Source organism: Nuphar pumila, chromosome 9 (assembly GCF_984573655.1).
Source record: "Nuphar pumila chromosome 9, dmNupPumi1.hap1.1, whole genome shotgun sequence".
Taxonomy (NCBI): domain Eukaryota; kingdom Viridiplantae; phylum Streptophyta; class Magnoliopsida; order Nymphaeales; family Nymphaeaceae; genus Nuphar; species Nuphar pumila.
In genome coordinates, this window is record NC_143257.1 from 4,171,915 (window position 1) to 4,244,003 (window position 72,089).

Consider the following 72,089-nt stretch of genomic DNA (forward strand, 5'->3'; position numbering starts at 1 on the left):
TCATGCAAGTACTCATCTCTGACATAGTGACAATTTATCTCAATGTGTTTAGTGTGTTCATAGAACGTTCAGTTGCTTACAATGTAAATTGCACTCTTGTTGTCACAACACATTCGTGAACCTTGTGTTGTTTCAGCTCCCATATCAGCAAGCAGTCGCTTAAGCCATACGACTTCCATTGTAATGATTATCATGACTCTATATTCAGCTTCAGTGGAGGAAAGAGAAACTTTTTGTTGCTTCTTGCATCTCCACGATATTAGAGATTTACCTAAAAATACAGAAACCAGTGGTTGAGTGCCTATTATTAGGATCATCTCCCCAATCAACATCAGTATAAGCAATTATATCTAATGAGGATGATGCAAACAAGAAGAGTCATCGTGAGAGAGCTCCTTAAATATCTAATAATATGTAAAACCGCTGTCATGTGAACAGAAGTGGGAGCATGCTGACACTGGCTAGTTGTGTGTACAACATGTGTAATGTCTGACCGAGTGATGGAGAAATAAGAAAGTGATCCAACAAGCTATCTAAATGGAGTAGGATCATCAAGACGCTCTACATCATCAATTTTCATTTTAACATTGACCACTTTTAGGGTGTCCACCTTCTTATCGTCCGTAATGCCCGACCTGAAAACAATATCAAGATCAAATTTAGATTGAGACATTAAGTATCCACGAGGGGAATAAGCAACTTCAATTCTTAAAAAATATCTCAATAATCCTAAGTCAGATATTTCAAAATAAGTTTTAAAAAGAGTTTTGATATTGACAACTCCTTGTTTGTCGTCACCGATGATGATCATATCATCCACATAAAAAAAGAAGAATGTTGATATCTTCATCAGATTTCTTAATAAACAAGACAATGTCAGTCAAGCAAGAGTGAAATCCAATATTAGTCATAACATGACTAAATCTGTCATACCAGGCTTTTGGGGCATGTTTGAGGCCATAAAGGGCCTTCTCAAGACGAAGAGTTTTGCCCTTAGGGATACAAATATCAGGCGAAGCGTCCATGTAGACTTCTTCAACGAGACTCATTTAAGAAAGCATTTTTTATATCCATTTGAAATATAAGCCATTTTTTAATAAAAGCCAAGGCGATTAAAGTTCTAACAGTGATCATGCGGGCCATAGGAGCAAAGGTTTCAGCGTAGTCAATGTCATGCTCTTAAGCATGACCTTTGGCAACGAGTCGTGCCTTATATCTTTCTAGGGTCCCATCACTTTTGGTTTTAACTTTATAGACTCATCTACAACCTATAGGTTTCTTTCTGAAGGAAAAATCTTGAATGGACCAAGTGTTGGCCTTTTCTAATGCATTCAATTCTGTTTTCATGGCTTCAACCCATTCTTTACAATTTTTGGTTTCAGAATAGGAGGAAGGTTCAACATATGATTGGATTAATGCAAGGGCTGCCCTATATGAAGGTGAAAAAGATTCGTAAGAGACAATTTTTTTGGGAGGTCTAGAAATTCTAGAAGTCCTTCAAGGGAGAACTTCATAAAACCTTTCTAATACACATGGAGGATGTTGCTCTCCAACTCTTCGTCTTGAATATTGCATACCAACATTCCTACTATTTTGGTCTTCACTATCATTTTCAAAGATAGTAAGACTTTGATCATTGTCAAAGTTACATTCAAAACCTTCTTCATTGAATTTTGAAGTTAAATCGATTAAAAAAGAATATTCAGTAATATCCTTAGATTTTTTTACTTTAAAAAAAACTTTCTTTTTCTAGAAAAAACACATTTCTTGATACATATAATTTACAATTTTGAAGATCATAGCACCTGTGCCTTTTTTATTTTCAGCATATCCTAAAAAGGCACATGAGATTGCACGATGAGAGAATTTATCATTTTTGTTTGTAAATATAAAACATTTACATCCAAAAACTCTTAATCTAGAGTAATCTGGAGCTAAATCATAAAGTTTTTCAATTGGAGATATATTTTTTAATGAAAAAGATGCATTCTATTGATGAGATAAGTGGCAGTGAGAGTTGCTTCAGCCCAAAAACCTTTCAAAACTTGACTTGCAATTAGCAAATTTCGAGTGGTTTTCATAATGTGGTGATGCTTGCGTTCTGCAAGACCATTTTATTGAAGTGTGTGTGGGCATGATCGTTGATGAGTAATGCTATATAGATTAAGATAGTTTTTAAATTCTCCAAACATAAATTCTCCCCCTGAATCGGTGCAAAAAATAGAAATACTTTGAAATTTGTTTGTGACCATCTTATAAAATATTTGAAAGTGAGCAAAAACTTTGAATTTATGTTTAAGAAAATAAATCTAAGTGTGTCTAGAAAAGTCATCAACAAATATGACATAATACGCATAACCGCCTTTAGAGATAACTGATGTGGGTCCCCAAACGTCTGAATGTATTAACTCAAGAGGTTTTGTAGAGACAAAGGTTTTATTAGAAAATGTAATCTTTTCATTTTACCAAGAATGCAGTCTTTACAAGCAAAATTTTCAGGATTACAAAATTTTTTCACACTTAGAAATTATTGGATTTTAAACATATGGGGATGGCCAAGTCTTTTGTGCCACAACTCTGTTTCTAATTTCTGAACATTTAAACAAAATAAATTCTTTGGTAGTTCCAAAAAGTCCATGTAATATAATCATCCTTCTCTATGGCCTTTCTCAATCAGCTTTCCTGACTGGCAATCCCGTATCCAACAACCATCAGAAGAGAATGATATATTACATCCATAATCAGAAATTTGTGATAGATAAAAGATTCAAATTTAATTTTGAGATATATCTAACTTCTGGAATACAATTTTTTTTGGATTTTTGAAAACTTTCAAAACATCCTACTCTTTTTATTTCAAGAAATATTTCATCTGTTGTAAAGACTTTTGATATACTTGAGTTATTTTTAAGACATTCGGACAAACATTTATCATTTGGGGAAATATGAAATGAGGCACCAGAATTTAAAAGCCAAGGAAAGTTACCTGGACCGAATACAAATGCAACTACCGCTCCAGTTGAGGCTTCAGTTGAAAAGGATACTCCTTTAATAAGAGGTTGAAGAATCTCTATCAGTTGAGCCATAGAAACAGGTGCATCTTGATCTTTTGGCTCAGTTTTAATAGATGCAACCTTTTTTTCGTCTCTCCTTTTTAGCTTCGGACATTGAAGCCTATAGTGCCCCAGTTCATGACAGTGATGACAAATAACCTTTCTTTTGTCAAACTCACCACTTTGTCTCTCAAAATGAGACGGCCTATAAGTGCGAGTATGATTCCCTGGTCTAGATACAGCTAGAACGAAATCATCATCAACCTTTGGAGTAATCTTTCTAAAACGGTTTTCCTCCATAGTTAGTTCTTGAATAGTATCCGCAATAGTAGGGATTTTACCACGAAGAAGAAGAGCCGATTTGGTGGATTCAAATTCCAGCCTTAATCTATTTATAAATGGGTAAAATTGTTCTATATCGAGTTGTTTTTGGCGAAGCTCGATGTCATTGCCACAATGTCATTTTGGCTCTAAGAGAGCTAGTTATTCCCAAAGTTCGGATAACTCATTATAATATTCACGGATAGATTTGTCACTTTGAGTCATCGTCCAAACTTTCTCTTGAAGATTGCAATATCTTTAAGAAAATACATATTTCTAAGGTATTCTCATGCCTTATCGACATGTTTAAACTTAGCAAGGCTAGAACATTTTTTAATATCTACGATATTAATAAGCCATAACATTATTTTAGCATGTCCTATCATCCACTCTTTCCATTTCTTTTCATATAAGGCTAGAGCCTTGATTTTCTCCTCTTCTGTTAGAGGAACATCCTTATCACCCTCTTTCTTGGTGAGATGCTTGGGTTCCGAATCGAAACCGTCAACGATTCTCCATAAACTTTTTTCCCATATGTGGTGTTTCACAATTGAAGCTCACATCACATAATTAGTATCATTCAATTTCATGGGATTAATGGTTACTTTATCATGGTCATCCATCTTTTACAAGGGTGTAAAGTAGAAAGATAGACGAGAGAAAAAGAAAGGAATAGAGAAACAAGAAGGAAAAAATACAATACAATGTTGTTCAAGTCCTTATCTCAAAATGAATCCTCTTGTAGCTGATAGATAAGTGGTAAAATATCTTTTCAGCAAGTGATAAAACACTTCTTTCCAAGTGACGAACCACTTTTTGTAAGGACAAGGTGGTAAAACACCTTTGCACAAGCACAAAAATCGAGGCAAAGCTTTTCAAGATCTAACAATTCCGTAGCTATGATACTTTATACACGAATGCACTGTCTTCCACGAATGCACTTGAATCTCTCAAAAGAAAGTATCTAAAAGATACTTTATACAAGACCCAAAAAAGAGTATAAATGCAAAAACAATAAATAAATGACAAGCTTTATTTATGAGAACAAATGCTTAAAAAGCATTTTTAGTGAATGATTTTACAAAGGGGGATGCACCCCTATTTATAAGAGAAAAGGAGAAGAGCTCATAAGGAGCTCTCCTCTTAGCCATCGGAACTAGTTCCAACGGCTAGAATTCTAGCCGTTGGACTAGTTCCAACAGCTAGATGCTTGGTCAAGTTCCAACCGGAACTTGACCAAAAGCAAACTATCTAGTTCAAAATGAACTAGATAGTTAAAAGACAAAAAAGAAAAAAATATAAATATAAAAAAATATATACAAATTTATATAATAATAATATAATAATATTATTATTATTATATAAATATGTATTTACATTTTAACACTGGATGCGTCTAATTGACTTCACAACACATTGCTCCTAGCATTTCTAATTGACTTGAACATGCCCAAAGAATCAGAATTTTGAAGCTATGCGTTTTGTGTGAAGGATCAGCATCTTGACACAAACAACAATACATAGCAAAGCAGAATGGATCTGGATGTTTCTACGTGACTAAGTAGATTGCTTCTAACATGAGTTAGAGCCAGGATTGGCATAGGCTTCTCCTCGCACCTTATACTCGAGTTGGCATGCATGCACATGAGAGACAGAGAGAGAGAGATTCCTACCCAGAAGGAAGCTTCACAGAATTGGATGTTCCAGCTAGTTGTTCTTGTCACATCTCCTTTTCCAAGCAACAAGCACATTTGCTTCCAAAAAGTATGAATTTCAAGCCAGGTGCTTGCATGAAATTGTCAGTGTCTTTAGAGAATATCAAACAATGAAAAGGAAAAAAGAAGCAAACCAGATGGTTAAATGGCATATTCTTACGTGGAAAAGGAAATAGATGTCTCCTGGAGATTTCATGTTTCCAACAGCTTGAGACAACAAAATATGAACACAACAATATGCAGATGCTTCACTGACAGTTGCCATGTGGAAAAAACGGCACCTTCATTGAGTTCTACGGTTCAAGTTACTTAACGGTTACTCCCAATAATATCAATTTAAAGCTAGGCAGTTTTTTTACAAAGTTGCAGTCTCTTGAAATGAAAGAAGCAAGATATAGCAGTGTTTTGCTTCCATAGACGCACCAAACTTGTGACATGCCATGGAAGAACAAAAATTGCACATAATGGCAGATTATTGGCTATGAATAAACAAAAATATTGTATTTGTTGGGCTTAGTCATATCAACCAAAGAAGCGAGATATAGCAAAGAGTTTTTCTCCCATAAACACACTGAAACTTGCCCCATGCCATAGAAGAACAAAAATTGCAGGTAAAGGCAGTTTATTGGCTATGAATAAACAAAAGTATTGTATTTGTTGGGCTTACAGTCATACCAGCCATTCAATAAACCAGAGGAGCCAAAACTTTCTGAGCTAAAACTTAATAAAACAAGAAATCAAATTCAATACAACTTTGCAGAACCTCAGAGAAATACAATTAATAGGAAACAGAAACCAAAATTTCTGATATACAAGATGGTCAACAATTTCAGTGCAAAAACTACTAACCTGAAATCCAAGACTAAAATTTCTTGGCCTTTGCATCAACCAACTTATCAATACTGTTTAGTTTTTTAGTTTTTACCTTCCCCATACCTTGGCAAACCAAATAAATCTCCTTAGAGGAAGATCTCGTAGCTTTGGGCCTTAACCATGATGCCTTTTGGAAGTGTTGTCTGCACACCTCCCTAAATCCTGGATATATATTGAGAACCAAAAAGGATTAGCGGTGGATGTCATAGTGCCAGTAAGGCTGAAATGCTCAACATGAAAACAAACATGTTACCTCGGTTCTCTTCACTCTCAAGAAGCTTAATGACAAGATTACCCTTTGGTTGAAGAACACCCTCATCTGAATCAATATTAGAATCATCTTCTGATTCAAACAAGAAACTATACTCATCCAACCCAGATAATCTTCTCCTGCCGATTGCCAATTTAAGTGCCCGCATTGCCAACTCGCCAGATAAAACAGTGTCTTTTGTTGTGATCCCGGAAACAGAGGGACACATATCAGAAAGAATAACTGAAAATCCCTTCCCCTGCAGCACACCAATGAAAGATATGTAGCATCAATATAGGCCATTATTGTCACACTACAATAGTCTAAATGCTTAAAGGAATATTCATATTGATCATAATACATTAGACTGCATTCATGACTTGCTCCAAATTATGACTCAGACGAGTTGTTGGTCAATTTCAAGCATTGTGTGTCGGAATGTGCCTATATTCTTTTAGATATGGTTTTGCCTACCCTAGCTTCCATAGAAAAACCAAAAGTAAATGATAATTGATAACATCCTTCTGTGTGAGTAGACTCCTTATTTTATAACCATCAATTTCCATGAATCCAATGATCAAAAAGTGGTCAAGCCCATGAAACCAATCAACTAGCAGTGCATCTCACTCTTCAACAAGATGACCAGTCCAGAAGATTCTAGCCTGGCTATAATTGGATTTGGCTGCCATTCAGAATCTTATGCAGCATAGACCAATAAAGCTTCGATATGCATTTCTCACGAACACAATTTTAGCATGAATTATCATACTGAAGGTCCTTGTTCATTTATAACCTTCATGTTGCCACGCATAGATACAGCTTCGGCAATAGGATATGGAAATCCTTGTCAAGTTCTCCATTAAGAAAAGTTTATTTGGAGATATGATGGAGTATCCATGTCATATAGCCTTCAAGAGCGTGGCCGAATGTCACTGTAAATAATACCTTGGTAGGAGGGCTGAAACATAGGTAGGCTCACTCAGCAAAGGCATCAAAAGCATCACTGCAGCCTTGCTTACCAGTAGCACAGTTATAACCATTTTCAGGAAAATTTGGCCAAGGGTCATAAGCATACTTTCCATTCATGTAATCGGTGATCCTTTACAGTGACCTGTATTTTCATGAAAACAGAATCCATGCCCGTGTGCCCAAATCATGAAAACACTTTGCAGAACTCGTTTCTCCAAGTCCATGAACTATTAACTGTTATCTCTAACATTGTGTTGGCATCTAATATTGCATCACTAAACAGAAAGCTTAATTTCATCATGAAGTGTTGTTCCATGTGAGAACAAAAAGAAGACAACTAGCTATTCTACAAAAAATACATGATGTCAATGCAACATGACATTCTTCTGAAACGAGCCAAAGTTCCCTTCTACTCAGCCCATGTGAGAACAAGGCAGAATGCATCAAATACATCCTAATATTTTCAGTATAAACACATAAATATGAATCCACATTCCACTTGCACGCACTTTCCAATATCCTCACATGCTTGTAGAAAGTAGGCAGTAAAGCCCATGAGTATAACTAGTTAGAAAAGCAGGCCTAAACAATCATGAGCAGCTATGATATTTAAATCTTTTCCCTCTAAACCGAATTTGCCATGGTGGGCCTAAATAACCATCACTCAGCCCACTAGAGCCCACACCTAGCTGGAGTGCTGCATAAGTCTCTACACACTCGTCAATGTCATAGGAAAGAGTTACCTAAGCCTGAGGTGAGATTCAGTTTTCATGTACTTTTTCTTGCATTTATTTCCTTTATTTATTATAAAAGTGTGGATTTTTATAATGGATATCATACTTGTTTTTGTTTTCATGCTTTTTTAAAACCTTTATCACTCATACCATCAAGCTCATTTTCTTTTAGGATTTGCATTAAAGATGTAAGTCACTTGCAAGCTTAAGCTTGGATATTGAAGATTTTACAGTTCCTGTTGATCCCTACTTAGGGAATGAGGAAATGCACGCTACTTGAAGAGTGTTAAGATTGTGCTTCTAATATATATATTCATATGTATATATATTACTTTGTAATAGAGGTCAACCCATTAAGTGCTGATTGAACATTTTATTTATTTATTTATTTTTACTTTTTGGTTTTTGATGTCATTAATTGGGACAGCTCCAACTAGTTGTTGGTGCTGCTCCCTATCTCTACATCTTGTTATAAATAAGGTTCACCCCTTGTATCTCTTTCATGCTTTCTCAAGCATTGTGTAATACAAGCTATTATTTTTAATCTCTTGGCCCTTATGTGGGTGTGTGAATTGATTCATAAGTGGTTCTTTTGTAGATTGGTTGTCTTCTTGTAAGCTCATAAGAGGCTCTTGTTTGCTTTTGTTTTTATTTCATTACATAGTATCAAAGTCTTGGTGCTCTTGGGTTGTGATTCATTCGAAAAAGCCAATAAGAGGATCGTGAGATTGGTGGAGCATCGGTTCGCAGGATCATTGTATTGAGAAGTGTACCATCAAAGTTATTTTCAACAAATTCTTGCTACCTTCTCGCTCTCTCTCATTATTGTAAAAATGGAGGATGAAAGAGAAGTGGTTGTCTTCATTCCCATAAGATTTAACGATACTAACTATGTGACGTGGGCATTCATAGTAAAATATAAAATATAAAAAAAATGGTCTATGGGGTTTGGTTGATGGCACCGAAAGAGAGCCTAAATTTATACTTACCAAGATAAAAAATGGAAAAGAAGTGTCTCTTTAAGGAGAAGAGATGTCTAAGGCCATCACCGAATACGAAAAAAATGGAAAGAATTGAGGATGGGTCACTCCAAGATAATTGGATGGCTCATCAATAGTGTCGACATCAAACAATGTTCTTAGTAAATTTTGATTTTGCTAGTGATGCATGGAAGTATCTTAAAGATATGTATAGTCTCAAGGATATAACTCACATATACAATGTGCAAAATAAGGTGAGAAGTATGGCCCAAGAAGAAATGAGCATTAGAGAATATTACAATGTTCTCTCTCTTCTTTAAGATGAATTGACTCTTCTAGAGTTAAGTGGCATTGCCCTCAAGATGTAGAACTCCATGAAAAAACAAATTAGAACGGAGCATTTCTACCAATTTGTTAATGGTCTTAAACTCGAATTTAAAGGGACCAAATCGGCCCTTAGAGAAAGTGTACCTGCCATAGTTGAAAACTCTTAAATAATTAACTATGGAGGAAAATAGGCTGAAAAAAGCATCCTCTTTAAAAGAAGAAGAATCCATTTTTGCTATGTCAAGGCTCAAAAATCACATAAGGGCTTATAAGCCCCCTCAATACAAGAAGAGTGGCAAACTAATATATTATCATTGCTACGAGTCGAGCTATATCAAGCCTTTTTACCTTAATAAGGAAGGAAGATCAAAGAGATAATAAGAAGGTGGTTTCGGTGAGGCTATCTCTTGAAAGAAATGGTGTAGATGATTTCAAATGCATTGGCTCATTATTCTTGGCACAACTCATGGAGACAGTACAACCAATGTTCAAGAATCAAGTTTCTTCCTTTTCGAGCGCGGTCGTATCCACATGCATTGATCTCAATAAGACTTCTTGGATTCTTGATTCTGGTGCTTCTTTTCATATGACCCAAAATGAGTCAACAGTATCTGAATGTCATATTAACCCAAATGATTCTTATGTTTCAACCACCGATAGAAGTTCTTTAAAAGTCAGAGGTTTTGGGTCTTTATAAAAACATCAAACTTTTTTTGTACCAAATATTAGAGTAGTATTAAAATTAAATTTAAACTCTTATCCATTTCCCAAATTGTGGATCATGGATATAAAATCTTGTTTTCATCTAATGATTGTTTGATACAGAATCTCAAATCCGAGAGAAGCCAATTGGGCGAGGCCGTAGAAGAGGTGATCTCTATGTTATTGACAATCTTAAATAATCAAAAGATATTTTTTGTAATTTTATGAAAAAAGAAATATACAGAAAATTGGCACAAAAGACTAAGACATCCTAGTGTCAAAATTACAATTGTTTTCATTTCTTACAAGTTATAAAAAAAGAGATTTTGTTTGTGAATATTGCATCCTTAATAAAATAAAATATTTACCTTTTGGTCCTGGCCATTTTATATCAAAGAAACCATTTGAGTTGGTACAATCAGATGTATAGGGATCGGCTCCGGTTATACCCAAAGGAGGAGTATCTTATTATATTGTTTTTGTGGATGATTATAGTAGACACTCTTGAATATATTTTCTTAAACACAAATTCGAAGTATTTGATTGTTTCCAAAAATTTCATTGTTATATAAATACTCAATTTAAAACCAATATTAAAATATTTAAAACTGATTCTGGAGGATAATTCGTATCAAAGGATTTCAAAAACTTTATTAACTTACATGATATTATTCATCAAAAATCATGTCCCTATACTCAACAACAAAATGAACTAGCCGAAAAGAAGCATAGACACATTGTTGAGACTACTAGAACACTTATTATATTAAGAAATGTTTCAAAAATGTTTTGGAGAAACCGCTTTTACAGTAGTTTATTTAATAAATAGGATGCATTAAAAAACTATTGAAAACATTTCTTCCATTGAAAAATTATTTAAAACATATCCTGATTACAAGAGGTTGAGAGTCTGGTTGTAAATGCTTTGTCCTTACTGACAAAAATGATAAACTTTCCGCAAAAGCTATTCCTTGTGTTTTCTTAAGCTATGCCAAAAATAAAAAAGGGTATAGATGTTATGAAATTAAAATAAACAAGTTATGTCTCAAAAAATGCCACTTTTCTTGAAAACGAAAATGAACTTGGTAAAGATAAAATCCAAGAGCATTATACCTATTCGTTTCTTTTTTACCTTGCTAATGAGCATGGGAGTTGTGATGACATTCATGATGTGCATGAGAGTGACAATGAAGACACTCATGACACACATGGGAATGTGAATGAAGGTCTTGATAATGTAGACCAACCTCATAGTGAAATTTGAATCTATACTCGATGTACCGAAGACCATCCTCCATGTGCTTTAGAAGGATATTCTCAAAATCAAGTGTTGCTCTTTATAGATTTGTACCATATGGTTCCTTCAAACCCAAATATAAAGCATGTCTAATGGCTATACACTCATATATAGAACCATCATCTTATCATGATGTTAAAAATCATCAAAAATGGATTAAGGCAATGAATGATGAATTGGAAGCTTGAGAAAAGGCAAAAACTTGAGAAATTCAAACATTACCTAAGCAAAAAAACTATAGGTTGTACATGGGTTTATAAGATTAAAACTAAAAATAATGTGACATTAGAAATATATAAAGTCAGACTATCAGCCAAAAGATATAATCAAGAATAAGGAATAAACTATGATAAGACGTTTGCTCCAGTTGCTCGAATGACCACTGTCAGAACTCTTATTTCTATAGCATTAATTAAAAAATGACTCGTTTTTCAAATGGATGTGAAAATTGCCTTTTTTGAATGAAAATATCAATGAAGAAGTTTACATGGATCCCCCACCAAAGTTTAGCACACGAAAAAATTATTCAGTTACGAAAAGCATTGTATAGCCTAAAGCAAGCCCCCAAGGCTTGGTACGATCGATTCAGTAATGTGATGACACAACTTTGTTTTAAATCTTGTTATAATGACATTGCATTGTTTGTTAAGTCTTCTAATGTAGGAATGGTGATATTACTTCTATACGTTGATGATATGATTATCACAAGAGGTAATAAGCAGGAAGTTAATCATATCAAAGATGTTCTAAAAATCAATTTTAATATGACAAATCTTGGTTTTTTATAATACTTTCTTAGAATAGAAGTGGCTTACTCACCTCGTGGTTACTTGTTATCGCAGACTAAGTATGCAGCAGAGATCATTGAACGGTCAAGACTCTTAGATAAAAAACGAGTTGATACTTCAGAGGTCATCAATGCAAAGATGAAAAAAGATGATGGAAAACCTTTAAAGGATCCAACTCCATATAGACAAATGATTGGAGCTTTATCTTATCTCCCTTATATTCATCATGATATTTATCATGTTATTCATTTTGTTAGTCAAATTCAACATGCTCCCACTATAGTACATATGTGTGTTGTAATGAGAATTATTAGATATATTAGAAATTCTATTAATTATGAGTTATTTATTTCATCCTCCTCCCCGTTAGAAGTTATTTCATATTTTGATTCTGATTGGGGAGGGGATGTGAATGATGGATGTTCAACATCTAGTTCATGTGTTTTTTAGGTGATTCTCTAATTTCATGGAGATGCAAGAAGCAACAGAAAGTGTCTCCCTCTCCCACTGAAGCAGAGTACCGTGTCATGGCGACAACTACTTTTGAATTAGGATGGTTGGGACAATTGTTAGAGGACTTGGGAGCTCATATTGCAGAACCCTCGAGATTATGTTATGACAACAAGAGTGTAGTATACATTGCAAGCAATCATACATTCTATGAAATGACCAAACACGACTAAACGCATTGAAATAGATTTATGTTAGTAAGAAATTTCTGAAGAAGACCATCACATTGCCATATGTACCATCAGAGTATCAACTGACAGACTTCTTCACTAAAGCAGTCCCGTCACCCAGATTTCACTTCCTACTTGGCAAACTTTTTGTTGTTACACCGTGAGTTTGAGGGGGGGTGTTAAGATTTTGCTTCTAATATATATATATATATATACCAAAATACCCATCAGGAGTATTTTTGTTATTTTACTTTGTAATAGAGGTCAACCCATTAGGGGCTGACTGTATATTTTATTTATTTTTTACTTTTTGATTTTTGATGTCATTGATTGGGACAGCCCAACAGCTAGTTGGGTTGCTCCCTATCTCTTCCTCTTGTTATAAACAAGGGTTCACCCCTTGTATCTTTTTTATGCTTTCTCAAGCATTGTGTAAAACAAAAGTTATTATTTTTTACTCTCTTGGCCTTTGTGTGGGTGCGTGGATCGATTCATAAGTGGTTCTTTTGTGGATTAGTTGTGTTCTTGTAAGCCCATAAGAGGCTCTTGTTTGCTTTTGTTTTTATTTCTTTACAAAGAAAAACATATCTCTTGTGCCTTAATTTTGAATCCAAATCTTTTCAGACCTACCCATCTTTTGCTTTCAAAATTTGACCGATTAAGAAGTTATTTAGAAAGCATGGGTTTTGAAAATTCTAAATCAGACACCTCTTTGTTTGTTCAAAATTCAAAAGGAGTGACTATGTATGTGCTTGGTTATGTTGATGACATTATAGTCAGGCAATTCTCGAGATTTGGTTCAAAAACTTATAAATGATTTTTGTCGAGAATTTTCCTTTAAAGATTTGGGTCGGCCACATTACTTCATAGGTATCGAGGTTGGTGTGTCATAGAAAGAGGTTGTTTTATCACAAAGAAAGTATACATTTAATTGACTTGTTAGAACAAAGATGGTTGACTCAAAACCTGTCTCAACAACATCTGCCACAAATGCTATTCAATCATAGTTTGATGGGAGTCCCTTTAAGGATGTTACGCACTACTGAAACATTGTAGGGGCGCTTTACTATGCCACTTTTACTCGACCCAACATTGTCTTTGTTGTGAATAAGGCATGTCAGTTTATGTGTGTGAACACCCCAAATTTTTCAAAATTTTGAAATTCCCCTTTTTACCCCTAACACTCACCTTTTGAGCAATTGGGTAAATCTCTAATCATATCTCGGATTCACTTCCTTTTGAAAGATCCGAAATCCAAATTCATTTTTTGTACTTGATTCAACCTCGGATTCAGATCAGATATCCAAATCAAATTTTGAGCCCGGATCTTCTAAAAATCCAAAATTAATTTTCTCTACGTGGTTCAAGCACTTCATTCAGATCCAATCTCTATTTGAACCCATTCATCTCACTTTTCTCCAAGTTCGAGATCCAGACTCGATCTTCATTCAAAATCTCAGATCTAGATACATCGTAAAATTCAATTAATCCTTTCGTTTTCAAAACTCCTCTTTTTGCAAAATCCTCAAATTTTCAAATTCAATATTTTTCTTATAACTTCATCTAGATCCCGTTTCCTGAATCGCTTTTATAATACTTTAAATTTTCTCTTCCTATTATTTTTATTGAATAATTTCAAAAAATATGATAAAAATACAATTCTAGAAAGTAGCTTTTCAGTTAAATAATAAAGGCTTTTTGAAAACTTTTCGCAACTGAGCCCTTTTTCTTAAAAATTTTAAATCCATAAGGGGCTTTGTGAAATTTTTTTATAACTAACCTCCCCTTTATAAACACAAGCAAAGGAGGAAAGGGGGGGCGATCTTTTGGGGTTTAGGAGGGAAAGAAGTCGATCTGGAGAGGAAGAGGAGGAACCTGAGCTCCTCCCTTCTCCTTTTCCCTCTTTCTCTTCCTCATCGGTGAATAACGTCCATCCGGCAGTGGCGCGAGGAGTCCACCTCTCATCTCAACTAAAACGTAAGTGTCTCTCCTTCTTCCTTATTTCTCTTCTCTCATTCTTTCCTCTCCTCTCTCCTTCTTCCTTATTTCTCTTCTCTCCTCATTCTTTCCTCTCCTCCTTTCTCTTTCTATTTTCACGTTTTAGGATTTTTTTTTAGCATTCATTCTGATTTTAATGAATCGATTCACTCCTTAGCATCGGATTACATATTTGCATTTGTTTCTGTTTACAAATCATCATTAGATCCCTTAGATCCATTCTTATTTCACACATGCATCGTCATCATGTTAATTTTCTCTGCATCCATCGGATCGTCCTGCGATCTGGAATTCTCGATCTGCATCGTTTTCTTCTTTGTTTTATGTTTTTGCATCATCGATTGGTATTGATTTTCTGTTACGCATTTTCCCTGTTTGCCTGCACGTTGCATTCCACTCTGGTTCATCTGCATTTTAGTTGTAACTCATTCCCAGCATTTGAAGCATCCTTCATTCGTCTATCATGCATTCATTTTCATCAAATTTGATTCAATTCAGCGTCTGCAATCGGGTGTTCAAACTTGATTCAATTCAACATCTGTATCATTTTATTATCAGCGCATACCATTCTAATTTCAATCGCATTGCACTTCTCAATTCTGCTTCAGTTCGTAATTTCTGATTTGTAGTGTAACGGTTTACATTTCTGCGATTTCTGGTGGCTGTGTGTTAACGCTTTAACGTGTAGCATTGTGTTTTCATCTACTGCATTTGCATCTGCCGTGATTGCATCATCATTTTCTTTAGCATTATTTTCTCTCATCCACATTAGATCTTCATTTCCTCTGCATTGTAGATCCACCCTGCATCAGTATAGCGTCTGCATCAAAGTCTTCCACTGTATTCCATTTGTGCATTTCTCTGTCTCGGCATTCAGCTCAGCATCACCTTCACATCTGCTATTGTTGTGCCGTATTGTTTCTCTTTGCATTTGTATTTTTTGTTATTCCTACAGTTACAGTATAGATTCATATTCAGTTAGATGTGCATCATCCAGTGTAGGATTAGATCAATATCCACAAGCATTGCATCATCTCACATGCATTTGATTACAACATCTGAAATCAGCATCAACCCTCTCTTTTCATTTACGCATCATTTTGTGCTTTGCATTTGTATCCCCCTCTTTTCATTTATGCATCATTTTGTGCTTTGCATTTGTTCATGGCATAACTGCATCGTCTGTATCATATTCATTCATTTTCTGCATCTTCCGCAGCATCTGCATCATGTTTTGATCCTGCATTTGTTCACCCTGCAGTTCATAGCATTTGTGCATCTGCATAGCAGATTTTGATTTGCAGTTTACTGCATGATTCTGCTCATCAGGAGATCAATCCCTATTATCTGCATCTGCTTCCTCAGATCTAGTTCACTAGGAAACATCATTTGATTTGTTGTGTGTTGATGTTTCATTGTCTGAATGCAGTAGAAATTATTTGGTAGTTGTTTTGCATTTGTTGTGGCTACATTCTAAACTTCTATCAAATTCCAGTAGGCAATTCCCCTGTCTTTTAGTGTAGAACAGTCAGTTGCTCTTGTGCATTTCATAGCAATATTTGTTTAGCCAACTGATGTGAAATATCATTTTAAATTCATTGCATCTCATTCATGCATAGGCATTCCATCTTCACATATGCACACGCATTTCCATTATAATATAAGCATAACCATACATATGTTAGCTTTAACATAGCATTCTCAATTTCTTTCTATATTTTGTATTTCTATTGCCTTGTGTTATCTTGTGTTTGCAGGGAAGCATGGGAGGTCCTTATTTCTTTTCCTATATTAGAAATTTCAATATTCAATTTCAATTTAAGATTGTAATAATTTCATATTAATGAAAATTTTTACTCTTCTGATTAGATTAGAATGTATGAGCATATAGTTACATTTTAAATTCTCGTAATTGCTTGTGGCATTTTATTTTATTTTATTCTTCAAAGAGCATTATGGGATAACACGAATGACACGTGCACCATTCTAATAAGAGGTAAATAACCCAAGGTTTTAAAACCCATGACTCGGAACTCGACTCGCTCTTTATTGACTCGTGACTCGACGGGTCAACTCGGTGACTCGGACCGGGTTTTGTTAACTTTTGATTTTAAAAGAAAAACAATATATAATTTGTCTCAAACCATGTTTTTCAGTAAACATATAGTCTAAAGAGTTGACAGAATAAAAAATTACAAGTTCAGAGTAGAAAAAGTAAAAACTTCTTCATAACAAGGTCACATGGAAAGATCAAGTTACATGAAGAAGTTGATGAACCATAATACAACTACAGCAAAAAGATAAATAGAAAAAAAAAGGACATTAATGAATACCTTAAATTCAAAGGTGATTAGCTTATTGAGCTAAAGCATGCTGCTCATATTTGACTCAGGTTTAGCTAGATGAATATTGATTGTCCCCAGCTAGAAGCCTAGAACCTCTAGGTTGGAAGAAATGGTTAGAAGAGGCAGGACAAAGGACTGAAAGGAGGGACCGAGCAAGGGAAATGTTGTCACATGGATACATGCACAAGCATACCATACAAGATCAGCACAACTGGTATGATATGGGTGTTTCTGTAAAAAAAAAAAGGATGTCAGGGTACAGATTGTTATGCACAGGTGTGGGTGCAGGTATATTTAAGATTGCAAAAAAAGAAATTCACAAGAATATGAAGATACAAAATTTCAACCTTTGTACAAGAATATATTTGTATATACAATGAAGGATATGATATGAGTGCATAAAGTGCGAGGTGTATTTAAGATTGCAAATAGAGAAATTCACAAGAATATGAAGATAAGCAAATACAGACTTTGTACAAAAATGTATTTTTATATACAATGAAGGATATGATATGTGTTCATAAAACAACACTCAAAGGCACCCAACACCAAAACATGAAGTACAAGCATCGATACGTGTATGCTTCACTTTTTTGCCAATATGTTTAATCAACACATAAAGATTGATAGATTATTGTATCTTTGAACTGGTTTGTCTTGTAATTTATTATTTATTATTGAACTGTTATTTTGAAATACCCAAAAAATCAAAATTCAAATATCCCAGAACTCGGCCGAGTCAGGCCGAGTCAAGGTCAGATCAAGGCCGAGTCAAGGCCGGGTCAAGGCCGAGTCAAGGCAAGCCGAGTTTAACATGCCGGGTTGACTCGCTGGAGGGCCGAGCCGAGCCGAGTCACCGAGTTGACTCGGCGAGTTTTAAAACCTTGAAATAACCCTAAGTAAATGGTTCACATTTATGGCCATAGTCAAAATGCAAACAATACTTAGGATTTTTATCTTTTATGAAATAAAATTTAACCTACATCTTAGGTCCTTTTTGAAAATCATCATATTTTCAAAAATGTTTTTTCTTCTTTTATCAGAATTCAAAGTAAAGATTAAATCAAGATATATTTGTGGCCATAGTCATGAATATATGAAAATTTAATCTTGCTCTAATTCTATAAAAGCACAAAAAAAATATTTTATTCTTTCTTGGAATTTAAATGAAGATTAAATTAAAATATATTTGTGACCATAGCCATGAGTATATTAAAATTTAATCTTATTTCAATTATATTAAAGAATGAAATTCGCTTTTAAAATTCCAATTTTAAACAAGTTCTTTCAATGCATTCATCATCTAAGATAGAGATGCATCATTATTAGCCATCTTTTCAAATTATTTCAAAACATTTTCAAAATTCCAAGTGATTTTCGAAATTTCTTTTCCATTTTCAAGAATTGAATTCAAAAACTATTTTTTTTTAAATTGAATTTCAAATTCAAATTTCAAAATCATTTGCAAATTCAAAGTATTTCCAAAATTATTTTCAAGATCCAAAGTAAATTCAATTTTAATTTCCATTTCAATTTCAACTTTCAAATTCCAATTTCAAATCCAAACTTCAATTTCAATTTCAAGTTCAAGTTCAAGTTTCAATTCTGATCTCAAATCTCAAAATCGATTTCTAAGTTTGATTCTCAATTCAAAATCGATTGTCAATCAATTTCAGATTTCAAAGTTCTCAACTTTGAGTCCAATTTCAAAATCTTCAAATTTTTAGCTCTCAATTTAAGTCCATTTCAAAATTTTAGACCTTTCAAATTCAGAATCAATTTCTGAACTTCAAAGTTTACTTCTTAAAAGGATGTTTTCAAATCCATTTCAGAATCACTTGGAAAAATCTAAATTCCTGGAATATTTCTAAAGGAGCATACACATTCTTCAAAATCATAGCACAAGCCGGATTCAATGTGCATTTAGATTTTAGAATAATCCCTCAGACAAATTTAGGCAAAGCAAAAGGCATTGATTCGATCATTGGTTTAATTACCCCTAGTAAAGGCGCCAGGAACGGTTGAACCTCGTAACAACGAGTGAATCCCGTCTTTCCATTTTTTCGCAAAAATTCGAAACGGAGGCGAATTATTTCAAAATTTATCTTTCTTTCAAAAGGTCAAGTGAGACCTTGCAAAGAGTTTCTCTTTCTCTTCTTTCCCCTCGAAAGGAGGAAAAGGAAGAAAGAAAATTTTTTCAACGATCACAATGTGTCATCCCACTAAAGAACATTGGACTCATGTTAAAAGAATTTTAAGGTATTTGAAGAGTACTATAAATAACAATAAATCTCAGTGTACTCTAACGTGGATTGAGTTGGTTGCCCAGGAAGTCTACTGGAGACTGTCTTACATTCTTGGGATCAAATTTGTTGTCCTAGAGTTCGACCAAGCGACAAATTGTTGTTAGGTCAAGCACTAAAGCCGAGTATAAGGCATTGGCTGGCCTACAACAGAACTCATTTGGCTAAAGTAGTTGATGAAAGACTTGGGTGTGATAATTTGGGATCCACCTACTTGGCTGCCAATCTAGTGTTTCATGCAAAACCAAGCATATAGGAATATATTATCATTTTATAAGAGACAGGTGTAATTAGTGAATTCAAAGTTCGGTTTGTGTTCTTAGAGTAGAAGATAGCATATAAACTTACCAAAGCTTTGTTAAAATATAATATATATATATATATATATATATATGTATATATGTAATAAGTAATATCCACTAGGGGTATTTTTGTCTTTTCACTCATTGTAATAGTTGTCCACTAGAGATATTTTGTATTTTCATTATTTTTCACTTTTTTGTATTTATGTCTTTGTGTGGAGGATCTATGGTCATTGAGACCATAGAGTCGTTGGGAGCTCCCAATGACTCCTTGGGTGCTCTCACTTCATGTATTTTGCCTATAAATATGGGACTTCAAGTCCACATTTGTTAATGCTTCCCTTAAGCATTTATGATCAATAAAAGATATATTGTTTATGTTGTTGTGTTGATCTCTTTGACTCTTTGAAGTCTTGTATGTTAAAATGTATCTCCTAAATTCGTTGATGTAAATATAAATATATATACTTATATACATAGAGATACATATACATATAAATATTTATATGTATATGTATCTCTATTTATATAAATATATATATTTATATATTTTTCTTTTTTGATTACCCGATAAGGGTATAATTGTAATTTCACCTCTTGCGCATTCTTGCGCATATTCCATTTGGAATATGTTGTATCTTTTTTATTTTTTATTTTTTGTATCTTTTTTATTTTTTTATTCTTTTTTCTTTTTTCTTTTTTCAAAAAGGTGCATTGGGGGTCCCCCAATAGAGTCGTTGGGGGCTCCCCAACGACTCCTTTGGGAGCCCCCTTGCACCTCCTCCTTGTATAAATAGGGGTGTTCCCTTCTTGTTTTCCCTAAGCTTGAGAGTCTCAAGCATTTGGTTCTTTCTATAAAATACATGCCATTGTGCATGTTTATTATTTTTACGCTTTTGCGTACTTTGTTCAAGTGTTGTGAGAGTGCCTTCGTGCACATCTTTTCTATATTATTTGTGCTCGTATGTGTATTGTCTTTTCATAGACAATTTTACATTGTATGCACTTTGTGTTTGTGTAGTGCCTTGGTGCTTTGTGTATTTTCCCATATTGGGTTTGTAATAGTGCATATGCACTTTGCTTTTGCATTTCAGCATACTTCATTCCATAGTATCATAGTATCAAAGCCATAGTGATCTTGGACTTATGGAGAGTGGCCAACAAGTATTTGTGTGCTCATGGTGATTGAGGTGATTCAAAATGAGGTATTCTTCCATATTTACTTCTTTATCTCATTCTTCCTTCTCACAATCAAAATAGAGCATGATTCCAAGATGGATCTCTCCTTCAAATTAAATGGCATAAACTATATGATACGGGCTTCTGCCATGAAAAATAATCTTAAAGGAAAGAAGCTTTAGGACATGATGGGCACTATTCTCAAACCTCAACTTTTGCTCACCGAGAAAGAAAGGGAACAAGTTAAAATTCTTGAAGGAGATGATCGTGCCAAAGCCATTAGTGATTATCGATTGGATTGGGAGAGCAACCATGCAAAAAAATTTGCATGGTTTATAAACAACGTTGACATAAAAATATGTACTACCGTTGCTAAGTTTAGAAAGGCTAATGAAGCATGGTCATTTATGAAGGGTATGTATACCCAAAAAAATCTTCCAAGGCAATATTTTTTCAAGAAAAGATAACTACCACGCAAATAAACATGAATGACCATGATTTTTTGTGTCATATCTCCTCTAGGGGATGAATTGGCACTTTTGGAGCCAAATGGGTTATCACTGAAGATGTGGAACTTAGGCACCAGTAAATGAAAAGAGAACAATTTTTCCAATTCTTGTATGGCCTTCGCCCCGAATATGAACAAGTGAGGTCTTCACTTCTTCGTAAATCTACTCCTCTTTCCCTAGAGGATGTCGTTGTCGAAATATGCCAAGAGAAAACTCGTCTTGACATGTCTAAAAGACGAGAAAATGAAGTGTTGGCGGTATTTAAGCTCGACAACCATGTGAAGTCTTACAAGCCTCCACACTTGGGAGGCAAAATAACTATAGTAATAATAATAACTATAGTGGTGGTAACTATGGTGGGAGAAAAGTTATTTGCCACTGCTGTAAACAAGGTGGCTTCCATTGAAGAATCTACACCCAAAAGGGAGGAGACAAGCAAAAGGGGAGAAAACATTTTTTCTCTTTCTCAACTATCGGAGACACTTCAACAAATACTCAAATCATCATCTACATCCAATGTCGTTATTGCTTCTTCTTCTCCTCAAGGCATGTGTTCTTGGATTATTGATTCGAGAACCTCTTTTCATATGACCTCCTATAAGGATTCTCTTTTAGATATATGCACCAACCCAAATTTATCATTTGTTTCAACCACCGATGGGGCCTCTTTAAAAATTGATAGCATTGAGACTTTAAATTCAAATGCCTCTCAAAAATTCCTTGTTCCAAATATAAGAGTTGCTCATAAACTTAACTTAAATATTTTTTTTCGTTTTTCAAATATCCAATTATGGATGTGAAATATCTTTCTCATCAAAAGGTTGCATTGTGCAAGATCTTCGGTCTAGGAAACAGATTGGGCAAAGAACTAGAAGAGGAGATCTTTATTAGATAGATTTTTTGTCTATTCCCTCTAAGTCATTTTTTAATTATGTCCAAGAAAAGGATATTGAAATATGGCACAAAAGACTTTGACATCCTAGTTTTTCCAATATGTATCTATTCCGATTTGCAGAGACTAGTTGGAATGAAAAATATATTACTTGTAAAGATTGTATCTTTGGAAAAATGAAATATATTTCCTTTCATCGAGAACTTTTATTTCAAAAAGACCTTTTGAGTTGGTGCATTCATCTATAGGGACCTTCTCGGGTCATATCAAAGGGTGGTTACTCTTATTATGTTGTATTCATTGATGACTTCACAAGATATGCATGAGTCTACTTTCTTAATTTAAAATCAAATGTTTTTTCCTTTGAAGAATTTTATATGATGATCAAAACTCAATTTTAAAGTAATATTTTCATTCTTAGATCAGACTCGGGTGGAGAATACATGTCAAATGAGTTTCGAAATTATTTAAAGGAAAATGAAATTTGTCATCAAAGATAATGCCCTAGAACCCCTCAACAAAATGAGTTGGCAGAAAGAAAGCGTAGGCATATCATAGAAATTACTAGAACCTTGTTTGTAAAAATGTTCCTAAAAAGTTTTGGACCAAAGTTGTTTAACTTCAACATATTTAATAAATAGAATACCTTCTTCGGTTTTGCAAAATACCTCTCCATTTGAAAAACTATTCAAAATGTCACCCGATTCCAAAAGATTACGTATTTGTTTTTGTAAATGCTTTGGACTTTCCCACAAGAATGATAAATTGTCTTCAAAAGCAATTGAATGTGCCTTTATGGAATATGGAGAAACGCAAAAAGGATATAAATGTTTTGATTCTAAGAATAACAAACTTTATTTGTCTAAGGATGTGAATCTCTTAGAAAAATAAAATGGTTTTGATAAAGAAAGTAACAAAGAAGAAGTAGACTATGCTTTCTTGTTTGATTTCTTGCCAAAACATAAAGGTGATTCTCATGAATCAAATGATGGTGAATTAAGCTATGATATCTCTTTGAATGATAATGATACTTCTTTGTATGATCAAAATCCCGACTGTGGTAATTTGGAATTATTTTACAATGATGATAATTTAGTTGAGAACCCCTCTCAAAATATTCAAGTTTATACCCATCATAGTCAAGAAAACCAAATAAATGCTTGTGAAAGATACTCTCAAGACCTTTTGTTAAATGAAACCCCTAGTAAAGATGTGTCAAATAGAGGCACCATTATTAGAAAATCCGATATAACTTTCATTCCACCTAATAGGTTATGTATCCTACGAATCCTTGTCACCAAACTACAAGACATGTCTTCTAAACATTTATTTCTATCATGAACCCTCTCATTATAGTGAAGCCAAAGATTTGTAATGAAATAGCGAAAAATGCAAAAACAATGCCACTAAGGGCTTACAAAATCACAAAAGTGCACAAGCACAAACCAATGTCACTAAGGGCTTATATACACAAGCACAAGTTCACTATGAGACAATACAATAACCAACAAAGGGCAACAACAAAATCACTAAGTGCATATAAAACATTAATAAACTAAATATAAAAATACAAAACATAAAAATAATCATCTTTATTGAGCATAAATGCTTAAGAGAAACATTGGAAAATGAAAAAGGATAAAAAGCCCTATTTATACACATACAAGAGAGAGGGAGACCTCAATAGAGTTGTTGGACTGTTCCAAGTTCCAAAAGCTATAAATATAGTTGTCAGACTCTTCCAAAGTCAACTCTATGTTGACTAGTTAAAAAATAACCTAACAGCTATATTTGGTATTTGACCAAATAGTCCCTATAAAAATAAAAAAAGACAAAGAAAAGAATAAAATAAAGTACTAGTTTGCCCCTAATGGGCACAGTTTATTACAAAAACTAAAACAACCAAAATACCCCTAATAGGTATTTACCTATTACATCATTTATAAATAATATATATATATGAAAATATATATATATATACATGTACAACTTAACAAGATTGTCTTCATTAGATTGAAGCTATGAATCTAGAACTTGAAGCACTTTGTAGGGCCCATACTTGGGAGATAATAAATTTACCTTTAGGAAAGAAATCTATAAGATGCAGACGGGTTTTTAAAGTTAAAAATAAAAGTGATGGAACCTTAGAGCGATACAAAGCTAGGTTAGTTGCCAAAGGATATTTATAACAATATGGAATTGATTACGAAGAAACATTTTCCCCTTAGCCAAAATGACTACGATTAAAACTCTTATAGTTGTTGCATCCACACAAAATTGGCTTATTTACCAACTAGATGTGAAAAATGCATTTCTTAATGACTTAGTGAATAAGTCTACATAGACCCTCCGCTGGGTTTTAAGATTGAACAAAGAAAATTTGTAAAATTAAGAAAGGCCTTACATGGTATTAAACAAGCTTCTAAGGCTTGGTTCGACCAATTTAGTATTGTTATGATAAAATTTGGTTTTTGATCATGTTATATTGACATTGCTCTCTTTGTTAAGAATACAAGTAAAAATATTGTGATATTGTTGTTATATGTTGACGACATGATAATTACAGTGCACGTCACCTTGTGTTGGGACATTCAAAACCCAATGGTATAGTTGTATAATTGGTAGGGTTCCGCCTAACACCAGCTTGCCTTTAAAAAAAAAGAAGTGATAAAAAGGGAGTTAGTGAAATTAAATGTGTTAAAAAAATTTGATATGTTTGATCTGGGTTTCTTGAGATATTTCTTAGGTATTGAGGATGTCTATTCCTCAAGAGGATATATCTTATCTCAGATGAAGTTGGCACCTGACATTTGTGCTAATTCAAGTATTTTTTATGGCAAGAAGGTGAAAATTCTTGAGGTTGTTAATGTAAAATTAAGACTTAAAGATGAGACTTCATGAAAATCCTACACTATATAGACAATTGATCGGATTCCTCACCTACTTGTTCATTACCAAACCCGACATAGACCATGTGGTCCATGCAGTCAGCCAATTCCAGCATGCTCCAATGACTGTGCACATTAGTGCAGTATTAAGGATTATTCGATACATTAAGAACTCAATAAGCAAAGGGCTTTTTTTATTCTCATCCTCTTTAAATTTGCTTGCTTATAATGATGTTGATTGAGGAAGAAACCCTAATGATAGGATCTCAACTACCGGTTTTTGTATTTTCTTAAGAGATTCTATAATTTCATAGAGGTGCAAGCAGCAAAAAAATATCTTTGTCCTCAACTGAAGTTGAATATTGTGCAATGGCTACGACAACAATGGAGTTTGTGTGGCTAAGAGGTTTTCTCAAAGACATGGGAGTGATCATCTCAAATCCTTTAAAGATGTGTTGCGATAATAAAAGTGCAATCTACATTGCGAACCACACCTTCTATAAGTAAACCAAACACATTGAGATGGATTGTCATTATGTATGCGATGAATATCTGCGAGAAACTATTGAGCTACCATATGTTACATCGGAGTACCAACTTGCAGATTTCTTCATTAAAGCTATTATTGCACATCGATTTATCTTTCTCCTTAACAAACTTTTGGTAATTTCACTATAAGTTTGAAGGAGAGTGTTAAAATATATATATATATATATATATATGTAATAAGTAATATCCACTAGGGGTATTTTTGTCTTTTCACTCATTGTAATAGTTGTCCACTAGAGATATTTTGTATTTTCATTATTTTTCCCTTTTTTGTATTTATGTCTTTGTGTAGGGGCTCTATGGTCATTGAAACCATAGAGTTATTGGAAGCTCCCAACGATTATAAATATGATTGTTGGGAGCTCCCACTTCATGTATTTTGCCTATAAATATGGGACTTCAAGTCCCCATTTGTTAATGCTTCCCTTAAGCATTTATGAGCAATAAAGGATATATTGCTTATGGTGTTGTGTTGATCTTTTTGACTCTTTGAAGTCTTGTATGCACTTTGTGCTTGTGTAGTGCCTTGGTGCTTTGTGTATTTTCGAACATTGGGTTTGTAATAGTGCATATGCACTTTGCTTTTGTATTTTCACATATTTCATTACAAGCTTTAGCTGGGCCAAGGTTCTACAGTTTAAAAGACAAGCTCAATCTCTATGAGATAGAGATCGGCTTGAAGGGTGTGTTAAAATCTCTTGATCAGATCCGCATAACAAGTCCAAGCAGCGTTATCGAAAGTACGCCTTGCCACAAGGTGAGCAGCTTTTTGACTTAAGGTGCAAGCCTAAGGCGCAAACATAGTTGAAGTGTGTGTCTCATATGCCTTGAGGCACACGCCTCGTGACAAGGAGTGCCTCAGGGTGAGTCGCATGTGTCATATTTGTGTGGTCAAATGGAGCCCCCCATTTGACCCAAAATCAATTTAAAAAAATGACAAAACAAAAGGGGGAAGCCTGATGTTTAGGGCACCTCTCCCCTTTTCCTCCCCACCCACCTCTTCACCTTCCCAGACACCACCAACAGCGAATCTCTCTCTCTCTCTCTCTCTCTCTCTCTCTCTCTCTCTCTCTCTCTCTCTCTCTCTCTCTCTCTCTCTCTCTCTCTCTCACTCACTCACTCACTCACTCACACACACACACACACACACACACCTTTTTCTTATTTATCTCTTCTTCCGTTCTTCTTCTTCTCTTCTTCCCTTCTTTTTCATTCCTCCTCCTCCTTCCCTCCTATTTCTTCTTCCCTTCCTCTGCTGCTTCTTCTTCCCTCATTTTTTCTTCTTCTTCCCTCCTCCTCCTCCATCTCCTTCTTGATACTGCATATGTCATTTTGTTAATTTGTATGTGCAATTAATTAACTGTAAGTCAGATTGTCTATATGAAGATTTTGTATGTTGATTTATCGCTCTCAATTTGTGCAATTATTTGCAAGTATGAATGTGATTATGTATGCACAAGTAATTGACTGTATGTTTTGGTTTTATAAAGATTGTGTAATATCAAATTGTGACTGTTAGCTTGTGTCATTAATTATAATTTTTTGATAGGTAGTTGTACATGCAATTGATTGTTCATGTGTAGGTTTGTACATGTACATATAAAGGTTGGGTATGTACATGTAGGTTTGTAATTTTGTATATAAAGATTGTCTATGTGAATTTGTGACTGAGTTTGTGTTATTAGATCATGGAAATTAAAAATAAGTTTAAGTTTGTTTATTGGTGAGACTAAGTACAGATAATTAGATATGCATTATTAAATGTGTTCTAGTGCTTAAAAAAATAGCTTGATGTTTGTTTAGAAGTTAGAACTTTGGATTTTCTATGTCTTATTGGTTGTTGAATCATCAATAAAGCATTTCTTTTATTTATTTGTGTTTTTAGTTATTTTTTAAAGTTTTTTTTAAGTTTTAAAAATATGTTTTTGAGGCTTATGCTTTACACCTCGCTTCATATTTTGGTGAAGCGCTTCGCTATACCTCAATGCTTTTCATAACATTGTCTAATGTCAAGGAAGAGTCTTACATCAAGGAAGGCTCTAGAAGTCTCTAATGATAACAGCAAATGAAGATAAGGAAGGTCTTGTGCCCACTACTAAGAGACCTCCTAAGCGCTAAACAGGTAGCACCACCACCATTGAAGGAGGAGACGAGAGGAAAAGAGAAGAAAGGGAGAGAGAGGCTGCAGCAACCCAAAACGTCAATACCACTTGACATATGGGGATCTTCCTTTTAATATAATAAACGTAACTGATTTTGTTAAAGTACAAAATTTCCCCTAGCTCTGATGTACAACATAATATATAAGTAGGGGTAAAGAAAGAATGTAAAATACTTTAGTAAAGCCTCTCATGAAGAGACGTGAATCTGGATCAAGTCATTAATATAGATCTAGGATCAAGATCCATGATGCATCACGTCTCAATAGCCTCCCTCAAGTTGTACATGGTGAGGATCATGGACAACTTGCTTTTCAAGAACCAAAAGTGTTGCTTGCGCAATCTTTTTATAAACAAGTCTACCACTTGTTCTTCTGTTCCAATGAATCTTGCTTCAATTTCACTACTCTCTATCTTATTTCGAATGAAATGTTGATTTATATCAATATGCTTCGTTCTACCATGTTGAATGGGATTAAGAGAAATTTTAATCGCACTTTGATTGTCACGGAACAAAATTGAACACTTTATTTTCTTATCCAAGTCATTCAACAAATATTTGATCCAAGTCACTTATGAGAAAGTTGTAGGCTCAGTATTCAGCTTTTGTACTAGAATGTGCAACTGCCTTTTGTTTCTTACGACATGAAATTAAATTTCCTCCGACAAAGACACAATATCCCGAGATTGATCTTTGTTCATCCAGGTCTCCTGCCCAATCTGCATCTAAGAAGGCTATTACTGTGAGCATATATTCATTTTTATCTCTCTTCTTATAACAAAGACCATCTCCAAGTGTACCTTTAAGGTACCTAAGAATCCTTTTAATAGCCTCCATATGACTAGTTCGTTGGCAATGCATGTATTGTGAAACCTGATTCATCGCATAAACAACATATGGCCGACTAAATGTAAGGTATTAAGCATACCTACAATGCTCCTGTATTTAGTGGGATCATCATATATATCTCCTTCATCACAATTGAGCTTTTGATGTAGAGGACTAAGAGTCAATAAGGGCTTAGAGTCTCTCATATTGGCCTGATTCAACAAACCAATAGTGTATTTGTATTGTGTCAACAGTAACATATCCTTACCTCTATCAACCTCCACTTCTATGAAGTATTTCAACCTTCCTAGGTCTTTCATTTTGAACCGGCAACTCAGGACTTCCTTGATTTCAATAATGTGCCCCTCTGAATTTTCTGCAACTATTATGTCATCCACATAAATCAACCATACAATTATCAACCCTTCACCTTTGTAAATAAAGAGTGAGTGATCAAGAGATGATCTATTGAATCCATGTTTCTGAATTTCAAGAGAAAAGCTTTCAAACCATGATCTTGAGGCTTGTTTAAGCCCATATATTGTCATGTTTAACCTGCACACATATCTATTGGGATAGCTTTCATTGTATCCCTGAGGCTACTCCATATAGACTCTCTTTTAAGTCTTCATGCAAGAATGCATTCTTAACATCCAACTGACTCAACGTCTAGCCATGATCAATAGCAAGTGATAAAATAGCATGTTTTGTCCTCATCTTCACTACTGGACTAAACGTTTCTTAATAGTCTAACCCATGTTCTTGTGTAAATCTCTTTGCTATGAGTCGAGCTTTATACCTTTCTATGTTGCCATCTGGTTTATATTTGATCTTGTATACCCATTTTGACCCCACAACATTTTTGTCAAGAGGCCTTGTTAAACAAGTAGTGTCGTCACCATTGAAGGAGAAAGGGAGATAGAGAGGCTGCAACAACCCAAAACGTCAATATCACTTGACATGTAGGGATCTTCCTTTTAATATAATAAACTTAACTGATTTTGTTTAAGTACAAAATTACTCCTAGCTCTAATGTACAACATAATATATAAGTAGGAGTAAAGAAAGAATGTAAAATACTACAATAACGCCTTTTATGAAGAGACGTGAATCTAGATCCAATCGTTAATTTGGATCTAGGATCCAGATCCATGATGCATCACATCTCAATACTAAGGTTCAAAATGATGCCTCAGCAGGAGTCTATTGTAGCGTGAAATCAAGGGCACGTTTGGAGGCAAGAAAAATTCTCATAGGAAATGGAACTCTTGCCTATGAGAAGTTTTGATATGATCACTTTTCTAAATGAAAAGACTTCACTTGTTTGTGTAGCATGAGAAAAATGGAATGGAAAATGTAAGAAAAAGAGAGGGAGGGGGTTTGAAGGTCGCCTGAGTGTTTTACACTTACTTGGACAACGAGATGGCACCGACCATGAGGATGATCTCGAACCCCTGCATGGCGAAGACGACATCGATGAAGGCCCCCTGGTTCTCTTGTTGGTGTACTAAGACATGATGGTAGCGGAGAGCGGGTAGTCACCACCGATGTCGATGCCCAGCTAGAACCGAAAGAGCAATCCCATTGACCAGCGCCCCCACATTCGGAGGCATCGGTGAAGAAACCCATGTATGCGATCACGAAGGCGATTAAGTGGTACCACTACGCCTTCACCACGTCGAGGGCATTCAACACCTTGAGTTATTGCCCACTCTGGGATGATTTGGAGGTCGCCGGAAGGTTTTACAGTGGCAGCCAGCGAGGCGTTCAAGTGGTTGACAGTGAAATGCACCATCGCCCTTGTGTGTGTGAGAGAGAGAACTTTTGATAGGTAAGATTCTTCCAACCCCTCACATGGAGGAATCTTTCCTAACAAAAATTGCACTTTTTAGAAGAAAAAAAACTCTCTTTGAAAATTTCTCTCATTTGGAAAGGTCGGAAAAGCCATACTTTTTTCTTTCCTACCTTTTTCTCACTTCCAAACGTGCCCCAATAGTTGTAAATCATGATGAACTCTATCAAAAACAATGTGGAAATTTTATGCCAGCTAACTATAAAAGAGAAGGCATGCATCCATCGTTTTTCAAGAGTATGAAATGAGAGAAAATATAGCAGCAGCCTTACCGTGGACGTAGGTCACGTTTGGACCGAAACACGTAAAACTTTCGTGTGTTCTTCTGTTTATAGTTTTATTTTAGATGATGAAAAAATATCATTTAAAAGGCCGAAACATATCTCTTACTAAGTAAACTATAAAAATATGATCGATGAGAGAGAGAGAGAGAGAAACCTGGGGAGATAGTGCCATGACTTGGTCCCTGGGTAGCTTTGTGACATCGGCAGAAACAGTTTGGACACGGGAGTCGCAATGGATTGAGGGAGCCTTCACCTTCTGCTCTGCAATGCATGCCACTCGGTCAAGCAAAAACCAGCCATCAAACACAACAAGATCTGAACCTAATTCCATGATTTTCTCCTATCCCAAATCAAAAAAAAATCCCCTCACCTTCAAATCAATGCCAACAACTGCCCCACCATTTTTCAGAGGACCCAAGCTCTGGCACGCCACCTTCCTCACAAATTTGTTAAGAAACACAACACCCAATCAACAACAGAATTAAATTAGCAAATGTAAGAACACCTAAAAAGAATGAGCAACAAAAGAGTTCATAATCTATGAAAGATCACAAGGCAAACCACCATTGATGCAACAATTAAACCTCTAGAAACCCCTTCAAGAAGGCCAAAAACCAATAGCCATCAAAGTAACTTCCTCAAAATGATGACACCCATCAATCCAATTTCCTCATAACATTTGCAATATGATAATAGTTAGTTGGGATTTGCAAAAAGTTATAACAAAAAAAAATCCTATGGGGGCATTTATGATGAAATTGAAAGTGGGTATAGGAGATGAGAGATGGCAATAGGATAGAAGAGTACCTGAAGCCAAGCACCGGGGGCGCATCCGAGGTCAAGAACCGTATAACCCGGAGATATCAATCTGTACTGCTTCTGCATTTGTAGCAACTAACCAGAAGGGCCGAAACCAACAATTAGATATACTAGTAGAGAACCAACATTCAGAGAGAGAGAGAGAGAGACCTTGAATGCTGAGCGTGCAACATAGCCCAGACGCTGAGCTTCTCTGTAGAAGAAGTCGGGTGTCCCAAGCCCGCTCATGGTGAAACCTCTCTCCCTCTCCAGAGAATAGGTGTAGAGCTTTTGAGCATGTCAGACCTAGGGATGGCAGTGGACCGGGGGAAACGGGGCCCCGCCCGGCCTCACCTCACCTCATCTGGACCGGAGATGGACATAAAACGGGGATTAAGGTTAAAGTCAAAACCCCTGCGGGGATGGACTTAAGCTTTCTCTAGCCCCCACCCCCACCCCCACCCCCACCCCAAGCGGGCAGGTTATATGTTTTCCTCATGAACATGCACTGTAGCTACAGTGTGTATTCCTAGGTCCCCATTGAGCATAGTGTGGCACTCAGTGGGGTGTACGGGAGAATTGTACATTGTCATACATCCTGCAAGCTTCAATCCCCAATCCTTCTATGAGATGGCAATGGACCTAGGGGAAACGGGGCTCCTCCCCACTTCGCTCCCGGACCGGGGATGGAGTGTTGAGAAACTCTATTTTGATGTCACATAATATGATACACTGTCGTATTTAATTTTATATAATATGATAATATGTCTTCTTGAAAAATGTTATATTATGACTGGATATGTTTTGCCATATATCTAACGAGTATTTGATGCAAGAATATCTCACTCAAAAAGGATGGAGACCTCATGTTCAAGTACAACTATGGTGCAATCATACTCCTTGAAGAAAAAGCTTGATGAGCCATGCATTCCTAAAGACCATCTAAAGAGATCGGCTACCTCAAGTTGAAGATTTTTTTCTTCTTTAGAGTCATATGTAACAGAACCTTCAGAAGCATGCATATTGCATATTACATACTCATTCATAAAAGCTATTTCATAAAAGTATACGATAGTTTCAAAAAGCTTCTTTTTTGAAAACCAATAATTGTACCTTCTTACAAACCTTTATGGAAAAGGTATTTTGACATGATATAATTCGTGATTTCAAAAAGCAATAATTGTACCTTCTATCATATACAAGACAACTTGAAAAGTAATGATTTTAAAAGTAGGAAAAAGACAAAACATGGAAATCGGCTACACAAAGAAAAACAAATATAATACTTGTTGAAAAGACTTTAGTTACCTTTTTAAAGAAATGATTTCAAATGTGTAGGAAAAAGATAAAACATGGAAATCGGCTACACAAAGAAAAACAAATATTATACTTGGTGAAAAGACTTTAGTCACCTTTTTACAAACCCATAGAATGTCGACTTACTTGAAGTCATCATTCTCTTTGTATAGCATTAAATACCTCCTGTAAGAAATCTTTATAAATATCCTTCTCAAGAATGTCGACTTGTTTGAAGTCTTCATTCTCTCTGTAGACATTGAAAAACACATCATAAAGAAAACTCTTGATATGACTATGTACAAATAAATATCTCAAAGCATTTATTGTACTTACACTCATTTAAAGTAAAGAAGTACTTATGTACCACAAATCATAAATTAGGATAAAGACAAAACTACATGACAGCCTACAATCCAACGTTCAATGTACTATTATAAGAAATAGACTTTTTACATAAAATATATAATACCTAAAATATTTCAACGACTATTGTACCCCATATTTTACTTTTATGGAAAGAAAACTTTCTCGAATTTCTCTAAAGATGTTTTTTGAAATAACATGACATTTCACATCTCAAAAAGACTATGATTTCAAATAAGTAACGACTACTTTTTTTAAGCTATATAAACACACTCAAATAAACTATTCAGACAAAGAATGGACATGTGAGCTTACAACGAGAAAAAATATTATTTGGTTTTTGAAAGAAAGCCTAAAAAAAGAAAAGAAAGAGAAAAAAGTCAAGAATAGCTCTTTGACAAAGAGTATCTTCTGAGTGAAAAGAACAGAACATTCTGAGAATCCTTCATTCGTGCATTCATATCTTTCTGAATGTTCTATAGGAAGTATTGTAACTTTCTGTTATTCACTGTATTCCTTTTTTGTTGAAAGAAGAAGACCTCTGTGAAAGAGGGTGTTGTCCTTCTCTGTTGAGAGAAGAAGTCCTATGTGAAAGAGGGTGTTGTCCTTCTCTGTTGAGAGAAGAAGACCTATGTGGAAGAGGGTGTGCCCCTTCTTTGTTGAGAGAAGAAGACCTTTGAGGAAGAGGGTGTTGTACTATTTATCCGGTGACTCGGATGTTATAGTGGAAAGCTCAAGTGGTTTGCTTGGGGACTGGATGTAGGTCAGGGTTTTGACCAAACTAGTATAAATTATGTGTTTATGTGTTGTGCCTTTATTGCATTATTTTTTTTTTATCGATCTATATACAATTTCACTATTCATCCCCTCCCTCTAGTGGAATTTCATTTGGTATCAAAGCAGGTTTGCTGGTTTTGACATAACAAGTCTTCCAACACAAATGACATCTACCTCTTGTGCTCGTGATATTGAAGGTCAACACGCATCTTGTCCTCCTTTCTTCAATGGCTCCAACTATGGATATTGAAAGTGCAGAATGGCTATATTTCTCAAGTCCATAGATTTTGCTGTATGGAAAATTGTTGAGCATTCATACACATCTCCATCCACAGACTATAGTTTATGGTCTGATGAAGAAAAGAAAATGACAAATCTAAATGCAAAGGCTATGAATGCCTTATATTGTGCCATTGATCAGAATGAATTCAATAGAATATCTATATGTGAATCTGCATATGATATTTGGCATTCTTTGGAGGTTATTCATGAAGGAACCAACAAAGTAAAAGAAGTCAAAATCTCATCTCTTGTCAGAAAATATGAGTTGTTCAAAATGAACAAAGATGAACCCATCACAGAGATGTTCACCAGATTCACCAACATCACCAACGATCTGAAATCTCTGGGTGTAACCTACTCTCAGACAGAAAAGGTGAAGAAAATCTTGAGATCTCTCACAACTGATTGGGAGAAAAAGACTACTGCTATTGAAGAAGCTCAAGATTTGTCCAAGCTTACCATGGACGACTTAATAGGCAATCTTATGGCCTATAAAGTCCACATGAAGGAAAGAAGGGAAGAGGAACGACCTTTAAAGAAAACTCTAGCCTTCTCAGCCCTATCTGAGGATGAGGACTCAGAAAAAGAAACTGAGATTGCGCTACTTACCAGAAAATTTCAGCGCTTTATGAGAAGGAACCGGCTTCCAAATAAGCACAAAGAAAGAAAAGACCCAAAGGAAGATTCTATGTGCTACCAGTGTAATAAGCCAGGTCACTTGAGACGTGACTGACCTCTTCTTAAAAGAAAATCCAAGACTGAGGAACCAAAGAAAAGGTTCTTCAAGAAAAAGGCTCTGCACGCTCAATGGGATGATTCAGAACCATCCACAAGTGAAGAGTCAAATGATGATGAAGCAGAAACCGCCAACATGTGCTTCATGGCAGAAAGCTCTGTAAGTGAATCCCTTGATTTCTCCTTTGAAGAACTTCAAAATGTTTTTCAGGAACTTTTTGAAGAATCAAGGAAAACGATTCTCAAAAATAGACATTTGAAATATGAGAATCTAGAGCTCATTCTAAAAAATGAAAAACTCAGCATTGAAAATTCTGAGTTACAAAAGAAAAATCTTCTTATTACTTCTGAAATCTCTTCTACTAGCTCCAAGACTAAAAATCTGTAAGTAGAAATTTCAGAATTAAAGAGTAAAACCGAGAACCTTATGAAAACGGTGTTCAAGTTTACTAAAGGAAAAGAGAACTTGGATAAACTCCTATCCTCTCAAAAAGTCTCTTTCTACAAGAATGGTATTGGCTACTCTCAATTCAACAAGCCTTCTTGTATGAATCAAAAGACCACTTTTGTGAAAAGTTCTTCTGAATCTAAAAAGGAGTACTATAATTTTAATTCCTTAAACTCCTTTAAAGCTGTAGACAAACCTAAATCAAAATGGATTTGGGTTCCAAAATCTAACAAAAAGGGACCCGACTGGGTACCAAAAAGAAGTTTTACTTAATGTTTTGCAGGCTTTAAAGAAGAAGAACAGATGGATACTAGACAGTGGATGTTCAAAGCACATGACAAGACATCCAGACCTTTTTGTTGTTCTTCATCATAAAGAAGGAGGAACGGTCACCTTTGGAGATAACAACAAAGGTTTGATAATTGGTATTGGTAATATTGGTAATATTGATAAACCTCTTATCAAAGACGTTCTCCTGGTTAAAGGCTTAAAACATAACCTTCTAAGTATTAGTCAAATGTGTGACACAGGTTATAATGTTAGCTTTAATCATGATGTTTGTCTTATAGCAGACACCAATGAGAATATCATCTTAAAATGTATAAGAAGAAATAATATATATGAACTATACCTAGAAAACATCATTGAACATTGCCTTATAGCTAATAATGACACTCAACATTTATGGCACATGAGAATGGGTCATGTCAACTCCAAATACATGTCTAAATTAGCTAAAGATAAGTTAGTACGTGGGTTACCCAAAACATATTTTAAAAAAGATTATTTTTGTGATGCATGTCAACTAGAAAAACTATCAAAATCATCTTTCAAATCAAAAAATATCATTTCAAGCAAAAGACCTTTAGAGCTTCTCCACTTGGATCTTTTTTGTCCTTCTAGAGTAGCTAGTCTTAATCACAATAAATACGTTTTTGTCATTGTAGATGACTACTCAAGATTTACTTGGGTAATATTTTTGAAAAACAAAAGTGATACGTTTTGTCAATTTGAAATTTTATGTAAAAAATTACAAATGAAAAATCTTGTTCTATTGTTAAAATCCATAGTGACCATGGAGGAGAATTTGAAAAGAAACTTTTTGTAAATTTTTGTAACTTGCATGGTATTTCTCATAACTTTGTCTTTCCTAGAGCTGCACCTCAAAATGGTGTAGTAGAAAGAAAGAATAGAACCCTTGAGGAATCTGCTAGAACTATGCTCCAACATAATAATCTTGCTAAATCTTCTTGGGCAGAAGCTGTTAATACTGCATGCTATATAACAAATAGAGTTATTATTAGACCCATATTAAATAAAACTCTCTATGAATTATTCTATGACAGGACTCCAAGAATAGACTATTTTAAAGTCTTTGGATGTAAATGTTTTATCCTAAACACTAAAGATAGCCTAGATAAATTTGATGCTAAATCTATTGAAGGCATATTTTTAGGATATTCAAGTCATAGTAAAGCATACAGAGTTTTCAATAAGAGTTCTAATACTATTGAAGAATCTATGCATGTTAGTTTCTGTGAATCTATTGATCAATCTGTTCATAAGCAAACTAACGATGATGATGTTGAAAGTACAGATTTATTTTTAGATAACACAGCTAAGTCTAATGAAGATGATCATCAAAGAATATTTGTCGAAATCAAAGATCATCCTCAAAAGCAGATTTTGGGAGACCTGACAAAGGGGGTTCAGACTAGAACTCAGCTAGAACGGATTGCAAATATGGCATTCAATTCTTAACTTGAACCAAAGAAGATTGATGAAGCCATCATCGATGAGTTCTGGATGCTAGCCATGACTGAAGAACTGAATCAATTCCAAAGGAATGAAGTTTGGGATCTTGTACCAAGACCAAAGGACCATCAGATCATTGGGACAAGATGGATCTTCAGAAACAAGCTAGATGAAACAGGTAATGTTATAAGAAACAAGGCAAGACTAGTAGCTCAAGGATACAACCAGGAGGAAGGTATTGATTTTGATGAAACATTTGCTCCTATTGCTAGACTTGAATCTATTAGGATGTTTTTAGCATATACAAGCTATATGGATTTTAAACTTTATCAAATGAATGTTAAAAGTGCCTTTTTTAATGGTTTTATAAATGAAGAAGTTTATGTAAAACAACCTCCAGGCTTTGAAAATAAACAATATCCAGATCATGTTTTCAAACTAAAATGTGCCTTATATGGATTAAAACAAGCACCTCATGCTTGGTATGATAGACTCAAAACCTTTTTATTAAAAACTGGTTTTTCAGTAGGCAAAGCAGACTCTACTCTATTTGTAAAAGTTGTGGATGATCATACCTTAACTGTTCAAGTGTATGTGGACGATATCATCTTTGGATCTACTAACAGCACTCTCTGTGAAGAATTTTCTAAGTCCATGCAGAAGGAATTCGAAATGAGTATGATGGGAGAACTCAACTACTTTCTTGGACTACATATTAAGCAAACCAAGGATGGAGTTTTCATCAATCAATCCAAGTATGCTCATGAACTTCTAAAAAGGTTCAACATGAACTCAACAGCTTCAAAAACCACTCCTATGAACACAACCACTGTTTTGGACAAAGATGAAGATGGTAAGTCTGTTGATACAAAGGTATACCGAGGTATGATAGGATCACTTCTGTATTTAACTGCTAGCCGTCTAGATATTATGTTCAGTGTTTGCTTGTGTGTTAGATTTTAGTCAAATCCAAAAGAATCACATCTTAAAGCTGTAAAAAGAATAATGAGATATTTAAAAGACACAGTTGATTTTGGATTATTCTATTCAAAATCCTCTACATTTGATCTAATCTCATACAGCGATGTTGACTTTGCTGGAAGTAAATCTGACAGAAAAAGCACAAGTGGAACATGTCATATGCTAGGGCACTCACTAGTTTCATGGTTCAGTAAGAAACAAAACTATGTATCCTTATCAACTACTGAAGCTGAATACATTGTTGCTAGCCTAGCTTGTACACAAGTCATCTGGATGAAACAAACTTTGAAAGATTTTGGTTTAAATTTTGAAAATATAACTATTTTCTGTGATAATACTAGTGCTATAAACCTATCTAAAAATCCTATTTTACACTCACGAACTAAGCATATTCAAATAAGACACCACTTCTTAAGAGAACAAGTCTTAAACAACATAATTAAACTCGAATTCATACCCACTAATCAACAGTTAGCAGACATCTTTACTAAACCATTAAAACATGAAGACTTTACACGAATTAGAAGAGATTTAGGAATATGCAAACTAAGTGACTTATAATTAATCTCACCTACTAAGACTAAAACATCTTATGAGTTCTATTAAAATTTTATTTTATTCGGTTTCATTCTTATCGATTTCTTGTATATATTTTTACTTTTTAGAGTCAAACTATGTTCACGTATACTCTAAACACTTATAAAAACACATTCATCATGACACATTCTTTATGTCTTTCAACTTGTCATCTTTCAAGTACACATCTATAATGACTCCTGTCCTATTTCCTTTCACTAATATCCAGAAGAACTAATTATATTAAGTAAAAGCTATCATGACATTGCTCACATCACTCATCTCATAACACCTTTTATTATTTTTGTCCTTTTGTGAAAACTTCTCTTACGATAAGTTGGTTCACCTTCAACATGATAACATATTCCTCTCAACTTGCCTACTTAACTTAAACAAGAATAGTATTTTATGAGAAATCTTGCTTTTCAAATTTTAGTCAAAATCGAATGATTATCTTTTTTCTCTTTACCTCCTGCTAAAGATTGAGTTGTTGTATTTCACGTATAATTTTACTATATCATTTGTTATATCATATACATTATATTTCTATCATGTCATCATTCACACCTTTTTATGAATAATTATCATTTTCAAAAACTTGTCCACCATTCTTTTTCTTTTGTACTATTTAGTACCACACATTTCTTGTCGCTCTTCATTTAATACAAAGTGAATCTCCATCCGTGACCATTATACATTTAAAATTATCATTTTCAAAAACCATGAACTCCCTCCATTAAAACCATGTCCTCTTAGCCAAACATCAATCATGACTTCACTTTATATCATACATCAAGTGATTGATTGTCCTTTATGATCTCTCTCTCTTTCAAATTCGTATACTCACCTTTTTTTATGCTTTTTCACACTCCTTTCACGCATACCTATAACAACATTTCTTAAATAAGACATTATTGCATCTCACTCATATATTCTTGTTTGTCCTATTCCAAAATTCACTTCTCACGGATTTAGAATGCTTTCATATAAAGTAAAATCATGTATAAAAAGTTGTTTGTTTTACTAGGCCATTATACATCTTTTCTCACATCTCTTCATCACACAAAACTCTTTAAAATCCTAGTCTAATAAGATAGTCCATATGCATCACATGACACATATCAAACTTCGACAAACTCTCCCACAGTAAACCTTTCTCTATATAAAAAGTTATTCAAAACTATGTCCTTCTTAACATACAATACACTATCTTCCAACAATTGATTTGATTTGTCATTCACAAGCCTCTTAATTTACAACTCACACATTTCCTCTTTCAGCTAAAATCTAAAAATCCTTCACTTCCAATGTCATTCATTTCTTATCACCACTACTTTTCTCCTTCTATTTAATAGATTGGTTCATCTCTCACCAATTCCCCACGAATATCTCTATTCTCTTACAAACTACTACTCCTTCCAAGCTCTTCTCTCTTGCTCTTTTTTTTAAGCTCTTGCAATGGCATTCTCTTCCACATCCGACATACTTGAAGCTTCGGAGTTGAGATTTCCGGATCTCATTCACACTTATCACTCCATAAAATCTTTGACCATCCTACCAGGCAGCTTGGTTCACCTTGAAGCCTTTCCAGCTTTTGACTTACAAACTTCTCTTTCTGAACTTATTCATGTTCTAGCCTCTCCAAAACAAATGCCCATCTATCCTCATCTTATCAAAATTTTCTACACCAACCTTTCTATCGACCATGATCACTCTTCTATCACTTCCATGGTACATGAAAAAGTTTTCTCCCTCGACATATCTCAGTTAGGCACCATATTGAATATTTCTTCTTACGGTATTGAGATTCCCAACATTGTTCCTCTCGACCACTCTGTGTTTCAGAAAATCCTCCTCTCCACTCGCTCCACTCACTTCCCATGGCATGAGAGCAATCTCCAACCTCATGTTCTATTGTTGTCCAAAATTCTTTCCTCCAATATCATCCCCAAGTCGACATCTAGAGGATTTATTGTAAATAAAGTCTCCCTTCTTCTTTATGCCATCTTCTCTGCCTTTCCCATCAACTGGTCCAGTGTCATCTTCCACAATATGATCAACTTTCATTCCTTTAAGTCTCTTCCCTTCGGATATTCCATCACACTCATTCTTGAATTCTTCCAGATTCCTCTTGCCACAGATGTCATCTACTACTCAAACAATATATTTGATGACTCCTCTCTCCATGAAGAAGAGTCCTCTCACCTACACTCTGACGACGAAGGCCCTCAAGAAGCAGATCAAGCAGCAACTTCTGACCTTGACATCTTCTCAGCTCTTGTCAATGTCCAGAACACCCAGGATCTCCTTCTAAAGAATCAAGCTTCACTACAACTCGGCCAAGATGCATTACTCCGAAAGTTTCACCCTTCCTCCGGATCAAAATAAACTTTTTTTTTTGGACTGCAATAACTTTACATTTTTTTTTGTTCAACTTTATTTTTTTCTGGTCTGTAATAACTCTGCTTACTCTGATCCCTTCCTTTTTGTCCATGACAAAGGGGGAGAAAAACCTGTCTCCATTATTGGAGAAAAATACTCGTCTTTGACATTTTTCAATATTTTTATGATAGTATTATTTCTATGCATAATGTCTTTTTGACAGGGGAAGCATATTTTGTCATCATCAAAAAGAAGGAGAATGTTGAGAAACTCTATTTTGATGTCACATAATATGATACACTGTCGTATTTGATTTTATATAATATGATAATATGTCTTCTTGAAAAATGTTATATTATGACTAGATATGTTTTGCCATATATCTAACGAGTATTTGATGCAAGGATATCTCACTAAAAAAGGATGGAGACCTCCTGTTCAAGTACAACTATGGTGCAATCATACTCCTTGAAGAAAAACTTGATGAGCCATGCATTCCTAAAGACCATCTAAAGAGACCGGCTACCTCAAGTTGAAGATTTTTTTCTTCTTTAGAGTCATATGTAACAGAACCTTCAGAAGCATGCATATTGCATATTACATGCTCATTCATAAAAGCTATTTCATAAAAGTATACAATAGTTTCAAAAAGCTTCTTTTTTGAAAACCAATAATTGTACCTTCTTACAAACCTTTATGAAAAAGGTATTTTGACATGATATAATTCATGATTTCAAAAAGCAATAATTGTACCTTCTATCATATATAAGACAACTTGAAAAGTAATGATTTTAAAAGTAGAAAAAAGACAAAACATGGGAATTGGCTACACAAAGAAAAACAAATATAATACTTGTTGAAAAGACTTTAGTTACCTTTTTAAAGAAATGATTTCAAATGTGTAGGAAAAAGACAAAACATGGAAATCGGCTACACAAAGAAAAACAAATATTATACTTGGTGAAAAGACTTTAGTCACCTTTTTACAAACTCATAGAATGTCGACTTACTTGAAGTTATCATTCTCTTTGTATAGCATTAAATACCTCCTGTAAAAAATCCTTGTAAATATCCTTCTCAAGAATGTCGACTTGTTTAAAGTCTTCATTCTCTCTGTAGACATTGAAAAACACATCATAAAGAAAACTCTTGATATGACTATGTACAAATAAATATCTCAAAGTATTTATTGTACTTACACTCATTTAAAGTAAAGAAGTACTTATGTACCACAAATCATTAATTAGGATAAAGACAAAACTACATGACAGCCTACAATCCAACGTTCAAATGTACTATTGTAAGAAATAGACTTTTTACATAAAATATATAATACCTAAAATATTTCAACGACTATTGTACCCCATATTTTACTTTTATGGAAAGAAGACTTTCTCGAATTTCTCTAAAGATGTTTTTTGAAATGACATGACATTTCACATCTCAAAAAGACTACGATTTCAAATAAGTAACGACTACTTTTTTTAAGCTATATAAACACACTCAAATAAACTATTCAGACAAGGAATGGACATGTGAGCTTACAACGAGAAAAATTACTATTCGATTTTTGAAAGAGAGCCTAGAAAAAGAAAAAAGAAAGAAAGAGAAAAAGTCAAGAATAGCTTTTTGACAAAGAGTATCTTCTGAGTGAAAAGAACAGAACATTCTGAGAATCCTTCATTCGTGCATTCATATCTTTCTGAAGGTTCTATAGGAAGTATTATAACTTTCTGTTATTCACTATATTCCTTCTTTGTTGAAAGAAGAAGACCTCTGTGAAAGAGGGTGTTGTCTTTCTCTGTTGAGAGAAGAAGACCTCTGTGAAAGAGGGTGTTGTCCTTCTCTGTTGAGAGAAGAAGACCTCTGTGGAAGAGGGTGTGCCTCTTCTCTGTTGAGAGAAGAAGACCTCTGAGGAAGAGGGTGTTGTACTATTTATCTGGTGACTCGGATGTTATAGTGGAAAGCTCAAGTGGTTTGCTTGGGGACTGGATGTAGGTCAGGGTTTTGACCGAACCAATATAAATTTTGTGTTTATGTGTTGTGCCTTTATTGCATTATTTTTGATTTTATCGATCTATATACAATTTCACTATTCACCCTTCCTCTAGTGAAATTTCATGGAGGACATTAAACAGAGAGGGTGGAGGTTAAAATCCAAACCTGCAGGGATGGACGTCCAGATTTTGAGATGGGCCAGGGGTGGAGACCTTGTCCCCCACCCTAGTCCCAGTCGATTGCCATCCTTAGTCAGACTCTGCATTGGACTCGATCAGTTCAGATTCAGTTTGAACATTAAGGTGCTGTTGTGCTGAAAGTGAGTCTGAGACCGATCTGCCCCAGCCGTGGCTGGTAAAAACCCTACAAGTCATGTTCACCCTTGGCTCCTTTACTAGTGGAACTAGCTGGTGACTCGGTTGATGCATGTGTTTGGCTTGTTCCTGGATGAGACAAGATGAACATGAGTTGAACTACCATGTAACTCATACCTTTATAGAATATATGTATTTTTTAATACATTACACTTAAGAGACTAGAATATGAGAAACCAGAAATATGAGAACTAGGAATATAAGCATTTCCAATGCTTATTTTGCAAATCCAACTATGTGGATGTGCTTGGCATGATGAATTTGCTAGGAATAATCTGTTGGATCGTATATCAGATGAAAAATATAATTTTTAAACGTTTGAATATTTATGAAAATTATGAGCCATTGATTTTAAAGTCTTAAAAGTATGTATGGTTAGCTTCAAGATCAAGTTCTTATAAAACTGAATGATTCAGGAGTGGGATCTTATAATAAAACTAAGCATGTAGATCACATGTGTATGGTTAGATTCAAGAGAAAATAACAAAAAAACCATGAAAATCACAGTTCACACATAGGTTCTCATATTCTAATGACTTGCACTTAATATATATATATATAATTTATAGACTAAATTTAATAGTTCACATTTTGCATCTCTCTTTATATATAAGGGCATATTGTTGAACACGCTTTCCGTTTGACAACAGCACATACATTTGCACTCAGTGGCGTAGCTAGGATTCATGTGAGGGGGGAGGGGGGGCAAACAGGGGTGTAGGAAAAAAAAATTGGTGCGCCCCAGAAAAAAAGTTTTTTGAGATAAAATAAAAAAATGGCTATAATTAATAATAAAAATTTATTTCATATGGACAAATCAAACTATTTGCTGCAGTCAGGGCTGGGCTAGGACTGGGTTTTTAAAAAAAATAAATAAAATAACTGTTTTGGGAGGCAGGACTGGATTACAGTCCTGCCCCCCCCAAGCTCCGCCTCTGTTTGCACTGCTTATTGCACAAAGATCGATGACACGCAAAAAATGAGAAAAAATGGAGCTTTTACTGCCACTAAAACCCTTCAGTTATAATAAGTTATAACAGAAGAGGCTTTAGTGGCGGTAAAGAATGTTGTCAAAGCCCCTTTTTGCGCAAAAATCAGCATGCTCCTTTGATAGTGCAAGCACTCGACGAGAAGAGCGTCCATTGTAATGCCCTTTCCTATATATATATATATATGTATGTGAAAAATATTTGCTACTAATGAAGGTAAGGAACTAATGAGTAAGAAATCACAAGTGCAAGTTGTATTGCCTCAATCTAACCATACATATGTGTTCATCATGATTTGTTTGCTAGGGATCAAGCCTTCGATCATGTTTTTCTAATGTAAAATTATGATTTTTTGAGTTATGAAATTTTGGCACATTATGGACCAATGATTTTTTAATCCCCTTAGAAACTTAATTACTTGTCAAAATCACATGATTTAAAACAAGATTTTTATTAAACAAACCATGTAGATCACATCTGTAACATTTGATTTTACAATATATATATATATATATATATATATATATATATATATTATTCGCATTTTTTATAAGATAAATAATTAGATACTGCATAACATTTTGTTAATTAACATCCTTGCCATTTGTTTTGACAATGTCATTCAAAAATTGTTAGCCCATTCTTATATAATTCTCTTAAAAAAATGTTACATGGCATCTTGTAATTTTTTCAAAAACTCTTGAGTTACTATACATAATCTCTCTCTCTCTCTCTCTATATATATATATATATTTTAAATATAGAAAAACTGAAAGATGTAAACCAATAAAATATGTAAATTAGTATAAACTGAGATTTTCATATTTTTTTTTTCAAATCTAACCCTACAAATGCATTAGGCATGGTCCATTTGCTTGGAATCGACTATTGGATCATCGTAATCGAATCAAGAAATGTGATTTTCTATGTTTGCATATTTATAAAAAATCTAACCCATTGATTTTCAAGTCTTAAAAGATCCTTCTTATACATCATAATCGGATGGTCCAAGAGTCTGTTTCTATAAAACAACGCATCTAAATCGCATATGTACGGTGAAATTTTAGGGAAAAAACTATAAAAATCTTGATACATACCAATTTACATATTTTGTTGGTTTACATATTCCAGTTATCCCATATATATATATATATATATATATATATATATATATATATATATATATATATATATATATATATATATATATATATATATGGGATAAGAGAGAGAGAGAAATGAAAACCTACCCACCAAAAATCATGTCAAACCTACCCACCATAATGTGTTTGCAATTTTCGACAAACATTTTGGCCAATTTCGATAGAATTCGGGCAAGCCAAGTACTTTTTGGTATACTACACATCAAGATCTTTGTAACGATATTCTCGAATCAACTATCAAAGATACTTCACGATGTGATATGTTTTATCATGCTCAAGCCCTGCATAGTTATAGAGATCTAGTTTTTTTGTCAACTTTGTCACCATTTTCTAGCACAGTTCGACAACCTCTGGTGATGCACCAACTATCGTCGGCAACCCTACTACACTGTGATCCCAGAAGGCGTTGGTCTAGTCAACTAGTAGGCTATCTAGCACACCCTCCAAAAAATGGTGCATTTGATCACATGTGGGTTTAGATGTGGGGTGGGTAGGTTTGACATGTTTTATAGCGTATATATATATATATATATATATATATATATATATATATATATATATCGCTTAGGAATTTTATCAAAGGTCTGAGGCTTCCTTGTTGTAGGAAGCACTATTCTCCCGTTTAGCCGTGTGGGTGTTTAGGGACTTTATGAGTACTTTATTAACCATTAAGTGAACACTTTGGTAAAATGGCTAGGAGATTAATAAAAGCTTTAACAAGCAGATCTGATGAAAGCCCTGAGCCATCATCTTTCATAAGGACTATGTCAATAAAAAATTCTAACTCAATATGTTTTAAAAAATTAGAAAAAAAAGTATCGCCAATTGAAAAATCCCAAAAGTTCCAATAAATTTTTTTATAAGCATGGAACTTTTCAGTTTCAATAAGACTTTTATATCAAAACAATAGAAAAGACTCTTCCCATAGTGAAAAAACAAGTAACCTTACAATTATTTAGTAATAAGGATATAGAAGCAATGAAAGCTAAACATATGTACAAATATGTTCATTTAGGACTTGTACAAGTCGTAGTTAAATCATTAACCAAAATAGATTAAACACAACAGTGTTAGTCAGCCTAAGCAACTGTCAAAATATGAAATATACAAACTCCCTTTTAGATCTGGTTGAGTTAATATATTGGTGTCATACAAAATATATTACAAAGTAATGACTACCTTAGTTGTTGGGGCAAAATAATATACCTCAAAAGGTTTGGCAACCTATTTTTAGACAAACACCAAGAGCAATTTTATAGTTCTCAAACAAATTAAATGGAAAGATATTAAGCTTCCATAATCATGGACTATTAATGAGGCAGTAACTCCTCAACCTTTACAATAAACAAAATTTGAAAGGATCATGAAAACTCTTAAAGGAGATATACACATCAGGTTTGCCTCTAAGAGAAAAATAGCTTTTACCTCTTCCAGAGCCTCAACCTCATCTATTCCAACCTTTGAAATAGAAAATGAAAGACCAATGAAGAACCCTAACATAGCCTTTGCTACATATGAGCAAAGTTATGAACCCTCGACAACTAGATTGGATTTTAAGATTAATGCCATTACAAAAGAAATTAAAATATATAAAAAATTATTTGCAAAAGATATGTGTAAAGAGAAAAGTAAAGAAAAAACAAAATGGATTTATAAAACCTACAATGAAATAAGTAGACATCAAGTTAGAAAGTTTTGGTATGCCAATATGCAAGAAGAACAAAAATATATTATGTTCTTTGAATGGTATGAACAAGATTGTATTCATTTTCTAACTAAAAAACAAAAGATTCAAGAATAAAGGATCTTTTGACTATACAAGAGAAAAAGATTTGGAAGACCACAAAAGGGACCGAAATTGAGTCTTCACGCCCTCCCTTAGAAACTATCAAAGAAGAAGCTAGGGCATGTCCTTTCAAAACCATCCCTAAATTAGATTTTGCCCAAATCAAGAGAGAACATATTCGGTTAACCTCATGCAACAACATAACTACACCAACATCCTATTATGCTCTATAGGAAAACAAACTAGAAAGATGAAAAATACTATATCAGGTATAGTTTGGGAAAAAAAGAAATCAATAGCAATAGTCGTACCTATCGTTGCTATTCAAGTTATAACCCCTACATCAAAGAAACCTAATTCTTCTTTGTTCAAACCAATAGAAATATACCTTAAAATAAAATTAAGATCAAAATATTCAGAAGAAATGTTATCTGAATTAATAACAAGATTGTCTAAATTATTAATTTAAGAATCTACTTTAGCAACAATAAATAAGCCCTCATAAGTAGAAGAATCATATGGCTCTAAAAAAGAGAAAACCTCAAAAAACAATATAGAATCATCAAATGAAAATGTAGACTTATCTCAGGAGGAAATATGTAAGATCTATTCTTCCAAGCCCCAAAGAGTCATTAGGACCAGCAAGATAAAAAATTTTATTATAGAAGGCCCACATATGTTGACCTTCAAATTGAGAAAACATTAGACACTCTGCTACCATCACAATATGATGGGAGGTCTATAATTGAATGAAATTTAGATGGAATGATAGAATACCAATTTTTCACACTTTGTCATCAGATACTTATGTATTAAAATGCTTATAGAGCCCAAGGACATACTAATGCCCAAACAACAACTCTGATAATAGCCGGGTTATCGGGACAACTTAGAGGATGGTGGGATAATTATCTCACCAATAAACAAAAGGTTTTCATACTAACCAAGGTAAAAAAAGACCCCGAGGGAAACCCTTTACCTAATAAACAAGCATATGCTATCTTCACCTTTACTAGCAATATAATATTTTATTTTGTTGGAGACATAAGAGATATATATGAAAACATTAGGATTCAGCTTATTAATTTAAGGTGTAAAACACTTTCAGACTTTAGATGGTATAAAGATGCATTCTTACCAAAATTATACCAACTTTCATATTCAAATAATGATTTCTGAAAAAAAAGATTATCTCAGGATTATCATCGCTCTTTGTAGAAAAGGTTAGAACTCAGTTAAGAGGTGAAGCAGGAGAACGAAGCATCTCATACTCAGCCTACCATATAGGATATCTATTTCGAATGATTCAAATTATTGGAGCATAATTATGTAATAATCTCAAACTCAATGATCATATCAAACAAAATAAAATTTTTGGGAGGCAGGAGTTAGGAGATTTTTGTGAACAATTTGGATTCTCAACTGAAAACCCCAATTTCAGAAATATGAAAAGTCCCTACAATACAAAGAGAAAATAATGCAAGCAAAAGCATAAGAATCAAGATAGAATTAGAGAAAATAAGCAAAAACCATAAGGATAAGAACCTAGACAAAGAAAATTTTCTTCTGTATGATATAAATGCAAAAAAAAAGGGGCATTATGCAAATAAATGCTCCCAAAAGGATAAAGAAAAAGGTACAATAGATAATTAAAGAGGAAGATGTAGAAGAACTTAGAGAGAAAATAAAAAATCTCTTACAAACACTAGAAACTAAGTCCTCAGAAAAAGAATGTTCATGCAGGAATAATTATTCCTCTCACTTAGACAATGAGATTTGGGTCATTTCCTCTAAAGAACATATTCTTTTAAAAATAATCGACAAAATTGATGATCCTAGTGAAAGAAAGAAACAATTAATTAAGTACTTAAAACTATAAAAAGAGCAAAGAAGAAAGAAAAGCAACCATCTCTATCTAAAGAGTTCTATTCTATAGATGAACTGATGAGAAGAAATCGAAAGACTAGACAAGTTAAGGCTAAATTAAGTCTCAAATATCTTTACAAAGAACAAAAGGAAATGAAAAGAGAAATTCAAAACCTCAAAATAGGAAATATAGACTCTGGAATTAAGTCAAATAATAGAAAACTTTGAGAACGTGCTTCAAGAGGAGAGTGGGTTTGATGATATTGTCAAAGAACAAGAGGAGTCACAAATAGAAGGACAAATGCTTGAGGAAGCAATAAACTATATTGAGAAACTAAACAAGCAAAAGTAGTACTCTGAGGTTAAATATAAAGTTTTACCATACTTTACCTTTAAATATAAAAATTGCATAAGAGAAGGTTTGATTCAAACTCAATAATTTGAGAAAACTCTTTATCAAGTCAAAGCTGCCAATGGAAAAAAATGGAAGTAGAATATAAACTACTCAAAGTACATGTCTGCTCTTAAGAAGTATGTATCTAGACTTCATTTTTATTAGTAAAAACTTTAAGGCAATGAGTAATTTTAGGAACTCCCTTTTTACCACAAATTCAACCATTTTCTATAAACAAATGAAGGAATATTTGGAAGGATTAAAGAAAATCTTATATTCTTCAAGTTTTATACTAAGATTGGAGAATCTTTACTTCTACAATTAAAAAAAGTAATTCATTATAAAGGAAATTTTGTAAATGAAATTGAAACCACAAACATAAGAGAAAAATTAAAAGATCTTAAGCTTCTTAAACAAATCAAAGAATTCAAACAAAAACTTGAAAAAGAATTGCCGCAGAAATACCGACCTCCTTTTGCCATAGGAAAAAGCATGAGGTTAGTCTACCCTACATTAAAGGGTTTGATGAAGACCAAATCCTTACTAAGGTTAGGCCAATTCAGATGGACAAAAGGTTATTGAGAACATGTAAAAAAAGAAATTGAAGACCTGGTAGAGAAGAAACTTATAAGAGTTCATCTTCTTGGAGTTATGCAACATTTTATATTGAAAATGTTGTTGAAAAGGAAAAAGGAGTACCCTAACTAGTTTTAAATTATAAACCAAGGTATTTAAATGGATAAGGTACCCAATACCTTACAAGCATGACCTTATTAGAAGAATTGAGAGGAGTAAATCATACTCCAAATTTAATATGAAATTAAGATTTTGGCAATTTCAAATCAAATAAGAAGATAGATAAAACAATGTTTACAACATCCTTCGGGCAATGTGAATGGAACGTAATGCCTTTTGGATTAAAAAATGCACCATTTGAATTTTAAAAAATAATAAATAAATTTTGTAACAGTTTTATGCAATTCTTAATCATATACATTGATGATATATTAATCTTCTTATGAAACATAGATCAACATTGGAGACATTTGAAGATTTTCTTTGATATTGTAAAACAAAATGGACTTGTTCTTTCTGCAAAAAAGATAAATCTATTTCAAACAAAAAGAAAGTTCTTAGGGTATAAAATCTAATATGATAAAATCTTTTTATTTCAAAGAACTTTAGATTTTGCAAAAAAAAAACAGATGAAACTAAAGACAAAACTCCATTACAGTGGTTTTTGGGGTGTTTAAACTATGTTTTAAATTTCTATCAAAACCTAGCAAAAGGTAGAAAATTGCTAAATGACAGTTTAAAGAAAAACCCTCTCCCATGGACAGAAAAACATGTTAAAGAAAAACCCTGTCCCATGGACAAAAAAACATTCTTAGGCAGCAAAAAAACATCAACAACAAAGTAAGAACATTGCAGTCTTTTCAAATACTAGATTTAGAGGCTTTTAGAATAATAAAAAATGATGCATCATAAATGGGATATGGAGGAATCTTAAAACAAATGATTAACCCAATAAGCCCAGAACAATTAATAAGATTTACTTCGGGGGTCTTAGAAAAAATACTCCACCATTAAAAAAAATGGCAATTGTAAAAAGAATCTCAAAATTCCAATGAGAATTATTAAATAAAAAATCTTTACATAAAGTTGATTGCAAATTAGCTAAAAAAGTTTTGCAAAAAGTTGTTTAAAATTTGGTTACTAAAGAGATGTTTGCTAGATGGCAAGCCATATTATCTACTTTTGATTTTGACATTGAGTATATAAAAGGTGAAAATAATTTACTGCATGATTTTTTATCTCATGATTTTTTTAAGGAAAAGTAAACTATAGAAAGACAATCAAGACCCCTAAAAAATTTAATTACGGAAGAACATTAAAAATGGAAAGTTCATCTTCATCCATCTCACTAATCAAGTCTGAAAAGGAAAGCAATCCTTATATTCGCATAGTTGAAGAGGAAACTTCACCTCTTGAGATACTGAAGATCACTATGTCCTCAGAAGACCTCCAGAGAAAATATCTTCCTTATGATGAGTATTTCATCCCTAAAACTAAAGGAAAGAATACAAATTTTTATGAAAGAATTCAAATTGAAACAAAAAGTGCAAAATTTTGACACGTAAGCAAAAATGCATATTAAAAAATGGGCATTGAAAAAATTTTGTTTTACATGTTTGGGATATCTCTTTAGACCCTAACAAAATCAGAAAAATTTTCTCTAACATCCAAGGAGTAAGATATTACAATTACTGGGATTATATGAATGCATGGATCAATGCTTTATACATTTGAAATCCCCAAAATAAACACTCTTGGTTTATTAAATTTATTAACCAGGTAAAAAATATTCCAATCTGGTTTTTTCATTATTGGTGGTCAAAATTTGGGGTCACGAATGATATCTTGCTAGAAGATCTAAAAAAAAGATCAGAAAAATCGATCCCGACAATAAATTTTGGTCTCCTAAAGACGAGGATAATAGGTTAATGAGATTTTGCGCAGCCACATGCCTCCCATGAATTATGATATAAGAATTTAAAGTCATCATGAAAAATACTTGGTTGCCCATGTTCATTCGACAAATTGATATAAAGTGGTGTGTAATAAATTTGATAAAAGAGCTAAAAACCACTCAAAATCCTAATTTGAGACAATTAAAAAATAAGATGCAAGATAAAATCATGAAAAAAACCCCTAAATTATTTGAAGCCTATAAAAGGGTTCTAGAGTTAATAGAACACTCAATAAAGTCTTTAAACATATTAATGGAACCCCATATCAACCGGTAGAAATAAAAAAAAAGTATGATCAACAGTAGCAGTCAGTTACCTTAAAAGGCAGTAAATAGTCGACAAAGGGGTAAAATAACCCTTCAAGAAAGTAAAAGATGATGACTCTTCAAAAAGTAAGAGGTAAAAGCATCAAGACAAATGCCTCTAAAAAAAAGAGAGGCAAATGAAGCAACGTGACAAGGGAATAAAATAAAAGTGGATTTCGCATTATCAAAAAAAGTGACTCCGCTAAAATAAAATGAATTCCCCTTAGTTGGTTCTAGAGTTTTTCTCCCTCTATCAATAGATCCTTTGTAATGAGAAAATCATCAATCTTGGGTGCCTCTTTCTCTTCTCTTAATCTCTCTCTCCCTCTTTCTCTTCTTCTAAAGTACTAAGTGTCTAGGTGTTATCCATCTCTAGTGTCACCATGTACCTATCTTGTATACTATGTTGTTAGTTGTTAATGTTGATGTAATGCATTTTTATATGTATGTTCAATCTTTATTATAAGGGTTCATCTATTTTGTGTATGGTTTCATGGATTTCGTCAATCATGTAGAAAGTTGGTATCATAACCAAGTTAATTTATTGGCTAATAGTGAGTATTATCGCTTAGAAATTTTATCGAAGGTCCAAGGCCTCCTTATCGTGGGAAGCACTATTCTCCCGTTTAGCCGTGTGGGTATTTAGAGACTTTGTTATTGCTTTGTTAACCATTGACATGCCACTTTGACACACACACACACACACACACATATATATATATATATATATATATATATAGAGAGAGAGAGAGAGAGAGAGTAATGCACTTATTCAAGCCACTTTCTTGTTTTGCCCCCCTCCCTCAAAATCGGAAGCAGACCAGGTCATGCTGAAGATGAGCATTTTTGCTCATGCCGACATCGTGGCCGTCTTTATGCATTTTGGATGAATGCCATGTAGTTTTGTTGACTTTTGAGCTTTTTAAAATGCAAATCAGATGGCCACGATGTCAGCATGAGCAAAAACGCTCATGTTCAACATGACCTGATCCGCTTCCCTCAAAATCACATGTTTTTGGTTTTTTCTCACATCTAATACCATAGATATAGATTTTGTTTAGTGGAAACTAGCTTTTAGATCACTGGAATCTTACCTGTATATAGGGATTTTTGGTGATCCAAAATCAATGGCTATAAAGGCATCAATTTATTTAAGCTCATAAAAATATATTTTTTCATCAAAAAAACATGATCCAAGAGTCGTTTCCCACTAAATCGAGCATGATAAACACATCTAACAGTTCAGATCTATCATAAAACACTTCAAAACTATAAGGCAGAACGAGAAATGGAGCCTAATATATTCAGTTCTCATATATATATATATATATATATACCTCTCTTTCCTTTCTTATTGGCCGGAGTTGCAAAAAACTCATTTGGAATGGGATTGGCCAGCCCCATGCATGATATCTCAGTTTTTCTATTCTCGTGTTCTTAGCCGTGCTTTCTAATTCCACATGCTTGATGATTGAGGTTTGGTCATCATTCCTTATATACTACGCACTTGTTGTTTGAGTTTTGTGCATGACACTTGGCATCCTCAAAGAATATAATATTTTAAAATATATGTTTCCCTAATTATGATTTTTATAATATTTTAAGATATTTTTTCTTTGATTAGATGGCTAAGTGAGAAGGTCTAAACAAAATATGCAACATACACTAAGAGGAATAAACAAATATGCAATCAAATATGAGGCATAAAGAATTCATCAGGTGGGCTAAGTAGAGTTCCAAACGTGATGGGCAAGAAAGCTTTTACAACAACGTTTGAACCATTTGGAAGGCCAATTCCACCCTTCACCTGCTTGGATGTAAACAGTATTGGTTTGGTTTGAATTGAGATTAGGTGCTTGTGTGTGTGTGTGTTTCAATGATTAAGAACCCTCGCCAAAGTAAGGAAAACTCTAGCGGAGCGGGGGCCCATTTTTCCTCAGTCTACAGTCATCCTTATGTACGTTTGGTCCAAATAGAGCGAGGCGGGGTGGGACTCTGTTTTCCCTCATTCCACTGTCATCTCTAAATAAGGATTGAAAACGGTGTGGGACAGGACGAGGCGGGGATCGGGGATCGGGTGGGGCGGGACAAAGCGTAAGTCCATCCATGCTTTCATTCTCATACGGGTTTTGATTTTAACCTCTATCCCTGTCTCCATTCTCATTTCATGTCCTTCATCCTCGGTTCAAACGGGTCGAGGTGAGGCAGAGCGGAGCCTCATTTTACCCCGATTTACTGTCATCCCTAGGTACCTTTGGTTGCATTTCATGGGATTTAAAAAGTGAATTTCATTTAAAAATACCTCAAAAACATTAAATTTTTTTTGACACAAAACTTAAAAAAACAATCTTCTTAAAAAGTAAGTTGACACGGCTCCAAAAGTAAGATTTAAAAAATGAATCTCATTTGTGCGAGCTTTCAGAATTTAAAATCTAATGAGATTTTGAAAGTCAATCTCTTATTTTAAATAGTATTTTCACTTTTCAAATACCCTACCAAACCAAATTGTATCAAACAAAATAATACATTTTCTATAAGTATTAAGGAAAGCAATTTATAAAAAGCTGCCTAGCATATCAACTATTTATAAAGAGCCACCCAACATTTGATTTATGATACCTATGTCAAGGGTGAGGTGGCGTGTCCCGTCTAACATGTAACACGGACATCGACATTGTGTGAACGATATTTTAGTGTTATTAATATTTTAAAATATTATTTCAATAAAAATGTATTTTTAAACATTGAAATATCAAAAAATTAGTTCCTTATTGAATAAACATTTCAAAATTTCATGTCCACCCAACATTTGATTTATTATACCTAACCACTCATTTGGGTGTATTTCAAATACCGTCTAATATTTTTGTCTTTTTTAATAAATGACTCTTATGAACATTTGCAAAACAAATCAAAGCTGAGAGCATTTTTAAAGATGGTAGTGGACTGGGAAACAAGGATATGTCCCCTCGCTTTGGGGAGGGGATGGAGGACACTAAACGAAAAATGAATCTGGAATGGAGGTGAAAATCCAAACCGGGGTGGGGATAAATTTACTCTTAATCTTGTTAATGAAATTTTATTATATTATAAAATAACATTTAAATCTTATATATATTTTTAACCTTAAGTTTCTACTTCTTAACCTTAAAAACAGGTTCTTTTTTTTTTCTCTTATTTCCTTCATCTCCTTCTAACTGCTCTAAAAAATGATCATTTAAATCTTGTAAAAAAAAATGAAGACCCATCCAAACCCGCTCTTTTGGGGCAGAGATGGAGGACATGAAACAGATAATGAACCAAGGATGAAAGGTAAAACTTTGAGATGGAGTGGGGGTGGAGAGCTTATTCCCCGCACCTAGGGATGGCAGTTGAGCGGGGCGGGGTGAGGGACAAGGTCTCCACCCCCGCCCCGCCTCAAGATTAGAACCGCCATCCCCGGCGGGGATGGATTTTAACCTCCACCCCCGCCTTCATCCCCATTTCATGTCTTCCATCCCCGGTTCAAACGGGGATGAGGCGGGGCGGGAAAAAGTGGCAGGGATGGGGATGAGGCGGGTGGGGAAAAGGGTACGTCCATCCCCGAACGGGGATGGATTGTAACCTTTGTCCCCGCCTCCATCCCCGTTTCATACCCTTCATCCCCGGTCCAAACGGGGAGAGGCGGGGTGGGGTGGGGCGGGGCCCTGCTTTCCCCCAGTCCACTGCCATCCCTACCCGCACCCTCGCTGGTCCACTGCCATCCTTAATAAGCACTTTGCTTTTTGCTAAAAAAATAGATTGAACGTTTTAATTATTGTTTTTTTGTTAGAAAAAGTCCTTGTTCCTTGATTTGAAGACCAAGCCGTCTTTAAAACATAATTTGTGAAGTCAGGCAGTTAAATATAATAATTGAAACATTAAGTAGCTTTTTGTAAATTATTCTTTCATAAAAACAAGCGCAAAATCTAATCAGGCACTATTAAATTCTGTCATGAAATTCTTAAATCTCCACATTTTTCTTTTCACTTTAGTTTTCCAAAAATCTCACAAGAATTAATTAATTTAAATAAAAAATAAATAAATAAACTAAAAATATATGCGCTACGAAATCATTTTTGTAGAGGCTACTTTCAATTCCTTCCGTTGTTCAGATTTGTAGTTTATTTTAAAACAATGTCAAAAATGTCGTTCATTTATTTTTCTGTAAAAAAAAAAATTTGTTATATGAAAAAAATCTTTGAAATATTGGAAATTTTGAAAGTCAAAAATTTAAAGTTCCTCAGAAAATACAAAAAATGCTTTTATTGTATTAATATCGTGATAAAATGCGATATTTTTAGAATAAGTAATATTTTAAACTAACGTGCCAATTTAAAGTCACTCTAACTTAAAAGTTCGACCGATATTTATCGTTTCGGCGCCCACTCTCTTATATATTTTAAGTGTGCAGTGTTCCAACTGCTCGTCTTCTCCGCCTTCTTCTGGCGCCGGGAATTCCAAGGAAAAGAAATCCCCGGAAAACGTAAAAAAAAAACCTAGAAATCGACTTAGGCGAGAATCCCGTCGGAAAGCAGAAGATCGTCGATATACTAAAGAAGCAAAACCCGCTAGGAATCAAAGTTCTCGTCTCCTATCGGCTTCCCGATTTCATGTTCGAGAGCGACAGAGGATGATTTTCCTCAGAATCGGACGCTCGATCGCTAGGTCTGCGCGTTCCAGGATCGAAAAGGTGGGATTTTTTTCACCCGTAATTCGTTTTGTAGGTATTCTTCTTCTTTTTTCCTCCCACTGTATCTGTTGATTTGTTTGGCCTCTGCGTTTCTTTTGCTGCTTCTAGACCAATTCTCTAGCTGGTTATGGCGCCCGCTGCGTGTTGATGAGCAATCCGGTGCCGGAATCGGCACGGCGCGAGGGGTTTCCGGCGTATCTTTATCGAAGGGATGCCGGATTAGGGTTCGCAAGGGGTTTTTCGACGTCAATTGGAGGTGCGGAGAAGTTGTCTCAGAACTCGCACCGTCTCACCAGTTTCGTTAATGCGAACTCGATAATTGTGCGAGGATTCTCTAGCGAAGCTCCGAAGAGGAAAAGTAAGTCTAATGTTTGTGGATTTCCCTTTCTTGCTCGTTTCAAAAGTATGGATCTGATCGGACCATTTTCTGTGCAGATTATGAGAATTTTTATCCGAAAGATAAGAAAGAAATTCCCAAAGGAGACGAGCGGAGAAAATCGGAGTCTAAAGGTACACTTTTAACGCAAACAAATTTCTTTTTTTTTTCTCGGTATGGAAAAGATCCTTTCTTTTCAATTGACGCTGATTGCTAGGTGTTGAATTAAATATTTGGCGTTTAACTTATACGTTTTTTTGTTATATTTTGATTTGTTTCTACATCCATATATAGTCCTTGTTGGGTGCAGTTTCCTTTTAAGAAATTCTTTATTCACAGTGGTAAATTTTTGGTACAAAGTGGACGCTCTGACATTCTGTTTATCATCTAATTGAAATACGATATGACATCCAAACTTTATGTGTTATGCAATTCATACAAATAGGGACAAAATAAGGGTCAGTGTTTGTTTGATTGCTTGCAAATGAAGGCAATGAAGAAATTCCTGGTTTCTTCATTTATAATATCAAAAGTGCAATACCGTTCTCGTCGGCAAAAAAATTCTAGTAAGTTTTTTCTTTTTTTTTTTCAAAAAGTTTTTCTCAGAAAAATATCGAACTTTTTAAAATTTGAAAAAAATATAAAGAATAATAAAGAAGATAAGACATGATTCTTGCAAAAAGATAAAGAAACAATTAGAAAAGTTTTTAAAATATAAAAGAAACAAAAAAGATACTTAAAATACATAAAAGAAGATGTTTTCAAAAATATCAGGAAAATATTGAGATATTTTATGTTCTGGTGATATTTTGAAATATTGAGAAAATATCGCTGATGTTGAAATGCTGATAATATTGCAATATTTTCAAAATATCAATGATATCGGTGGATATGCTTGGAAGTTAGGTCTGGTTTATGAGCTCTGTGGCTTGTTCCTCAAATTAGAGACTCGACCAGGTTCAGTAATGGGCCAAGTTGCAGCTTGATGTGGACATTTTTGTTGCTTGTTGCTATTTGTTTTCTTGAATGGTGATGTCATTGTCGAAAACTGCGGGTGGCTCCGATGGCAGTTTCTTATTTTTAAGGAGACAAAGTGAAACATCTGTGAAAGGACACATACAGTCTCAAAGACTAGCCAAGAAAGGAAAAGGACAAAAACCAGAATTATATTGGATTCAGTCTGCTTGCTAGCACCTGGAGTAAAACTGGTTCCTGTCTGTCAGCGCCTGTCTGTGTGGAATAGCATATGACACTTTTGAAGAGATCTTTCTGATCTATGTCCCAAGGATACTCCATTTTTACTCCACACAGTATTCCCTTAGATACTAATTGTATTGGAAAACTTCATAAAAATGACCATATCGCAAGATCCACAGCCATATCCATGTGACCGAGTTTCTGAATTCATTATTCCTTTCCTGACATAAGTTCAACAAAGCAGATCCTGGTCTCCACTCTTACCTCTGTCTCCCTCTATTAGTGATCCTTCCTCAATGTAAAGGAATGTCATCTCATCTATTTTGTATCCATCTCTGAGTGAATATGCAAAGAATAAAATCACATCTTGAAGGCTTCATTGCATTGATTACAATGTGTTTTTCACGTCCTTCTTATAGTTCAATGGTTGACGAGAGGTTCCTTGATAGTTGTTGGAGAGAGAGAGAGAGAGAGAGAGAGAGAGAGAGAGAGAGAGAGAGAGAGAGAGAGAGAGAGAGAGAGAGAGAGAGAGAGAGAGAGAGAGAGAGAGAGATGCATAAGGTGTTGTTTCAATGAAATCTCAGCAGTGCTTTGTTAATCTTTTTAGGGTAGGGTAGACTATCCAATGATATTCAAACAAAATGAAATCTATTCCCAAGACATGTTTGGACGAATATGGTTTAGTGCAGAAAAAACATATCAGTTCCAGCCAGATCACCAATTACAGCCTTTGGGATGGATGAATTGAACAAAAACCATCCAACTTCTTCCTATAATCTGGATTTCTTATGCCGTTAAATTCTACAGTTTGCTCAGGGGAATAGGGGAAAATGTGGTGCACTTGATTCCACCCGACGAGAAACCAGCTCATGTCCATCAACCTCCTTAAAAGATTTTTTTTCTTGTCTCAGTCATTGTCATCCTGTGAACTTCTGTTTATTTATTTGATGTAGCAAATGTTAGTTATCCTTCATTTATATTTGTAAATATAATGAATATATTCTTTATAGAGCCATTAAGCAAATCAATCTTTTAAATAAAATTTTTTATAACTTTTCTACAGATGACTCCAATGCAGATGAGCATGGAGATTTTCATGACAGCTATGTGAAGCAATCTCAAAATTACCTTGCACCACTTTTGTTTCTTGGATTGATTCTTTCATCTTTTTCTTTTGGTCCTAATGATCAAAGGCAGGTGAGTGCAATTTTTAGTCTCTTTTGGCATTTTACCTCTTTGAACTTTTTTGGTGTTGCTCTACTCCTTTTTTAGGCCGTGTGGATTTGATTAACCTGAGCTATGCTAAATGTGGTTCAGGCTTTATTGGTTCCCATACTCTGTAGGAGTTGGGTTTCTCCAACTCAGTAAATTTCAGTTTCATGCATAGGAAATATGTTAGATGTGGCCAAAACAGTGGAGCAAGTGTCGTCATCAAGCTTCCTTGTAAAAGCCCAAACTGTGGGGTTGCACCACTTGGTGGAACCTTGGCATGCTTAACTTTTTTCTCTTTTTCCTTTCCTATTATTGTAGAATGTTACTGACTTGTCATTATTTTTTATTTGGTTAAACAGAACTGTTTTGAGCTGTGAGTACACTATTCTGAAATTTCCTTGTATACAAGCTTTTAAAATATGTAATTGGTGGATATACAATACTCTTTTCCTTTCTTTTTTTTTTTTCCAATTCTCTGGTCGGGAAATGTAAAAGTGTAAATATGTCTTGCTGGTTGTCCACTTCTTAATTTGTGTATACTGGGACATTGAACATTTGATAGCTTATTGTCGTATGCTGCTGGTTTGAGTAGATCAAATCACTAAAAGCTGACACTAGGCCCCTTGAATCCAGCTTGATACTTTGGGTGATTCGTGAACCATCAAAACCTTTATGCAACATAGATTGTTGGTTCTTAACCCTCTTCAGAAAATGAAACTGATAAATTATTGGTCATAATCAAACCTATTGGAATACACACATACATACGATATATGTGTGTATGTAAGTACACACATATTAATGTATGTATGAATGAACTTAATGAATGTATGCATGTATCATCTATGTATATTAAAGCTGGAGTAGGGGCCGCACAATGCAAATTTAATTTGCTTTATGATAATTTTGCAAATGACAATTAATGTTTTTTTCTTAAAATGGCATTAACATTTTCCTCATGGGTTAAAGGTGTTAAATAAGCTATTTAGGAAGTAATGCACGTTGGTTGGCATCAAGCAAAATGAAAGAGTTAGAGAGACCAAACCTACAACACACACACACACACACACTTTTAGAAATCCACATGTTGTACCCTTCATACCTGTAGTCATGCCTATGTGACATAGCTAACCAGTAAAGGGCGAGGGTATAGTTCGGGATTGTTTGGATAGGGGGTCTGAAATGAGAATCCTCATGATCTCAAGAATATAATGAACCCTTTTGACGTGGAAAAATTTGTGTATCTTGAGCCAGTCAAAAATGGGAAATGTGAATAGCACATGGCTAGGTGGTCATGCATTTTTGTTGTTGGCTGACCCTTCAGTCCTTATTATTCTGTTTTTTTTCCTTTTTCTTTTCGAATTTGATGAAACCTTCAGATTCTGTGGAAGTTCCTGAAATGCAGGAACTCTAGGAGGGGACCTTGGAGTAGGATTCTCAGGGGAATCCTTTACATTTAAACACACCCTTAATGTCATGCATAATTTGATAATGAAGTAGGATTAATGCAAATAGGCATGTGAAACCTTGTAGAAGATGTCAATGGGACGTGGAGAGAGAGGTTAAACCAGGGGAATAGATGGTGTGTGTGTGTGTGGAGGTAAGATAATGTAGATTATATTTCACCAAATCAACATGTTGCTTTCCTGTCCATGTGCTTGTTTACTTGTTTGTTATCTGTATTCTGATAAATTTTGTATACATTGGAAGCTGAGATCTTTTTATTCTTTTGGGTTTAATTCCACATATGCCACTTTCTTTAAATTAGTGGAAAAAAATATTTTTGCTAAAATTGCTGTTCGATACCTGATGCTTTTATTTTCACAGATAAGTTTTCAAGAGTTCAAAAACAAGCTTCTAGAACCTGGTTTGGTGGACCATATTGTTGTTTCCAACAAATCAGTTGCGAAAGTGTATGTCAAGAGTTCTCCATCCATTAAAAATCCAACCAAGGATGATGATATACTGGGACACACAACTGACACTCCTGCTAGTAGGGGAAATACTAGCCATTATAATTATTACATTAATATCGGTAGTGTTGAATCCTTTGAGGAGAAGCTGGAGGAAGCCCAGGAAGTACTAGGCATAGACCCGCATGATTATATTCCTGTAACTTATGTCTCTCAAGTGGTTTGGTATCAAGAGTTGTTAAAATTTGCTCCTACAGCTTTGGTGCTGGGAACCTTATTTTATTTAGGAAGAAGAATGCCTGGTGGATTTGGCGTGGGTGGTAGTGGTGGAAAGGGTGGCCGTGGAATATTTAACATTGGAAAAGCTCATTTTACTAAATTGGACAAGAACTCCAAGAACAAGGTATGTAAAGGACATTACTTTCTGGCTCTTCATTGGTTTTCTTTCACTGCCATGATATGGACGGGGAGATCTTACCACTTGGAATCCTGTTGTGATTTTGCCTCTTTCTTATTGTTGATTGTGTGATCCTTTGTGCAACATGTTTTTCACTATTAGCAGTTTCGATCAGCTTTTCTTTGTGTGGCTTTTTTCTTTCAAATGGCTTCTAGTTTTCTGAAGGACTTCTAATACTTTGTGCATCTCTTGTCGGATTAGGTATTTTTCAAAGATGTAGCTGGTTGTGATGAGGCAAAGCAAGAGATCATGGAATTTGTGCATTTCCTGAAAAATCCAAAGAAATACGAGGAATTGGGAGCTAAAATTCCAAAAGGTGCTCTTCTTGTTGGTCCTCCTGGCACAGGAAAAACTCTTCTTGCCAAAGCAACCGCAGGGGAATCAAGTGTACCATTTCTATCCATTTCTGGTTCAGATTTTATGGAGATGTTTGTAGGAGTTGGCCCATCCAGGGTCAGGAGCTTGTTTGCAGAAGCTAGACGATGTGCTCCTAGCATAATTTTTATTGATGAAATCGATGCAATTGCCCGGGCAAGGGGACGCGGAGGTCTCACTGGTTCCAACGATGAACGTGAGAGTACTCTCAATCAGCTGCTTGTAGAAATGGATGGATTTGGAACAACTTCTGGTGTTGTTGTTCTTGCTGGCACTAATAGGCCAGATATCTTGGATAAGGCTCTTTTAAGGCCTGGACGATTTGACCGCCAAATAGCTATTGATAAACCTGACATCAAAGGACGCGATCAGATATTTCAGATATATTTGAAGAAAATAAAGCTTGATAACAGCCCAACATATTATTCTCAGAGATTGGCTGCACTTACACCTGGGTTTGCTGGAGCAGACATAGCTAATGTTTGTAATGAAGCTGCTCTTATTGCTGCAAGGAATGAGGTCTCACAGGTTACCATGGAACATTTTGAGGCTGCTATCGATAGGATAGTTGGTGGTCTGGAGAAGAAAAATAAGGTTTGTGGATTTCAGCACTTGTTTGAGCAGTTGGCTCAACTTTTATATGATATCACTAACTAGTTTCTCTGAATCTAAGTTATATCTTGGCCTACATTTGGGCTTTCAGTTTTTTGGGCTAGTATCTGCATATTTCATATAGATGGGATGGTGACTGTTTCCCATGTAGGAAAAAATCCTTTTGGTGCCGCATGATGAAAATTTGAAGTTCCATAACTTGCCTTTCAGTTAGAGAAGTTGTGTGTTGTTGGCACCGTGTTCATCAGTTCAAGGAATTTCCAAATAGTTAATTTCCTTCTGTATGTGCTTAGGATACCATGCTAGATGCAATTGGAATATGTCATTTTTAATGTTTGAATTATTGTATGCTGGTAATACCTTCTAAATTCTGTTGGTGGCTAGAAGTTACAACTGCCTGTATAACCAGTCTCTGCATCTCTCTTTCTCTAAATCTTCATACTGAGGTGTGTACCCATGTTTATGAATATTGATTTAAGTGTTTTATTTGAAGCTATTGCAACGTGTCAGGTTGGTGGAGTTAAATTCATGCTTTCATGGTTGTATTTGCTTTCTAGAATTGTGTTCAGTGTTCCAATTCCTATTGCTTGATGATTATATTTGACTGGAGTCATGGCTTTTTTACTTTTCTTTATTCTGTTTAGTACTTTGCTTTAAATAAGCGCATATTTTACCATTTGTACTTGTGCAGCCATATCTTCTTTTCTTTTCTTTTTCTGTTCAATGCTTTGCTTTAAATTGTGAGTTTGTGCACACATTACGAACACATAAAGATATTTATGAAATCCCTGGTGGAAGTTGATGTTGTTGATTTTTCAGGTTATCAGTAAATCAGAACGCCGAACTGTTGCATACCATGAATCAGGCCATGCTGTTACTGGGTGGTTTTTGGAGCATGCAGAGCCTCTGCTTAAAGTCACAATCGTCCCTCGTGGTACTGCAGCATTGGGATTTGCACAATATGTACCAAACGAGAACCTCCTGATGACGAAAGAACAACTCTTTGACATGACTTGCATGACTCTTGGTGGTCGTGCATCTGAACAGGTATGCCCTATTTTATTTTCTTTGATTTATATTTTGGCACCAGTATTATGTGAAGTATTTGGCACTAGCCATAAGTTTTTTAATTCTACTTAATTTGCATTGAGAATTCGTATTGAACTTTGTAATTTCTCTGCTAATTTTTCTTTTTCTTTTGACATGAAATATTTCGTCTCAAGTGATCTGCTGATCAGATTCTTGTTCCTTAACGAAGATTGTACTCAACATTGTTTTTTAGTCTAAAATCATTCACGTATTCATCGGTATCGTTTAATCAACAGCTTGACAGAATAGCCAGTTGAATTAAAAAGAAGAGTGACTTTTACACTTTAGTGAAAAAATCATTTTCAGATATTTTAACTGGTTATTTGTGTCTTTTAATGTACGAAATTTAGCTAGACATGCCACAAAGGGAGGGAGTAGTGCCATTTTGAAATAGTGTTGTTGGGGAAAAACAACAGTTTTGCTTGCTATGTTGAAAATTATACTCTTTTATCTGGAAAACCATCTTAATGGAAAAATTCCTAGTGTTTGGATATACGTACTTATCCAGATAAACAGGATAAGCTGAGAAATTGCATTAAGCTCTATAACACAACATCCCATCTTATCTCATTTATCTAGATAAATGGGTGCATCCAAACATCGCTCAAGGTGATGAAAAAAATCCTGGTAGTGAAATTGTTCACATTCTTGTCTCGTATATTTCTAATGAATTTCAAAAACCCTTGCTTTTGGGTTTAGTTATCTGACCTTCATATATGACCAGAAAAGGAAAAAAAAAGTCATTTCAGGTGCTTGCTCAATGAGAGACATCTTATATAGGTGCTCTTGCTTGTAGGTTCTCATAGGGAAGATTTCAACTGGTGCACAAAATGACTTGGAGAAGGTGACCAAGATGACATATGCTCAGGTTGCTGTTTATGGTTTCAGTGACAAAGTGGGGCTTCTCTCATTTCCGCAAAGGGAAGATTCGTTTGAAATGACGAAGCCTTACAGCAGCAAGACGGGAGCGATGATCGATAACGAGGTACGTGAATGGGTAGACAAAGCTTACAAGCGTACATTGGCGCTGATTGAGGAGCACAAGGAGAAAGTGATGCAGATAGCAGAGCTGCTGCTTGAGAAGGAGGTTCTGCACCAGGATGACTTGGTGAGGGTGCTTGGGGAGCGCCCTTTCAAGCCAAAAGAACCAACAAACTATGACCTGTTTCGGGAGGGTTTCCAGGTAGAGGAGGAGAAGAATCAACAGAGTCAGCTGAGCATTGTCGTAGAGGATGACACACCCTCGCTGGACGGTACGGTGGTTCCTACGTAAAATGAGGGTGTGTTTGATTGCTTCAGATCTTAGGACTTGAGATAAACGTATCTTCTGGCCTGATGCCAGGCTACTCCATCAGGCCAGAGATCCGTGTCTCTCTTTTACATGTGAATCTGAAATCTACATGTTGTGTCTATTTCTACATTCAGGGCATGTTTGCTTTGGACAAAGGTTGGGTGAACAATCACAGTTGAGAAAGTAGAAGCAGTGATTTTTGGTCACAAGTTAACCTTGTGACCAACTTTCACAAAGATTAAAAGAAGAAACAATCACAACTTGTACTTTTCTCATGTTTCACTAACCTTGAGAAATTGGTGTGATTGTGATTTACAATCACAGGATCTTGAGAAAATCCAATAATCATATGGCATTTCCAACGTGCGGTCAGTGTTTATTTTACTTATGATCTGTACATGGGCCTCATGAATTAGAGATCCGAGGTATTCGACATGATATTTCTCATTGGTAAAATAATTTGTAAAGTGTAGCTACATTGATTCTCAATCTAATGTTTCTAGTGAGCTGATGGTTCACTCTTTTTGAGTAAGCTGCTCCTTGCTTGTGCCAGGCTCCATGAATTGGATTTATCACAGGTTGAGGGCTTTCATGTTGACTGATTCAAGTAGGGGTGTAGCTGGGTCCGTTCGGATGAGGTCGGGGTTTGGTCTCATTAATTGAAGCAAATCTATAAATTATACCCAAAACCTGGCACGTTAAGCAAATCTATAAAGTAGGTTGGGATATTATACCGACCTGAATAGGCCATTTTTTAATAAATGTAAAAAATGCTTCAAATTATTTTTTAGTATTATTTTAATGATTTTAACATGTGTCACGTTTTTATTGACACAAAATATTTTTTTTAGCTGATTCAGAATGATTCACTTTAAAATCGGTTTCGGCCGATTCACCTGAACCGTTGGCCAAACGATTCAGGGCCGATCGAATACTGACAACATTGGTCTGATGTCCTTTTACTCCCGTGTCCGTGTGACATAGGTAAATGTTAACAGCTGCACTCTCTCATCCTATGTCACAAAGACACATGGACAGGGATTCTACTTGAAAGTTCAATTTTTTTTTGGAAAAAATAGGACACTATGACACATTTTTTTATTTTTTAATCAATAAATATTGAAAAAAAAATTATTGAATACAAATAAAAGCAGAATTTAAGAAAGAGAAAAGGAAAAAATACTAAATATACATTGTTCAACCAAAGGCCTACATTTACGAGAAAAAGCTTTCACATCCTCTTTTTTTTCTTTTTATTTAATTTCTCAACTCACATATTTATATAGGTATATGATCCAAATAAATAATCTTTATCTAAAACTAATATGAGAATTAATCAAGATAAGATATATTTTTGGGGATTACAATTGCCTTCGGAGATAAATGTCAATCTTGAAAATTGCCATTTATGATTGAAAATATTCTTTCATATTGTAGTAGATTTTAACAATAAAAAATTATTTTTATTGATATTTTAATATTACAAGTGCATTTTTACATAAATAAAAAAAATACTAAACTAATATTAAAATATTCACTGTACATGACTGCGTGTGCCTCTCATATCACCCATTCCACACCACCATAATGGCGTGTCCATGTGACATAGCTCTCTACATCCAAAGGTGATATCATATGATCATTATTCTCATATGCAAGGTGGCTAGAGTGTCCCTCCCACATTTTAGAGTATAGAAGTAAGAGAGTTGAAAAATACTAAACATACATTATTCAACCAAAGGCTTACATCTAAGAGAAAAATCTTTCACATCCTTTTTTTTTATTTAATTTTTCAACTCACATATTTATATAGGTACATGATCCAAATAAATAATTTTTATCTAAAACTAATATGAGAATTTATCAAGATAGAATATAATTTTGGGGATTATAATTGCCTTCCGAGATAAATGTCGATCTTGAAAATTATCATTTATAATTGAAAACATTCTTTCATATTGTAATAGATTTCAGCAATAAAAATTATTTTTGTTGATATTTTGATATTATAATTGCATTTTCACAGAAATAAAACAAAAAAGTTAAAAAATATATTAAAGTAATATTAAAATATTCTGTATATGACTGAGTGTGCCTCTCGTATCAACCAGTTACACACCACCAAGATGGCGTGTCCATGTGACATAGCTCTCCCAATCCAAAAGTGATATCATATGATCATTATAGTCATATGCAGCATGGTTAGAGTGTCCCTCTCACATTTTAGAGTATTGAAGACAGTGGAGAAATACTACATTGTTCAACCAAAGGCCTACGCCCATGAAAAAAAGCTTTTACATCTTTTTTTTTTATTTAATTTCTCAACTCACATATTTATATAAGTACATAATCCAAATAAATAATTTTTATCTAAAAACTAATATGATAATTAATCAAGATAGAATATAATTTTGGGGATTACAATTGCCTTCCGAGATAAATGTTGATTTTGAAAATTGTCATTTATGATTGAAAATATTCTTCTATATTGTAATAGATTTCAACAATAAATTTTTTGTTGTTGATATTTTAATATTATAATTCACAAAAATATTAAAAAATATCAAACTAATATTAAAATATTCACTGTATATAACTGAGTGTGCCTCTCGTATCACCAGTTACACACCACCAAGATGGCGTGTCCATGTGACATAGCTCTCCCCATCCAAAAGTGATATCATAATCATTAAACTCATATGCAGCATGGATAGAGTCTCTCCCTCCCACATTTTAAAGTATGGAAGTAAGACAGAAAGTAAGACAGTGATGGCGTTCAATTGATATCGCCACCCAATCAAGTTCGTGTAGATGAAACAAATTGTACAATATTCCATCTATCAATGAAGGCCATCATTATTGCTTGTTTTACCTTGCTGTCTTGACTCTAGAGAGAGAGAGAGAGAGAGAGAGAGAGAGAGAGAGAGAGAGAGAGATGGCAGATTCTTAGAGAGAGAGAGACTGTAAATGGCAGATTCTTGGGCCACCCTTATCATCCTCGAAAAAAGGATCTGGCATATGTGGGATATTTTATGGGTTTTCACTTCTGGTAATTTTGGTAATTGCCATTTCCTTTCTGTTTGCCTTTACGTCTTTTGAGAGGCCATTCATTCAGACTGTAAGGCTCTTCTTACACATAAATTTACTGAATATTATGTACAGAGTCGCTGCATGGTTAGCATGCACCAATCTGCCTAACATCCATCCATCTTGGCACTTCTTGAGATGGCTGCAGTGTCCATCTCAAGAAATATCGAGATGGATGGTCAGCAGTAGTGGAGCTGCACGCCGCTGCATAAAAAATGACCTCGAAATTTACTACTCAAGCTGAGGTTCAGATCCCAACGATCAGTTTTAGTTTTCTACTTTGGAAAATTGTGCAGGAATTGAAGTGGGAAAGTGGTTATTTCAAAATCTTAAGAATTCAAGATGCCAGAAGCCAATAGGAAATTGGATGAAAAAAAACCATGAGAAATATATGAGACAACCTTATGTACATAAAAGTTGAGATTCTCAAGAGAATTGAGATTTATAAAGAATCAAGATTCTTGAACATAAGAATCAGGATTCTCAGTCATGAGATTTTAGATTCACATATAAGGGCTTGTTTGTTACGCCTTTCACGAGTATTTGCATAAATTTAAAAAAAAAAATCCTGCCAGCTGATAATTTTCATGATAATGCTTTCGTAAGAAGGGAGGTATGAAAGGACTCGTACGTGAAAAGTGGCAAAAAACTAGATCCCACTTGTGCCAGCACAGTACTTTTCTATCATAATGTTTTGATATTTGTTTCACTCTTGGGGCTGGTTTGCATGTAATGAAAAACTCTTCTTTTTTGCGAGAACGCATGCATGGGCATGCATTTTCGCAGGGCCCAAAATGCCAAAACAAACATGTGATGGTGAATTTGCATTTATGGGCATGCCAAAATGCACGCTGGACCCCTCTTTTCTGCGAAAAACGTTCCCATGGGGAGGAGTCTGATTCTGTTTCCACAGAAGATGTGTGCAGCTTTTTCTTCCGTGACATGCAAACACGCCCTTAATGAGAAAGGAAGGAAAAAAATTTCTCATGGAAATTGTATGAAGCAAACATGTCTACAATTGAGATACCCAGGAATGAGAACCACAGTTCTAATGATTAAAAAGTCTAGATTTTATTCATTATAGAAGTTGGGATTCCAAACTACTTCTCACTTCCATTCTCGCATGATTGCTAAAATTTGAAAGAAAAAGGAGTCATTTCAGGTTGGCCATTCATTCAAAACCTAAGAAAGATTCTCTTGTGACTTTAATTTCTTTTTGTTTTTTTTTCTTCAAAAAGGCTAGCAAAGTGTCCCTAGTGACAGACACTTCCATCGGATTCTCACATTATAAAGGAATACTCAGAAGTGTGGGTTGTTTGGACTCAATCTGACACCATAGAAGTGATGTGCATCAAGATTGTTAAATGCGATGAGGCGAAGCGAGGCGTTGAGCCTGCGCTTCGCCTCTGAGGCGTAGCGAGGCGTTGAGCCTGCGCTTCGCCTCTGAGGCGTAGCGAGGCGTTGAGCCTGCGCTTCGCCTCTGAGGCGTACGCCTCAGGTACTGAGCCGTACGCCTCTCACAACATGAGACTCTCAAGTATCCGTGGTAAACGAGCCTTGGAAAGCTGAAACCCCGATAATACGTATTCGACTGCATCAGAACGATATCGGATTTGGAAAGCTGAAACCCCATATGCAAATAATCAGATTTCTTTTTTTATATTTACCTTAGGCGCATCACTGCAATGCCTCAGTACCTTGAGCGTGCGCTTCGCCTCTGAGGCGTAGACTGATGTGCATGATTGATTTAGTAAAGATAAGCCATTGGATCATGTTTTTTTGACTTCTTTTAATTGAAGAAATTACAGTTGAATATATGATTTTGCCCAAAAGACCTGTTCATGCATCAGAATTCTGTGATGCAAAGGCTGATTTTTTTTTTTCTGTCGCAAGCGCAAAGACCTAGCTGCGCTGGCTCTGCCCATGGGATTTGAACCTAGGCTGCCCGTCAAACATGTAGATCTTTAGTAAATCAAACATGCAGATTACATTTACCGTGTCAGATCGAGTTTCAGCTCCTTGATACCGTGTCCGTGTGCGTACCAAAGACTTAAACCTTGACGTGACCAAAACAACGAACAGTTTGATTCCAGCCGTCCATCGAATATCCGACGCTTCAGACAAAGTAACAGGTGGGCCCCCCTGCCCACTTCGAGGAAGAAGGCGGGACCCACTCGTGGCACTTTCTAGAGCGCAGCGACATGCGTCATCGCCGGAGCAAGCGAGGCCTTCTCTCTCCGCGTTCTTCCAGTTGAGCGAGAGAGAGAGAGGTCCTCAACGGCTTCCCCTATTTAAGGCCGATTCCCTCTTCTCCCTTCTCGATGAATCCATCCTCTTCCGTTTCTGCGGCTCTCTCGTCGTCTCTCGTTTTGTTACCGATCTCTGCGGATTGAGATTCTCGAGACTCGTTCCGTTTTTCCCGCTCTGAGAATCGCCCTTCTGATCGAGGTAAGCTTAGTTTGATTCTTCTTCTCGTTTTTCTTGTTTCTTATTTAGATCTTGATTATTGTATTTTCAGTTTTTTTTTTGCGTGTTTATTGCTTTGAAATGGACGGAGATTGTGTTTCTTGGGTTTTGACGAGTGCGATTGAAAGATATCGGGTTGATTTGTGTTCTATGATGCGTGATAATGTGATTCTTGGATGAAATGGGGTTGTTTTTGCGCTTGTAAGATGTGAATCTCTGTGGATCTTGTAAAGTTGCGATTCAACTGTAAGTTTTGCGCTCGGAACTTGTTTTCCTGATGATTTAGAATTTCTTTCTTTTTTTTGCGATCTTTTACTGTTTTCTTTTGTTTGTATATAGAGTTTGTTGTAGCAGAAAGAATTGCAAGGATTTCTTATGCTTGTTTTCTACGGATAAGCAGAATCGTTGTAATCTGGGAATTGTATTCTCATGATTTCTTTTCTTGATGTGAAAAAATTGAACCTAGACTTGCTGTTGTCGCTATACATCTTTTAATGCAGGATATTTTCTTATCTGTCTGTCTCAATGCTAATTTTCTTGATTATTTTTGACGCTCAGAAATGTTGAATGCTATACAACCTAATAATTTATTTTTTATATTTGTTTGCTAGTTTGGATTTGACTTCCTTTTTTATCTAAAACTGTTTAATTGATGTGAGAAGCGTGTATGAATCAAAACTCAGAAGAATTAGATTTCTTGTGCTAGAATTTCCCCCTTGGAAT

General features: G+C 34.8%; 3 protein-coding genes across 4 annotated transcripts in view; 2 read left to right on the forward strand and 1 right to left on the reverse strand.

Moving 5' to 3' along the window:
* Positions 1 to 5,694: 5,694 nt before the first annotated feature.
* On the reverse strand, positions 5,695 to 31,838 carry LOC149828248 (FtsJ-like methyltransferase family protein). Its single transcript, XM_090016795.1, has 6 exons — positions 31,748 to 31,838; positions 31,586 to 31,672; positions 31,149 to 31,211; positions 30,933 to 31,034; positions 6,216 to 6,471; positions 5,695 to 6,124 (listed from the first exon to the last, which is right to left on the reverse strand). The coding sequence occupies exons 1-6, from the start codon at positions 31,823 to 31,825 to the stop codon at positions 5,952 to 5,954; spliced, it is 759 nt and encodes a 252-aa protein (XP_089872921.1). The 5' UTR covers positions 31,826 to 31,838; the 3' UTR covers positions 5,695 to 5,951.
* Positions 31,839 to 57,072: 25,234 nt separating this feature from the next.
* LOC149828249 (ATP-dependent zinc metalloprotease FTSH 8, mitochondrial-like) lies at positions 57,073 to 66,345 on the forward strand. Its single transcript, XM_090016796.1, has 8 exons — positions 57,073 to 57,291; positions 57,400 to 57,649; positions 57,727 to 57,801; positions 59,928 to 60,061; positions 61,904 to 62,392; positions 62,648 to 63,415; positions 64,253 to 64,480; positions 65,319 to 66,345. The coding sequence occupies exons 1-8, from the start codon at positions 57,232 to 57,234 to the stop codon at positions 65,793 to 65,795; spliced, it is 2,481 nt and encodes an 826-aa protein (XP_089872922.1). The 5' UTR covers positions 57,073 to 57,231; the 3' UTR covers positions 65,796 to 66,345.
* A 4,768-nt stretch (positions 66,346 to 71,113) lies between these two features.
* LOC149828250 (uncharacterized) overlaps positions 71,114 to 72,089 on the forward strand; it is a 5,213-nt gene continuing 4,237 nt past the window's right edge. The window contains exon 1 of one of the 2 annotated variants that reach the window (XM_090017473.1): positions 71,114 to 71,348. The gene's annotated coding sequence lies outside the window, so the exon portion shown is untranslated. The remainder of the gene's footprint in view (positions 71,349 to 72,089) is intronic. The other variant, XM_090017474.1, reaches the window with a different exon arrangement.

What these genes read in the sequence shown, in the direction of transcription:
- LOC149828248 (XM_090016795.1), bottom strand. Translation starts at nt 31,825, where the DNA reads ATGAGCGGGCTTGGGACACCCGACTTCTTCTACAGAGAAGCTCAGCGT. An exon ending in TCATGGCACTATCTCCCCAG is followed by an intron (nt 6,472 to 30,932) that starts GTTTCTCTCTCT and finishes GGTGTGCTGCAG; the next exon opens with GGGAAGGGATTTTCAGTTAT. An exon ending in TGAGAGTGAAGAGAACCGAG is followed by an intron (nt 6,125 to 6,215) that starts GTAACATGTTTG and finishes ATATATATCCAG; the next exon opens with GATTTAGGGAGGTGTGCAGA.
- LOC149828249 (XM_090016796.1), top strand. Translation starts at nt 57,232, where the DNA reads ATGATTTTCCTCAGAATCGGACGCTCGATCGCTAGGTCTGCGCGTTCC. An exon ending in CGCGTTCCAGGATCGAAAAG is followed by an intron (nt 57,292 to 57,399) that starts GTGGGATTTTTT and finishes TGCTGCTTCTAG; the next exon opens with ACCAATTCTCTAGCTGGTTA. An exon ending in GTCCTAATGATCAAAGGCAG is followed by an intron (nt 60,062 to 61,903) that starts GTGAGTGCAATT and finishes TTATTTTCACAG; the next exon opens with ATAAGTTTTCAAGAGTTCAA.